Source organism: Acomys minous (genome assembly GCF_964271855.1).
Source record: "Acomys minous genome assembly, chromosome: 3".
Classification (NCBI taxonomy): domain Eukaryota; kingdom Metazoa; phylum Chordata; class Mammalia; order Rodentia; family Muridae; genus Acomys; species Acomys minous.
The window spans coordinates 136,899,050-136,961,084 of NC_140485.1; the positions used below are offsets into that span (position 1 = coordinate 136,899,050).

The following is a 62,035-nucleotide window of genomic DNA, read 5'->3' on the forward strand; positions in this document are numbered from 1 at the left end:
AGCCTTGGCTGTCCTGGACTCACTTTGTAGACCAGGCTGGCCTTGAACTCACAGCGATCCGCCTGCCTCTGCCTCCCGAGTGCTGGGATTAAAGGCGTGCGCCACCACCGCCCAGCCTCACTGTACTTCTTGTACACACACTTGACAGCCACCAACTAGGGGCCAGGTTGCATGCATCTCCTCCCAGAGGAGTCTGGCTCCCCTCTGAGGCCCACACACTTTGTTCCCACATCACTGGCAGGAAGAAGTTTGCCAGTTCCTGAGTCTTCTGTTTTACTGTTCAGGTGTTAGAGGCCTTCAGAAGCGCTTTGCTCCTCCAGGGCCCGTGGGTGTTGAGCACACCTGACCTAACTAATCTGAGAGGTAGCCATGTTCCTAAGGCAGCAACAGAAAGTCTAAGCCAAGCACTGCTCCTATCGCTGCCCAGCATAGCTGGTATTAGCCACTTCCTTCTCTGAGTGGCAGCAGCCTCCTCCTCCTCCTCCTCCTCCTCCTCCTCCTCCTCCTCCTCCTTTCCTTCCTCCTCTTCTTCCTCCTCCTTCTCCTCTTCTGTTTTTGTTTTATTCTTGGGAATTTCATATAATATGTTTTAATCATATTCAATATCCTCCTCCAGCTCTTCCTGTTGACACCTGCTCTTTGTAACAAAGCTGGAGCCATTTTGTATGCAGTCTTCATTTTTATTTATAAGGTGAAATTAAGTTCAAGAGACCCTTCCAAAAGGTCAAGTTAACCTCCTAGAAGTAGTTATTTACAACTGACATCAGGAGACCCTTCCAGAAGGTCAAGTTAACCTTTCATAGCTTACCATGACTCCGTGGTGTCATAATTCATACTCTATTAGACGTGGCTGCACTCTGGTTGCTCTCTAAAAGACCCTAGCCACTGCCTCACTTACCAATCAGCTTAAAGGTTAGCTGATAATACTAAGTCTAATTAGCCAAAATGTAATGCTGCCCTCCCTTTGCCTTCCGCACTTGCTTTTTCTACAAAAGAAAGCCTGCTGTGAGAGAGGACCAGTGTTAAAGTTTGACTCCCAAGTCCACTGTGTCTCTCTGATCATGACCGGTCTTGGTATGTGCATTCAATAAAGCATCCACACCTGACTGAGCTCAGTGTCTGAGGGGTTTATGTGACTATTCTTGGACTATTCCATTCCTGGATTCTCCTCACCCCCATAGTCATCCGACTTCATGTTCTCTCCGTGGCCCTCTCTTAAAAAACAAAAACAAAAACTTGGAGACCAGTTTGTGTTAGCTGGCTATCTTCCCTGGAGTGTAGCCAATACAGCAAATGCCAGTCCATTGAAGAAAAGTGACTTGCCCTCACCCAGGCACAATCAAATGCCAACAGGCCCTTGGTTAAGGGTGGAACCTTATGTTCACACACACATACCCCATGCTGGGATTTTGTCTGGTTGGAGCTCGTGTCTACTTTGGCTACTTTAAGATAACAGTGAGGTCCTTTGTTCCCACAGAAAGGGGCTATGAAGGTACACCATGGCCTCAGGTAGTCCCCTAACCTCTGAGGAGACAGCTGGATGATCTGAGTCTCGGTCTGTCTTCTCCATCCAGACTCAGAGAAGAACAGGAGCTAAAGGTGGGCTGACAGGCAAGTGGAGGCTGGGTGTCAGTGACAAGACTGGGTTCAGAAGGATCCGAGGTGGCCCCAGAAAGATCACTATGTGTCATTGTCGATGTCTGAGATGCCACAAATGCCATGGCCTTGACTCTGGTTCAGTGAGTCAACAGACATGCTTCCATTTACGGCTCTGCCCTGGGGTCCGAGGTAAAGAAAGGGAATGTTCGCACTCCATCTGGGTATGTCTGGAAAGGAACCTGAGGCTGTTAGCAAATGCTTTCTCTTTCTCATGCTCGTCTGTCACCCGCTGCCCCAGTAGGGAGTACTTTTCTGAATTAAGCGTCCTTCTAAGTCCCAGGGTGTTGACTGACATAAAGAGCATTAGTTTTATCTCTCTCTGCTTTTATTCTCTTTTATGAAGATTTTGTATCAATTACCTATTAGCAAAAAGAAAAAGGAAGGAAAGAAGGAAGGGAGAAAGAAAGAAAGAAAGAAAGAAAGAAAGAAAGAAAGGAAGGAAGGAAGAAGTCTAAAAGCTAGGAGTCCAGCTGAGTCTAGCCAAGTCCTGAGTTCTTGCCATGTGACTGCAAGCAAAGCTCAAATTACATCAGATTCATGAGCAGCTTGATAGCTCCCAAACCACGGGATGAAGCAATCTTGCATGATGTTTTTGTTTTCCAAGCTGAGTTTCCCAAACAGACAATGAGAGCTACCCTCGTGACGAGATCGGTGGGCCTGGGAACCAAGCTCTCGGGGAGACGCTGATGCTCCAGGGAGAAAGAGAAACTGCGTTTGTCCTGAAAAATAGATCCTCCAAGTCAACAGAGCACCCAGCCATCCTGTTAAAAAAAAAAAAAAAAAAGAAGTTGAGCACGATGCTGGGGCCCTCCCTACTCCAACCCTCCCGCACTGTCTCTGCAATACTCTGCATCATCCTGTAACTTGCTCTTTAATGAACTTCCTTCATAGTTTCTGTCCCAATCATAGGCACAAAGCTCCTGCCCTTTAATCCAAACCTCAGGGATCAGTGGGTGAGAAAGCAAGAGGCCAAAATGTGAAGCTAACGCTTGTGAGGGATGCCAAGTGTGAGGCAACTGCCCCAAGACAAAAGCTGCCAGATTATTGTAGCCTCTCTCATTTGTAAATACAAAGCACCTATATCAAGTGAGCATGATCGAGTATGCTATTCACATATATGGAAATGTCACAAGGAGGTCCAGTATACCGTACACTTTATATTTGCTGACACAAGTCTTTTTCAAGAGTCCTGTGTTCACCGTCCAGAGACAAGGATGATAGCTCAAAACTGTTCTTACTGGCCTGAGGCCACACAGCTGGATGTCAGGCCTGGGCTCCCACCCATGTTCCTTCTGTGCTCCTGAGAGTGTGATGGAGAAGCCACTAGTAAGAGAAGCAGCCATGGCCTTGTACTAAGAAATAAGGAAAGGCTTTTAGTGTGGCGTGTGCACTTTGAAACTATTCAGGCTAGCACGGATTGCTAGAGAGTTTTATTGCCCCACCCCACACCCGCCTCCTTAATGCATTCCATTCTAAATTCAATGCCCTGGAAGATACTGAATAGACAGGACAAAATCCATTAGGCTCGTTGATTTATGGCTTTTCAGCATTTCGAAGGAGCAGCTCTCGTTGTGAAATTGGTTGCACACAACAGCCCCTTTTAGCAACGTCTGGTATTGCCAGTAGGTGATTTATGCCTTGCTCCCCTGATTGCTTCTTTCTGAAAAAAAAAAAGACAGGGGAAACATTTGTTCGAAGCAAATGCAGTGCCCAGTGTCTTCGCGACCCCTTGCTCAGCAGTCTCATGGCTTACCCCCGTGGGCCCATAGGTTCTGCACTTGCCAGGCTTCCTCCTACCGACTGGCCTTCAACAGCTGTGGCATCTGGCTTGAGGTCACCCACAGCTCTATGTGTATCCTCTGGAGCCTAGGAAAGAGAAGCTGCTGGGCTTCCGTGGGAGCCAGCTAGGGTCACTTCTCACTTCTCATCTGATGATGACAGTTCAGTGGGAGTGGCCTGTCTCTGGTCAGCGTGTGCACCCCACTCTGCCTTTCCTCCTGAGAGAGGAAGCTAGAACTAACCCCCTCTCCTACCCCAAGCAACTCCTCAGAACTGCTGCAGTCTCGCTCCCTGGATCAGAAGCACGCAAAAGAAAGCAAGCTTATGACTTAGCCAGCTTTGTTTTGTGTGCATTGGTGGAGCCCGCAGCTGTGGAGCACGTGGACCAGCATGGAGGCAGTGGTTATTCTTGCTACAGGAGCTATTGGGAAAGCCCCCCGCCTTTTTTTAAATCACTCCAGATATGATGGTAGCCCCTCGAGCCATAGAGCTGTGGCCGGGAAATGAGTGATTCAGGTGGTGAAGAGACACACCGGGAGGGAGCAGCTCTTAAGCCCATTTGTTTTTGTCCCAGAAGCCAAAGGTTGTGAGATATATCCTCCCATGAGACCTAGGGGTAAAGTCGTAGTTGGCCAGGTGCAGAAACTTCCAGAATAAAAGCACCTAATTACACAAAAATATCTGCCACCTGGAATGAGATTTTTGTAATGATCGTAAGGTGTCTGTATAATGATAATGAGGTCTCTACTTCCACCATACTGCCTCCCCCAAACTCAGCAATAACAGACCCCGGTATCTGACTGTCCTGCCTTGTACAGCTTTGTGGCACTTCTGAATTTTATCCTCTTTCTCATTCCCTGAGGCATTTCTTTTTAAAGATCTATTTATTTATTACACACACAATGTTCTGCCTGCATGCATGCCTGCACACCAGAAGAGGGCACCACATCTCTTTACAAATGGCTGTGAGCCAGCATGTGGTTGCTGGGAATTGAACTCGGGACCTCTGGAAGAGCAGACAGTGCTCTTAACCGCTGAGCCATCTCTCCAGCCCCTCCCTGAGGCATTTCTACAGGTTTTGCAAGATGTGCCCCGCCTCCCGCGGGGTCCTCCTTAGTCCACTTCCTAGAGTGTGGAGTGTGTCTCAGTTCCTGCCATAGCTCAAGCATGAGTCTGGACCTGGATTATCACAGCATGGGTCAGGAACAGCCTGTGGCCTCTCTGCGCTAGGAGGCAGACAGACACACCAAGATTCCCGGGAAGACACTGTCTCCCCCTTGGGAAGTGTGTTGTGTCCTCAGCTCTAAGACTGAGGACACTGTGGTCATCATGAAGGAAGCCTTCTGAAGAAAGATGCTGAGCCTCCAAGAGGAAGAGGGGAAAGACGGGAGAATGTGGGATTTTAAAGATATCAGCGGACGTTTATCAGCCACACCAAAGCTGCCCTTGTCCGGGTCCCTGGGAAGGGGAGTCAGGAACCCCTAGGGCAGGAGGTCTGATTATGCTCTGTGACAACAATTAGACCACTCCTAACTAGAGTGACCCATGACACATGGTCCAATCCCAGCCACTCTGAAGAGTACAAAGGATACCGCCGACAGACGATTGCTGCTGGTTCCAGGCTGGGCAAAGTGACCTTCACCGGTGGGAGCCACAGCTCTCTTTCTCTGAATGAGTCACCTTTGACAGAAGGGGAAAGGAATAGGCTCTCCTGACTCAGGCTCTTCTGGGATGCTCTGTTCAAGCTGGGGTCAAACAGATAGGTTTCTAACCCTGGGTCTGACAGCTTCCTGCTCTGCCTGAAGCCTTACAGAAGCCCTCTTGCCTAGGACAAGTCTGAGCATCATGTGCTTGGCTCCAGAGCTTCCTTGGCCTCGTGCTCACTCTGTGGACTGATCTTTCCTACCTCTCCCCCTGATCCCGACCCCCACTCACCCATGTCTGTTCAATGCTCATCTGTGGGCAACCCATCTGGTGCCCCTCCAGCCTCCATCCTGATGTGGCCCTTCACCCTAGAACCTCTAGATACAGTTCCTCCCTGCCCTCCATCTCTTGGTTCCTTGGTGTGAGGACACTTGAGCAGGGATGTGTCCGCTGTCCGGTCAGCCATAGCACCTATGCACTGCGAGTGGGAGTTAGCACACGTTTTCCCAAAAGGGCACTTCAGAATCCACATTTTTCTTTCAAGTTCTAGAACATTGTACTGTGACGTAGCACAGTGAGCTGCCTACCATGCACGAAGCACTGGGTTCGATCCCCAGTGTTTCTTAAACCAGGTGAGGGGGTGCATGCCTGTAAATCTCAGCCCTTGGGATGTGGGCCCAGGAGGATCAGAAATGCAAGGTCCTTCTCAGCAACATAGTGGGTTTCGAAGACAGCTTTGGTTACTCAAAACTCTCATCTGTATAAGAAAACAAATGATAAGATATGGTAGCAGTCCCCAAAGGCCCCTCTTGCAAGTTCTAAGTGTTTCCTGCTCGGGTAAGTAGAGCCTTTCCACACTTTCCAGGACAGATCCGTTTTCCCCCGTGGATCCTTTGCAACATAAGAACAGCATTTTTTTTATAGGTCCCTGATAGGCCTTCAGTGTCAAACACAACTTGCCAGGGGAAGGTAGTCTTGTCCAGATCCCTTCCAGCCTTGAATCTGACATGATGCAACTATTCTTGCCTCAAGAGGAACAGATTTCGGATGGTATTTTTCATCCTAAACCCTAAGCTGCCGGAGTAACTCCTCCTCCTCTGTGCTAGCCAAAGGTCAGCTGGGCCTCTCCAGTAATTACCTTTTCCTCTTTTGGTTGGCATCCACTGAGGTGAAAATTGCTTCTTTTGTTAGCTCAGCCTGCTAACCAGCTCCCTACCCACAATTCCTGTCCTCGTAAGTGCTCCAGACAAAAGTTGAGTGCAACCCCTTGTTCTAGCTCGCCTGCGTCTGTGGTCACCAACGATGCTAAGTCTGTAATTATCTTTGTTGCAGATTCACTCTCCCTGTTCAGCTAACTGGGGGTTGACTCCTGTCAGCTCCCCCGCAGGGCTGTTTTGCCCTCTTAGGTAGCAGCTCCGCACTGGTTCTCTTTGCCTTTAGTCACCGTGTGAGACAGGGAGGGCATGAAGAACTAAAACCTCAGAGGAGGAATAAAACTCCGGTCATGCTGCAGGCAGTGGCTGCTCACCTGTTCTCACTTGGTTTGAAGTCATGACAAGGTGTGACAAGGTGACTACAATGGGTCCTTTGTACCAGAAGTCACACCCACACAATTCCCATAAAATTCAGTCCTTGGAAACGTTCACTTGGAGCCGGTTTTCTTCAGTAGGACAACAAGAGCTACACAGTGTGTTACCCGCACCTTCGTGCTCTGCCTTACTAATTCCCAGAAGACAGCTGAACTTCTGCAGCTCACCCCAGGCCCTGGCTTCTCAGTTCCCTCTCATCTGTTTTCACTGCCCTACTTTATATATACTTCGGTATTTTTAGCCACCTCAAAACTCTTTGTCAAGAAGACAGGGAACAGATGATTTTTTTAAAATCTGATATTCAAAGTTCCCTTAATCTTGTGAAACCACATTCTCTTAAGACAGTACTTCAAAATCCACATTTAAAAAAAAATAGTAATAATCCCCGAGCCTGATAGCGAGGACCCACACCGTGAGCTAATCGCCGTGAGCTAATCTGTTAAAGCCAGTTCTGCAGCAAATTCAGTTTTTCATTTAACTTCTCTCAGTTCCAGATCCTACCTTCCTGCATTAAATCTGTTATTCGGGTTCAGCCCTTGGAGCTTTCCCCCCAAGGACCAAGAAAGCCAGCCTCGCTGAGACACCTGGCAGGTCACCACTCAGCATGCGAGACCTTGTTCCTAACACAAGTGAAAAGCAAGGCCACCTCAGCCTTGGAATGTTTCTCATCACCCGGGGACAAGGGCCGGAGGGGAAATCCCCCACCATCAGAAATGGTGTGACTCACACTCTGACACCAAATGTGTAGGCTTATACATCACATCAACCAATTCCTAAACTCCTCAGACACTCCTTGATGAGGAGCAACTACATGAGAGATACAGAGGGCAAGATGGGGTGGAGAGGGCTGGAAGATGGGGACACACATCTTCTGTACACTTTCTGAGTGTTCCAACCAACCTGAAAACTTCCCGGCCCCATCTTCTAGAAGTTTCTATGGAGGATCCATGAGGGCGTGGCTAACTGAACCATGGCTATTGGTGTTTAGCTCATTGTCCAGTTCCTCCCGCCTTCCCAAGGGTCCAGAGAGGAGCTGAAAGTTGCAATCTCTTGTCAAATGGTCTCTCTGGAGATCTGTCCTGTCTTGAAGCTGTGGAGAAGCCCCTAAGCCCAAGAGTTCTCCCAGCAGACCCAGAGTTCTCCTACCACTCAGAGAATACCAAGGAGTTCTCTGTTAGGAGCCTGAGGCGAAGGCACAAATGTGTATTTTATCGTCACACTTGGGGACAAGTGCAGAACCTGCTCATCACACCTCAGTAGGTACAGCCTTTCCTTAGACTGAGAGGCCAACACTCATTACATCCTACCATTCGCCATCAGGGTTGCTCTGTTTTAGAGTGGCAATGGATAAACATATTGCTGGAGAAGAAAAAAAAACAGATAGGGCATGTTGATGCCACATTGTGGATGGGCACTTCATGGAGACAGTGTTCTGTATTTCATCATTTATAGTATGCCAGCATCTTATAATTAGTACCTGTGTGATGTGTATTTGCTAGAAAAGTGATCATGTTAGCCCACAGAAATAGTCATCAGCTCTCACTCAGCAAACAATGAGCATCTTTGATACCCTCCCGCAGTATTCAGGATCCCAACAACTGTCCTGTGAAATGGCCTGAGTTTAAATGTCTTGGCTGTACACCTGCCACCTCTGTATTCGTGTGTGTGTGTGTGTGTGTGTGTGTGTGTGTAGGTGTAGCTGGACTGTGCTACATTGTGGGTTCTTCTTTTTCCCACCTTTTACCCCTCAGGTTTCACGTCCTAACACTAGATAGGAGAGAAACAAGGATAGAGGGGAGAAAGGAATTAGGAAAATTCCTGAGTCTAAATGCTTAACTTTTGTTTCTTCTTGATCATGGCTACTAGCAAACTGTAAGCAACCTCCCTAAATGGCATACAATGACCGACCTCCTATCGGAGCTCTATCATTTACATAAATATAATATTATTATAATATTATATAAACTCTCTGAAAAGTTCCCCGAATTCCAAACATCCCAGAAACTATCTGCAGCTGGTAAAAACACGCTTCTGCTAGAGCACGAGGTAAATCACAGTCAGCTGCTACAGACAGTCCAGAGCAGCCCCATATCCCCACACCTGGGATTAAAACCATAACACATTCTTATAATATTCCTGTGTCTTTAAAGAAACCAAAGTTCCAGAATTCTCACTTGTGTGTGTGTGTGTGTGTGTGTGTGTTGTAGGTGTATATCATGAGGATGTATGGACATGTGTGTGTTTCTGTATGGAATAGGTTCACATTCATGTATGTGTATGCACATATATGTGCAGGTACATATGTGTGGTCATGCATATGGCGCCTAGGGGCTGATGTCATGTATCTTCCTTGATTGCTATTCTTTTTTAGTTTTGTTTTTTCAAGACAGGGCTTCTCTGTATAGCCTTGGCTGTCCTGGAACTCACTTTGTAGACCAAGCTGGCCTCGAACTCACAGCGATCTGCCTGCCTCTGCCTCCCCAGTGCTGGGATTAAAGGCATGCGCCACCACGCCCAGCTTCCTTACCTATTCTCTCATTGAACCTGGAGTTCATGAATTCACCCAGACTGGCTGCTCAGTGAGCTCCAGGGATCCACGAGACTCCAACCCCCAGCTGTAGGGCTACAGATCAGTGTCACAGTTTTAAACACGGATACTCGGGATCCGCATGCTTGCAAGGCAGGCTGTCTCCTCAACACAGTCATTATGGCACAGTCCGAGCTGCGTTATTTTCAGACCTATCTCCTTAAATGCATGATCCTGGGCAAGTCAACCTCCTTGCTACCCTGTTAGTTTCCTTATCTTTACAATGAGGAGCTCCAGTGTGGGTTACCCACAAATGCCCACAGTGGTTTTCCTCCCTGCATCTATTTCGTGGGCAGCGCCCTCCCACACGGCCTCTGATCTTAGCCATATACTTTATTTGAACAATACAAAGGAAAGAGAGATGTAGGAAATGGACCATCGGACTTTCTCTCTTGCTGCCTTAAAATGCCAAGCACCCTTTATAAGCAAAACACCACACCCTTTTTAAGATTTTGTAAAAATTTTTTAACAATGTGTACATGTATCTATAGGAGGCGTGTCCTCATGTGAGTGCAAGTACGGGCCGAATCCAGAAAAGAATCCCAGATATCCTGGAACCATTGCTACAAGTAGTGGTGAGCTGAACTTGAGCCAAGAGTGGTGCATGCTTAACTGTTATCTCTCCAGCCCAGAAAAACGTTCATCCAGCCAAAGGGGGAGCAGCTATGTGGAGAGAAGCCCCCATCATCCCAGCCACCTCACTGAGACCAGCATAAAGCAGCCACACAAAGGGCTGGAGAGATAGCTCAGAGGTTAAGGGCACTGACTGCTCCTCCAAAGGTCCTGAGTTCAATTCCCAGCAACCACATGGTGGCTCACAACCATCTATAATATGATCTCATGCCGTCTTCTGTCCTGCAGGTGTACATGCAGGCAGAACACTTTCTATACCCCAGGCCAGGGCTGTCAGAAGGCTTTACCTTGGGCGCTATCCAACCAACCAGGGGCAAAACAGGCCATCCCAACCACCCCAGAGCCTCCTTGGGGGCCTTGGAGATTCTCTGAAGTTGTTCTGACAGATGACCGCTCTCTCTACGCCTTGAGCATCCTCCTTCCTGAGGGGACTTGGAACATTTCCCAAACCTCGGATGATCATGGCTAACCTTGAGATGCATCATTTGTAGGCAATGGTAGTTTCCAGGCTCCTACAGTGATGTAGAAAAGTTGCAAGGGTTGCCCCTCTGCGATCGCAGGTGGAAATGCCTCCTAGTTGACTTAAGAAACCTTTGTACGGACGAGCTTGTTCGTGCAGGCGCTCTCCTTGGCTTACAGACCTGCACATGTGATCAGACACCATGGAGGGTGTCTGAATTTTTTCTTAGGCTAAAAAAGGGACAGGCCACACATCCCAAGTCTCCCCTGGCAAGCACTTAATGGTTCATATTTCTTTTTTTTTTATTTACTTATTTGTTTATTTATTGGTTTTCCTTTTTTCATTAACTTATTTATTTAATCAATTTACAGCCTGATCATAGCTCCCTCTCTCCTCTCCTTCCATTTCTCTCTCCTCTTTTCCTCAGAGGAGAGGTGACACCCCTCCTCAAGGGTACCAAACCACCCTGGCACATCAAGTCACTAAGTACATCCTTTCCCACTGAGACCAGACAAGGCAGGCTAGCTTTGGGAAAGGGATCCTAAGAAAGGCAACAGAGTCAGAGACAGCCCCTACTCCCATTGTTAAGGAACCCACATGATGGCCAAGCTGCACATCTGCTACATATGTGTAGGGGGCCTAGGTCCAGCCCATGCATGCTCTTTGGCTGGTGGTTCAGTCTCTGTGAGCCTCCATGGGTCCAGGTTAGCTTACTCTATAGGTCTTCTTGTGATTTTCTTGACCTCTTCAGCTCCCTCAATCCTTCCTCCCACTGTTCCACAAGACTCCCCAGGCTCCAATTGTTTGGCTGTGGGTTTCTGCGTCTGTTTCCATCAGCTTCTGGATGAAGCCTCTCAGAAGACAGTTACACTAGTCTGTAAGCACACCAGGGTATCATTAATAGTGTCAGGGGTTGGCTCTCTCCCATGGGGTGGTGCTCAAGTTGGGCCGGTCATTTTTTGTCATTCCCTCTATCTCTGCTCTACCTTTATTCCTACATTAGGGAGGACAACTTTTAGGTCGAAGGTTTTATGGGTGGGTTAGTGTCCCCCTCCCTTTACTGGAAGTCCTGCCTGGCTACAGGAAGTGGCAACTTCAGGCTCCATATCCCCTGCGGGTAGGAGTCTTAGCTATGGTCAATCCCACAGGTAATGGTTCCTACTCCTAAAGGGTAGTTGGAATAAATATCCCAGAAGGCTTAGCTCCAAGGCTGTCTCAGCTGGAACAGTGACATCGTAAGCCCAGCAGTGTGCACTATCTCTTTAGGAAATATTCCAAATCAGTGGACATCCATAGGGAACAGAGAGACTCTTATTCAGTTTATACGATGACAGCACAATGGTTATCTTCCATGCTAAGAACAGTAATTCAAATAACAATGCAAAACCATAGCAACGGTCATAGTAATGACCACGACATACATACACAGTGACAACTTAAAGGTCCCTACCAAACTATGGCTGGGCGTATGGCTCAGTTGGCAGAGTGCTTGCCTTGCATCCACAAGACCTGGGTTCAATCCCCAGCACTGAATGAACCAGGCATAGTGGTATACGTCTATAATCCCAGCACTCAGCAAGTGGAGGCAGGAGGATCAGAACATCAAGGCTATCCTTAGCTACATCGCAAACTTGGGGCTTGCCTGGGCTACACGAGAAACTGGCTCTAATAGTCATAACCAATGGATAATAAATGCATCAATGATATCTCTACTTGGTTACTTCCTGGGGTCAAGATAATGTTTGCTTGGGGGTTTACATGCATGTCTGCATGTCATTTATCTGCACTCTACCATGACATCATAGTTCTTTCACTGAGCATGTGCAACCTGCACTAGTGGAGAGAACCCCATTTAAAAAATATTTGCCGTAGCCAGGCGGTGGTGGCGCACGCCTTTAATCCCAGCACTCGGGAGGCAGAGGCAGGCGGATCGCTGTGAGTTCGAGGCCAGCCTGGTCTACAAAGTGAGTCCAGGACAGCTAAGGCTACACAGAGAAACCCTGTCTCGAAAAAAAAAAAAAAAAAAAAATTTGCCGTATTGTATTTTATCTGAAGGAGACATTTGGCACCCTTAAACAGGATGTCTGATGGAGGCTAAGATATTCCCTGCTGAGTGTCTGAGACCTGCCAGGAAGTAGGGGCTGGCCTGTGATAAAGCCAACAAGAGTCTGGTCAAGTGGGGCTAGAGAGGTCACAAGTTGGTTACTAGAATCCTTCAACCCTGGCATCGTGACAGTTGGGAGGTTGTCCATGAGCACCCAGAAAGGGGGCAGAAACCAGAGAACAGGAGCCTGGAATGTATTGAGAGATTGAAGGCCAGTCCAGAAGTGCCTCTGCCAGCCCTCTCATAAAGCCTGGCCTCCATGGGAGGCTAATCATGCCGTGCTTTAGGTAGAGCACCAGACCTCAGCTTCCAACCTCCTGTTGGACAGGAAACAACAAAGTTTAGCCAGAAAGCATACTGTGCCCATGAAGTTGTGCCATTAAACCTTTCATTCCCCTGGTGTCAACATGAGAGCATAGCATTGAAAATACACATTCTGGTGTGTGGAGGTCAAATGCCCTGGCCACACACACCTTATTTTACAACTCCAGGGGCGCCTTCTCCCTAACTTCTTGATTCTCCACAGAGCTTACCATGCCCATTAGAAGCTGACTCAGCACACTTCAGTGGCCCGGCATCCAGCGGGGAACCTCTGAGAAAACATGGGGCAATTTGGAAAAGGTCACGAGCCTTTGAAGGAGCTATAGGTCAGAGGTCCTGGCTCTTCCGCTAGCTGTGTGACCTTGCAAATGTTACTTTGTGTGTTTGTTTGTTTTGAAATCAGAGTCATAGCACAATGGACCCATTCATTTCATGATTCTTAAACTTGGAAATTTTAAGGAGTCACCTGCGAGTCCTGGTCCTCAGACCTATCGTTGGGTTGCCTAGACCTGAGCGTGAAGAGTCTGCACCATTAGCCATCACTCAGGCATTTCTGATGTAAAAGACTCACTGACTGCACACGAAGCATGGACACTATTACCCACAGCTGTCCCTGTTGTCACCGTGTTGTAGCCGGGGGAGACATGAGCAGGGTGTCCATCCCATGCAATGAGACGATTCGTCTTTTTTTTTTTTTTTAACTATAATTACCTGTATTTCATTAAACATATTGCAGTCTGCAGTCTGAGGTATACCAAGATCTGTTGGCAAATGACAGGTTGCAATGCACTCCCCTTGCATAGCTCCACCAGGTGGGAGACCTAGAATGGGGAAGGCCGGCCCGGAAGTTAAAAGCCATCTACTTCAGCCTTTGGGGCCGAATAAGACTATATCGTAGGTACCAAAGCATCCTGCTGACAGAAGACCCTCTCTCCAACCTGCAGGTGGGATTAGTGAGCAGTCAGCTCACCTGGCCCCATCATCCTGTCCTTCCAAATGACCCTATGTCCAAGGAAAAGTGGGTTTTCAGAAAAGCAACGTTGGGCCCCTGCCTTTCCCTCTTCCTACCCTCACCCAGTGGCTCAGGGCTTGGATGATAGTCCCTAGAGGGTGCCCCACTATTTATTTCCTATCTCCAGCCTCCGCGTCCCCAGCAGTAATGCCGGTGCTGAAATGTCTGCTGCTGTTATTTGTTGCAAAACTAGCGCAGAAAACACTTTGCAGAGGCTGTGGTGTGGAACGAGAGAGCAGCAAAGAGGAAAGGCACCGAAGGCAGCAGAAAGGCACCGAAGGCAGCAGAAAGGCACCGAAGGCAGCAGAAAGGCACCGAAGGCAGCGTGTGAGATTGAGAAGGGCCTTGGGGAGAACGCCTGACGTGAAAGGTGGGGTGGGGCTCACTGAGGAGTTATTGCCACTTGAGAGCATGGTGGGAAGTCAGGCTTGGTGACAAAGCCATCTGTGGTCAGCTGGATGGCCGGCACTGGGCTCCTCCTGCCAACCTGAGAAAGACACCCCTGCAGTCGGGATCATGCAGAGGTGCAGTCAGATGAGAGGGATTAGCTGTTCTTTTCCAAAAAGACAAAGTAAAATGTAATGAGATGAGAGGGGAGGGGAGGGGAGGGGAGGGGAGGGGAGGGGAGGGGAGGACCTTTGGCTAAAAGAGCAGTGGGTCCCACACCTGGCAGGTTTCCAGAACCACTAAAGTCAAATCTGCCTCCCTTCCCCAGCAGTATGCTATGGGACCTGGCTATTACTGGTTTCGTGTGTGTGTGTGTGTGTGTGTGTGTGTGTGTGTGTGTGTGTGTGTGTATGTGTGTGTGTGTGTGTATATGTATGTGTATGCATGTGTGTCTGTGTCCCTGTGTGCACATATGTGTATGTGTGTGTATACAAGCATGTGTGCCTGTGTCTTTGTCTCTGTGTGTGTGCATGTGCGTCTGTGTGTGACTATGTATCTGTGCATGTGTACGCGCATGTGTGTATGCATGCCTTGTGTCTGTATGTGTGTCTGTGTGCATGCATGGTGTGTGTTTCTATGTGTATGTGTAGGTGGTTTGTGTGTCTCTGTGTGGTGTGCATATGTGGTGTGTGTACATGTATCTGTGTCTCTCTGTGTATGTCTCTGTATGTATATGTGTGTATGTATGTGTTTGTGAATAAGTGTGCACATGTGTGTTCAGATGAGTGTGCAGATGTACATGTTCACATGGAGACCAAAGGTCAGTGTTGGGGATCTTCCTCCATTGTTTTTTTGTTTTTAAGATACATTTTCTCACTGAACCTGAAGCTCTGCAGTTGAGCTAGAATGACTGGCCAGAAGACACAGTAGGAGTCCACTGTGTCTGTGTCCCCAGTGCTGTGGTTACGGGCAGAGGCTGTGCCAGCTTTTTCTGTGGGCTCCGAGGCCTGAACCCAGATGGCCACACTTATGCAGGAAGCACCGTACTCATTGAGCCATCTCCCTAACACCCTGCAAAGTCAACTTAAACTGGATTTTTCTAGGGTTTTTAAGCCTGTCATTCCTCAAAGTGTTCCTCAAAGCTATCTGCTTCAATTATACATTTAAGGACTTAAATTTAAAACTCAAAAAGATTTTTTAAAGATTTAGTTATAAATCTTTTTAAAGCTTGAACTGAATGGGTGGTCAGGAGAACTAAATGGTGTGTTAAATATAAAGCCACTAATATAATTCCTGAAGCAAAGTAAGTGTTTAATTTCGATGACAGCACCCATTTTTCTGAGATGATCCTGCTTGCTCCTGGAGGCCCTCAGTAGTCGAGTGGCTGAGCAGGGACTGGACCACCCACCCTCTGGCTTCAAGCCTGTGTGCACAGCAGCCTGTTCCCCTGAACTCATTTGATTCTAGTGGCTCATGTCACTCCTTAATGTACCAGTGCACTTTCCAGCTCGGAGCACCAATATACCTTTAAGATGCGACTCAATAGGATACGTCATAGAATGCACAAGACACTTGAATCCAGAGTCTTGGGGAGGTTTTCAGTTACCGTGATGGGCACCAGAGCCAAAAGCAACTTAGGAAGGAAGGGGTTTGTTTCATACTGCAATTCTCGGGTCACACTCCATGACTGAGGAAAGTCAGGTCAGGAACTCAAGGTGAGAGCCTGGAGGCAAGAACCACAGCCAAAGCCACGAGGAAGTGTAGCTTATTGGCTTGTTCCTTCTGGCTTATTCAATTTGCTTTCTTGCACACCTCAGGACCGCCTGCCCAGGGAGGACACTACCCACACCGGGCTGGACCCTCCCAAGTCAATCATTAATGAAGGAAATAGGCTACAGACCTGCCTACAGGCCCGACTCATGGAGGCATCTACTCAGTTGAGGTTTCCCTCTTCTCAGATGACTCCAGATCTATCAAGTTGACAAAACAAAATTAACCGACACACCGACTACTGACATCCAGTTAGGTGAGGACAAGATCCTGAAAAAAGCTGGCCCATGTTCCATTTTCCAATGCGTACTGAGTACATCTGACGCCCTCCCCATAGAGCCCTTCCTCCTGACACCCTGACTCCTCACTCTACCACTGAGGCACCCTGGGAGATGCACCTCCTGGCTCCTGGAAGCAGTGGCCCAGAGCTGCCCACCGAAGCACCCCATTCCCCTCGGTCCTCATGAGGTTACCGACAGGAGTGATGGCGGCATTTCCTGGCTCATCAAACTCAGTCTTTCTGACCTCAGGGAGAATAATGAACTTGGCAATGAGCCAAACTGACTGGCGTAGGCAAAAAAAGTGAACGAGTTGCCCTGTCAGGCAGGACAATAGTCATCACTCCCTAGTTTCCCCCATTGTGCAAGCTATGTGCTTTAGACAAGCCATGAGTCTCCCTGTGGCCCTGCTCACATCGCCTGCAAACCGGAAAGGAAGTGCCTACAAGTTATTGCATGAGTGATAGACTAAGTGGGGCAGAGAGGAAATTGTGTTTGTCAAGAGCCTGGTATACAGCAGGTGCCCCATTAGTGCCAGCAGTCGGAAATCAATTAGAGCTGTTGTCTGGCCACACCAGATCTCTGGACTTTTCTTCATTCTCTTCTCTTCCGTCTAAACTTAATGATCTTCTTTATAGGCGTAGACCCCTTTCCTGGTAGTAAATAATACCCTGGCTCCCTCTAGCATATGCTGAGCCAAGAAAAGATGACTTAACCTTCACAGGCCCGCTTGATTTTAATCCAGGAAAAGTTGGCTAGGAAAGTCTGGCATTGCCACTCTGCCTGGGATAACGTCAGCTTTAAGCCTCACTTTCCTTGGACCAGGGAAAAACAAACCATTAGAAGATCACATAGTTTTCTTCTGTCGTGAAGTTAAAGTAAAGACGGCGCCATAAAAGACTTACTTTAAAGAGTAGAAATGTCTGTGTTATGGTTTAAATGTGAGATGCCCCCCTCAGCTCATGTTTTTGAACACTTAGTCCCCAAAACTGCACTGTTTGCGAAGTTGTGGGACCTGTGGGAGGTAGGTCCTCACTGGAGGGAGTTGGTCACTTGGGAGGGATCTTACGATTTTTACAGTCCAGCAGCTTCCTGGTCTTGACTATACATACAATTTAACTAGTGTCTCATGCCACCATGCCTTCCCTGCCTCTGTGTGTCCCCTCCAACTGCAAATCAAAACAAACCCTTCCTCCTGCCAGGCCTGTCAGGACTCTATATTCTACAGGATGCTGGGCATAAAGTAGTTAACAAGTCATGGCCCGGACTTCCTGTTTCCAGCAGGTAGATGTCTTATCTCTTGAAACTTCCAGTGTCAGGGGGCCATGTGTCTTCCCAGTAGAGCATTCTGTTGTCAGAAAGTTATTCTTGCTGCCAGTCAAGACCAACAGACGCCCTCCCAGCATTAGCCCAGGGAGGAGGACTCAGACCCAGGAGGGGCACCTAGATGGAAAGAGAGGAAGAGCCCTCTCCTGCTGGCACAAGGTGAGTGGCAGACCCCTGCTGTCTCATAGGTAGGACAGTGTCTTAATTACTCTTCTGTGGCTGTAAAGAGAGACCAAGACCAAGGCAACTCTTATCAAAGAAAACATTTAATTGGGGCCTTGCTTCAAGTTTTAGAGAGTTAGCCCATGGTCATTAGGGTAGCCAGGCAAAAATGGTGCTGGCGCAGTAGCTAGGAGCTTCAGATCCCAACCCTCAGGCAGCAGGCAGAAAGAGAGAGAGGGGGGGGGGAGAGAGAGAGGGGGGGGGGGAGAGAGAGAGATTCATTCATTGAGCCTGGCATGGGCTTTTGAAGCCTTAAAGCCCGCTCCCACTAACAATTCCTCCAACAAGTTCACATTTCCTAATCTCTCCCAAACAGCCACACTAACTGGTGACCAAGCACTCAAACACAGGAGCCTATGGGGGCTTTAAACCACCTCACGTGGTATGAGAATAGCATAAAGAAAGGTAGGCATGCAGAGCCGGGCGTGGTGGCGCACGCCTTTAATCCCAGCACTCGGGAGGCAGAGTCAAGTGGATGGCTATGAGTTCGAAGCCAGCCTGGTCTACAAAGTGAGTTTAGGACAGCCAAGGCTACACAGGGAAACCCTGTCTTGAAAAACAAAACAAAACAAAAGTTAGGCATGCAGGTGGACAGGATAGAAGAGAAAGCTGAGAGGTAAGCCTGTGCATGTATATATTTGGTCAGCTGACCTTTAACAAGAATATACAACAGGGAAGAGACATGCAGCAACAAATGGTATCAGGAAAGCTTTATGGTAACAAGCAAAATAATAAAATTGCACCCTTATCTTAAATCACTGTACCAAAAAAAAAAGGGGGGGGGGGTTCAAAATGGGCTGAAGACTTAAACGTAAGATACAAGTCTGCAAAACTCCGGTAAGAAAACGTGAAGAGACAGGGCTAGAGAGATGGCTCCGCAGGTACAGTCATTTACTGTTCTTGGAGAAGACTCAGGTTCCGTTCCCAGGGTCTACACGGCAGCTCGCAACCATCTGCAATCCCGTTCCAGGAGTCCGACACTCACTTCCGGCTTTGGCAGGCACTTCCGGCTTTGGCAGGCACTGCATGCATACACGTGGTACACATACACACATGCAGATGCAAAAACTCACGCGGATAAAATAAAAGCAAATAAATCTTTAAAACAAACAAAAAAACGTAGAGGAAAAAGCTTTATAGCGTTGTACTTAGCTATGATCTCATGCATGCGGAAACAAGAGCAAAAGCAGACAAGAAATGGGACCTCATCTTTCTACAAAGCTGCTGCACAGCCAAGGAAAAAACAATGGCGTGGGGAGGCGGCCTACTGAATAAGAGACTGTATTTTCAACCCATAGATCTGAGAAGGGATTAATAGCCAAACTATATAAAGGCCTCCTGCAATTCAACAGCAAAAATAAAAGGCTTAATAACAATTTTAAGACGGGCAAAGGGGGACGGGAGAATTGGCTCAGTGCTCAGGAAGAGTAACAGTTTAATTCTCAGCAACCACACAGCAGCTCCAGCTCACCTGTTAACTACAGTTCCAGGTGATCCAGTGCCCTCTTCTGGTCTCCACGGGTACTGCATACACGTAGTTCACAGACCCTCATACAGGCAGAACCTCCATACCTGTAAATTTTCTTTAAAATGGGCCAAAGACTTGCTATTGACCTTCCTCCAAGGAAAATATTTACTGACCAACAGGTATATAAAGACATTCAACATTACTCGCCATCAGGAAAATGTAAATTGAAACTACAATGACATATCATATTGCACATGTTCAAATGGATGGTTTTTTTTTAATTAGTCAGTGTTGAAAGGGCTGTAGGGAAATCAGAGCCTTTGTACACGGTTGGTAAAGGTGCAAAGTGACACAGCCAGTTTTTCTTCAAGAAAATAAAATTTGAATTACCATAGGATTTAGCAACCTGGTATTTACTTGAGGGACTTGAGAGCCGAGTCTCAGGTGCATTAGTACTCCCGTGCTCACGGCAGTGTTATTCACAATAGGCAAGCTGCGGAAAGCGTCTAAATGTCAGGTGGGAGGCTGGAGGCAGAACTTGTGTACACACGGATAATGGAGTACTCCAGCCCTGGGGAGAAAGCCTGCAATGTGAGACAACAGAGACGAACCTTGAGGCCATCGAGAGAGGTAAAATTAGCTCAATACACAGAAAGACAAATGCTGTATGATTCTGTTTACATGATGTATCTAAAATGGTCGGACTCTCGGAAAATGAGAACAGCATGGTTTGTCACCAGAGGTGAAGGGCACGGACAGAGTTGTTTTTCCAATAGGGATCTAGTTGCAGTGACACGTGCTGTCCAGTGTAGTTAAGACTGTGAACTTGATGACGCAAGAAGATGGCTTTTGTGTTGGGTGCCGAGAAAGGCAGCAGTCTATGAAGAAGGCTGTATGCGTTACTTTTTGTTGCTGCAGCAAAACACCATGACCACAAGTGACTTATGAAAGAAGTTTTTTGCCTTATGGTTCCAGAGGGAGAGAGTCTACAATGTAGGGAAGGTGTTTATGTCATCAGCAGGGGGCCGAACAGGAAACACATGTGGAGCGAGCAAACAGGAAGTGGGCCAATAAGCTCTAAGCCACCCCCTGTGACATGCTTCCACTAACAAGGGTCCACATCCTAAAGGTTCCAGAACTCTCCAAACCACTCCCAATAAGGAACCAAAAGTGCCACCAGCTAGGACCACATACTCAAATACCTAAGCCTATGAGGACATTATTTTTTTTTTCTCAAACCACCATGGTGGGTAGTTGTGAGCTGTAATATTCCAATCCTTTACTTTTTTTTTTTTTTTTGCTTTCCTGTGAGCTGTCTCCCCTCACCATCGCTAGGTAGTCGCCACATCCCAAGATGAGAAACAACCATAACCAAGTCCTTAGTAGAACTAGGCACTGTCTTTGCTAAGGGCCAGAAGCCATCTTTGCAGCTACCAAGGTCCCTCTAATGGCTCCATGGCCAGAGATGAGCCCATTTTATTCCTACACCTGCCACGCCCACACTAGCAGTGCTCAGACTCATTAACACTCTGTGTTGAGGGCAGGTGTGGAAATTTCAACAAAGAGAGTCAGTCTGAACCACAATGAGGAAATCAGGGTGGCCTTTAGGAACCCACGAAACAGCTCTGTGCTTATTTAACACCTCTGGTTTTGAGACAACACCGTGCTTTCGTGCTACCGGGGCTATACACACAGTACAGGGCATATGAAAGGAACACACGTTCGCGGGGAGAAGAGGATCTTACCACATCAAGCTCAGCCTTGTACCTTTGGGTCTTGAAGCAGAATCTCTAAGTTGGGGCTACCCCTCTGACACTTCACTGTCAAGGAAGGCATCAAATGCCGGCGCTGGAACAGGGGGAGGAGAAGGGAGCCGTGCGAGCAGACTGACACACTGCTGGAGGCATCCTCTGAAACAAAAAAGCCAAGTATGTGACTAAGGTGACCCCTGCCAACCTCCCAACCAAGCTCCTAGCCCCCCACACACACACACACCACCCCCACACCACCCCCGCCATGCCCTGATATCTAACAGGAAGCATACACACACTAGACCAACAGCTCTCCAGTCAGAGTTTCCAGGAAACTATTTCAGGAGGTGAAAGCATTTCCGGAAGGAGCAACAATCTCAAGCAAAGGAAGTGCTACCCAGCGCAGGAAGTCCTGGCGGGGAAGCTGTTGTCCAGGACAGATGACCCCGGCATCCTGAAGGAAGCTAGCTGCCAACCGTCTCGAGCTCCGTGCCTGCTGCTCCGAAAAGAAGGTCAAGGGAGTCACCTTGCCTTATTGTGAACTTCAGAATCCAAGTTAGAAGACTTCAAATTTGGCTAAAATAACTGTTTGGAAGGAAGATATCTGAGCAATGCCATTACTATCCTCAGGGCTTCCCAGAGGCCCTACGAGGGTCTGTCTGTCTAATGCCCTAAAGAGTCAGGAGGGAGTCGCACCATGGGAAGTGACCCACTGGGTTTCTTCTCTCTGATTACTGGCAAGGCCGGAAGAGAGGGTTTGCCCGCACATCCATCGATGCAGAAGGGCTCAGCTCTGCCTAAAGCCAAAGAGCAGCCGCTTCAGCGTCACTCAAAGTTTCTGCCTGTAATATTTAAAATGGTGTCTGTGTCCACGACAATATTCTTGCTACCCCAAGAGAATTCTCCAGAACATTCAAGGTACCCCATTTCTCTGGACAGGACATAATTTAGATATGAAGTTGACATGAACCCTAGCCTTGATGCCCAAGATGTAGGATAAAGTCTAATGGGGGGGGGGGTTTCCTGGGAAGGAGCAAGGTGAGAAAACTTTAATCCCAGCACTCGGGAGGCAGAGGCAGGTGGATCTCTGAATCTGAGGCCACTCCAGCCACCCTGGTCTACAAAGTGTGTTCCGGGACAGCCAACGCTAACCAGAGAAACCCTGTATGGAAAAAAAAAAAAAAAAGAAAGAAAAAGAAAAAAGAAAAACAAGCTCAGTCTATGAGTCACACCCACCAGATTTTTTTTCCTATGAAACTAGACTTTGTTTCAAGTGTGACGTTTGAGATGAGATATAACATCAGCTGACTGAGGAGACTGTCGCCAACAGCCACAAATGACCACGGTGAATGTCCAGCTGCCAAGGCAAGTTGTGTTGTCCCTGTTGGTGTGATTAAAAGAGTTACCTCAGAAAGCATGTGTCTCTGTCCTCCACAAATCACGGAGCACCACAGAATTGCAATTACCTTCACCCACTGCCATCTGGGCTGGCAGGCCAAGGCAGCAATTTTGTCATTTGAATGCACCTAACTCTTCCAGTCTTCAGTGCTGCCTTTTACTTTTCCAAGATCCTCAGGGTCTCTTGGTCCTTGAACGTGGACCTCGAGGACGGGAGTCACAGCTGTGCCCTGAAACCTCCTTGGAAATTCAGGCGAGGAACTAGATATTCCAGCTAGCAAACCAATATTATTCCTTGGAAGTTGGGCCAGAGAGACTCTGAGTCAGATCCCTAGAGGGCAACATAAGCAAATACATTGGAAGAATCCGCTTCTAGCCAGTAGAGGGCGAAAGTCATGGGGACAGGCTCTGCAATACAGGAAGTTGTGCCAGTAAGCCAACAGCAGCAAGGCAATCACCCAGCTAGGCCTGACAGTCGTTGACCTGCAGCATAATCTCATAATCTCATACGGGGCTACATTAACGTTTAGATCCGAAACAAATTTACAAACATCATGATATTATTTACAATTCACTATTTACATCATAAAAATTCAGGACAGTCAAAAAAAAAAAAAACCAATTATAGTAATGAACACCATTGCAGGGATTTTAGGAAAAATGAAAAACTTAAGGGCCTAAGAGTGTTGTTAGTCACAGTTGTCATTTACTCCCCGTGTGCTGGAGACATGGCCACCCTCACTCAGGTAGCAGTGCTTGGTGAATTAAGGGTCCAAGTCCCTCAGCCCCCATCCCTGCCTTCCTTCAGTCAACAAACTTAATTAGCTACTTTTAAAGACTCCATCCCATCCTTGCTGCCAGAGACAAGGAGACAAAAGACACAGGCTTCTCCTTTAAGAGCTCGTCTCCCAAAGACGCAGGGAGACTAGAAGAGGCGGCTGTGTTCTGGCTCAGCATGGCCAAGGCAGAGAAGGGCCACTCAGTGTGGACCGTGTTACTTTTCCCAAGTGTGTTGACTTCCCATTGCTGTGACAAAACGCCTGCTTACAGACATCCTAAAGGAGGGAACTTGGTTTTGATGCTATTGTTTTGTGGTGGGGGTGAGAGTACACCAAGATTTGTGCTCTGTGCATGCTGAAGAGGTGTTCAAGCACTGGTATATATCCCCGCCCCCAGCCTCAGTAGGACAGTTTCAGAGCTCTCTGAAAATGATCCACTAGTCCTGGTGCCGTGGGCTTGTGGTAGCACAGTACAAATGCATGGAAGTCTGCTCACTTCATGGCAGCCAGGAAGTGAAAAGAGAGTGAGGAAAGGGGGCTGGGTTTCCAATATCACTTTCAAGGACAGGTATCCAATGGCTCAATCCCTTCCGGTAGGCTCCCTCATCTCCCAGCAGAGCCCAGGCTAGAGAACATGGCTAAACAACACGAGCTCTCCAGGTCCAGGCCGTAGCAGAGAGCCAATGAGGCAGCCAGAGTAGCTGTCAAAAGCCTTAATGGCACCATTTATTTTCCTATCATGTGTCCTCCAGAACGCCATGGTCTACACAGAATACAAATGGAGAGAGGGCCCAGTTCTACTTCGCCTTCTATCACCCTGATGGCATAAAGACAACTTGGGAGGGGGGAAGGGACAACTGAGGAAGGACAGAGCTTATTCTAGCTTGCAGGTTAGAGTTCATCTCAAAGGGAAGTTACAGCATCAGGGCAGGAGCCTGGAGGCAAGAACTGGAACAGAACTCCAGTGGCTTGCTTACTCAGCTGGCTTTCCTATACAACCCAGGGCCAGCAGCCCAAGGGTGGTACTACCTACCACCCACAGGGGGCTGCCCCCTCCAGCCCCACCATCAATCATTAATCAGGAAAATGCCCCACAGACTTGTCTACAGGACAATCTAATGAAGGCATTTTCTCAATTGAGTTTCCTTCTTGCCTGATGCCCTTAGTTGTATCAAGTTCATACACACACACACATACACACACACACACACACACACACACACACACAGACACACACACACAGAGACTTAATTTCTCTGCTGTCTTGGTTCCACCCACACAGCCATTCTGGCAAAGTGGCTCCTGAACTAAGTTTTTAACAGGCCAGTTGAGGCCCATTGTGGTAGTGTACACCTTTAATCCCAGCACTCAGGAGGCAAAAGTCAGTGGATCTCTGTGAGTCTGAGGCCAGCCTGGTCTACAAAGTGAGTTCCAGGACAGCCAGTGCCGTTATACAGAGAAATCCAGTCTCAAAAAAACAAACAACAACAGAAAGCCAATTTAAGGAATGAGTCAATGGGGTCTCGGCAGTGTGAGGTGGAAGGATTCTGGGTCCGAGGAACGGCGTCGGTGATGGAGTACTGAAACAAAGGGTCCCTGTGGCCAAAGTGCAGGTCTGAAGAAGCTGGTGACAGACAAGGCCTTTAAGAAGCAGACAGGTGCTAAGTCATCTGCCCAGAAGCACAGATGTCGTCTGAAAAGCTAAGAGGGAAATGGCAACATCAGAAATGTGCCCTCCGCTGCCTTTTTCCAGCAGTCTGGAGAACAGGTTCCAGCTCTGCAGGTCTGAGGCTAGAGAGAGCACTGGGGGCTTCTGGTGGACCAGCCTGGCTTCCTGCTGGCCCAGGAGATAAATGACAGGAGAGAATCAGCTGGAGAAGGGAGGCACCCAAGATACTTGAGGCGCAGAACAGATCTATTGACTAAGTGGCCATCGATGAGTGGGAGAGGCAAGCCCCAGGGATGACTCAAGGATTCTGGCCTGTGTCACCCGGCGGATGGCGACATCAATTGCCCTCAGTGAGTCCGCAGCTTATTACAGTGCTGCGCCGTCATCACCTGGGTACCGATCACAGGCTACAGATAAAGAACGAGCTGGGAGGGGTTGGCCACGCAGCAGGAAGCTGCACGTGCACTGGGGTTGGTGATGAGGAGATGATAAAGAATGACCTAGCTAGGAGGGGTTGCCGCGACACAGGAAGCTGCACGTGCAAGAGGAGGTCAAAGGTGAGACTGGCGCTGGATGTGTGGTTTGGGTTTTTTTGTTGTTGTTTTTTGTTTTTTTTTAAGAGGAAGGAGAACAGGAAAACCAGAAGAAATCATGGCCTTGTCCTGAGAAACACCACAGGTAGAACGAAAGTCTTCAAGAGTTTTGAAAAACTGGCAAAGAAAACAAGACAGCAGATGTGCAGAGTATCAAAAGGGGCGGGGGGGGGGGGGCAGCCCTGTTCCCTGGGAAGCGAAAAGAAAGACAGACTGACACGTGGCCATCACATCTGTCAAAAGAAGGAGCAACGGCGTCGCAGCCTCCTGGCAGGAATCCCGAGATGGATCCATGAATGAAGTGCAGCTGAATTCTAGGAAAGATGGGGGTTAAGAAACAAGCCCAGCTGCTGTGCTGGAAACGACCCAGATGGGTTCCAGAGGGCCCAGCGTTGTTGATAGCTCAGGGCATCTGTAAGCTGGTTAGTAACAGCAGCCGCCATTACAAACTAAGTGATATAAATTTAAGAAGTGAATATTGTCCTAAAAGGAAGGGTGATAAACACGGAAGGCACATCACTTCCTTAGTAAGTATGTCTTATTAGCGGTGCTGTCCGCGTTAGTTGCGTGCGTCCTACCAGTGTATGGGGATTGCTCTGTTTAACCATGAGTCTTTTCAACTCACTGACACACAGACAGCTCAAAGTTGGCGTTGGTGAAAGTGTCCGTTCCGTGAGACTCAGCAAAGGTACACTCGGGAGCCCTTTCTTTCCAGACAGCTGCCTCTTAGTGCCAGGGTACCACTGAAACTGAGTCACAGGATGACAGCCGCCCCCTTCTTCCCTGTGGGAAGAACCCAGCAAGCCTGACTCCATGATCATGCGTGGGTTCGGCAGAGCCAGTTCTCCACCTCAGACGTGCTGTGTGGTGGCTCTAGAGAGCTGTCTAGGTATAGGAGCCAAGGCCAGCCATCGAGGACGCAGAAGGCTTAGTGTCACAGAGGAAACGGATGCCAGCCTCCTAGTTTGACACTGAATGCTGGACTCTAAGCTCAGAAGAAACCCAGAGTGGCAGTAGAAGGCTCGCTGGTGGCTGGTCACTTGTACTGTGCTGTTCTTGGATAAGGGCAAAAAGCAACAGTGGAACAACTGACTCAAAGGCCCATTCCCAGATGAGGTGCGGTCCTCAGTGCCCCTGTCCCATCGCCTCTCAGCCTAGCCACACAAACCTATTGGATGCTATGAGGTACCAGAGTCAGGACGGTGATGCCCGACAGTCAAGCAGTGGGAAATGGTGTCTGTTAAAGAGGAAGGAAGGGGAGGGAGAGGAGGAGGAAATGGAGAAGAGAAAGACAGGGAAGGAGGAAGAGGAAGGGGGAGTGAAAAAGGAAAGGAGGAGGAAGGGGAAGGGAAGAGGACAGGGGAGAGCTGGAGTGAGGAGAAACTAATAAGAATAAGAGGTTGGTTTGTTTTTTTTAACTCACTGGACAACATGAATCATTGATGTATGAGTCACTTGCTACCCTTGAAGGCCCACAGGGAAAAGAAAAACAGGAGGACACAGTGAGAACTGAGCATGTGATCTAGAGAGCATTTAGAGAGGAGAAAGCCACCCAAGTGGTCTGTTTTTTGTTTTTGTTTTGGTTTGGTTTTGGTTACTGCTCCACGCAGCGCTTCTGACCAACAGCGGTCTCCTCCGCACACCGCTGGTTACAGCCCAGATGTGCAGCTCCCGCCGGTTCTAGGTAACGGGCTGACTGTGCTGAGAGAGCTAACACTGCGTTCCTCTGTGGTTCCTTTTTGTGGTGTTGGTTTCGTAGAACTTTTTTTTTTTTAAGTGCTAGGAACATGTGTCACTTTTCCAGTCAGAGGACTATATGTATCAAGCTGTCCTAGAGGTGCCAGCTGCACATCACCCGGGGTGGGGGGGATGGGGCCGGGGGTGGGGGAGGGGGCAAGGTGCGTCTTTAAAGACACCATGGTTGGAAGAGCTATGGCAGTGAAGTAAGTCAGAAGCTAATTCTGAGATGCCACTTCCCTGTTGCTGGCACTGCCTTGCAAGGAGAACTATCGCCCAAGGAGTGGCTTGGAGCCTGTGCTTCTCTGAGGGAAATGGAGCTAACCCTACCTCACCAGTCCCCTGGGCTATCATCAGCACCCAGCAGAAGCAGGTCCAGGAAAGGATGATAGACACATGAGTGTTCACAGATGTGCCCCTTGGGATTCAGGGGTGAGTGAGCCCCGGCAGGGGGAGGGGCGAGGGCAGCCTCTTTGTGCACATGGAACAGCTTTTGAGCTGGAATTTTCATTCCCACGGCAGGTGACTGCGTCTTGGGAAAGACAGATGAGATCAGAGTGAGAGGCAGAAGCAGGGAGAGTGGCTGAGCAGTGCAGGGGGCAAAGGAGCGAAGAGAAAAAGCTGAGCGGGGTGGGTTTATGTAAAACCACAGCTCTCACCTCAAAGGGGATAAGAGATGGTTTATTCTGGAGCAAACGGGAGTGCCCATGGTTACCCCAAGTTCCATGTTCCAACGTGGATGCAGTTTTATGAAGCTCTGTAGTCACAGAACAAAGGGCCGTCACAGCACAGAGGAGACATGGTGGCCACGGGCCTCAGATGGACCCGGTGCTCTTTGGTTGGTGGAAAACTAGGTTTGTTAAACTGATTAAGCTTACGTTAATACACTCCAAAGATTTGTTTGTTTGTTTGTTTTGTTTTGTTTTGTCTGGTTTTATTTTGTTTTGTTTTTAATCTATGTTCAGGATGTCAGATGGGGAGAAGAGGAAAGGAAATGGCTATTTAGTCATCTAAAGATACTCCAAGATAAATTATAATTAGGCTCTGGACCTGCAGCATTCCAAACTCTCCAGTCATAGGAGTTTTAATCATATTTGCAGACAGGCCTCCTTCCCAGGAATTCTCCTTTTCAAGCTAGGACACAAGTAGCTGAGTGAGTCCTGACTCCTGTGTTGGGTTGGGAAGGAAGAAAAGGCAGGGCAGAAACAGCTGTAGGGGTGGTGTCCCCCCGCCCCCACTTATAACCTGACAGACACAATTGGTACCCAGAAGTCTCTTTACCATTCAATGACTTGGCTGCATCTCTGAAGACTGGATGCTTCTTCTATAAAGGAGGGTGGCAGAGTCCTCAGAGCCTCATCCGGTTCACAGGGAAACAGAAAACAGAACATACTGGCCTCTTTCCAATTCACTGTTATACGAGGAGGAAAAATTAACGTGCTTGTAAGTTTGTAGGGGGAGGGGTCCCATCATCAGAGATGATGTTTATTAGTGCGTCTGCCTCGTGTGCACGGGCAGTTACCCAGGGATGAGAAATTCTCAGTGGCAGCTTATATTGCGTCATCAGTGAATAACAACAGAGACACAGAAGAGTGACCTGCCAAGGCTGCGGCTTCTTTCATCTCTGGGGATGGCAAACTGCGGGGAAGGAAATTAATGGCAGGTAAAGAAAGATAGCTCATCTTGTCACTGTTGCTTCCTCTGGTGCCTCTCTAGATGCTCCAGGGCCCAAAGATATCTTCAGTGTCAACCTTTGCCCTCCCTGACAGGAGGGGGTCAGGGCAGCTCCCTCTGTGACTTTATGTGCTGATTCAGGCAAACAGCGGGTCAGAAAGCTTGCCTGCATCTTACCTCTCCTTGGTCACTTGAGCACTACCCACAAATGCCAAGGGGTGCGTTCCTCCCCTCCCATGCCACACATAGACTGTGCACTTTGGGGGTCAAAGGAGCTCTGGTACCTGAAAATGGTGGGAAGTGGCGAGGATGTGTATCGTTCACAACTGTGTCGAGGACACCAATGCCTTAGACCCATGGCAAGGCCTTCTTCCTGTCTGCGTATGGATGTTGACAGAAATGGGCCTTTAGCTAAAACCATCACATTCAGAAAGCACCTACCACAGCTTCCGCATCCCAGATGACTGTAGCCTGAAACTTCTCCCCTAACAGAGCTTGACCAACCCATCTCTTCATCCACGCCGTATATAAGTTTCTTTCACGCTGTCTGTAGCACATGCATTTGATTTCAGGGCTACTGCTTCGGTGTCTCCATCTAGGTGCATGGCCACCCTGGGCCCCAGCTTTGCACTGCTTTACTTTACACTGAAGGATGAAGAATCCATCAATTCTTCATCCTTTACAGCCGCAGTCAGATCACGTCCGAAGCAATGTGGGTTGTGGCAGGAAACCCTTTCTGAAGGGAGGGGATGGTGGTGGCGGAGTGACAATATTGGCAGATGATCACCTTTCCTAAGCGGGGTCCACTTCCTGCCTTCCAAACTTCAGTGACAGTGGTGGGGGTCTGGGGCTCCTCTGGCATGAGGTTAAGAAGGAAGGGATAAGAGATAGCTACCTTGTGCTGCCAGCCCAGCCCAGCCCATAATGAAGACATTTTCTTCAGAGATCTCCAGACATTCGCCACTGAGTTTAGATACCTACAGGCAGAGGCAGGTGACTGTGGAGAAAGGTCCCGCTCCCGAGTCCATCTCTTACCATATGCAAGGCGAGGCTGGATCCGATCCATGGGCAAGGGGCATGCCAGACAGGAAACCATGAGTCTAGTGACTCACTTTTCCTACCTAGAAATAGCAGGTGTACATCCCTACTGGGCGAACCCGTTCTTCTCCGTGACTCACCCTTGCCTGTAAGCCTGCAGGATTCTACCAGCACCTGTGCCACTTAACAAACTCTGATGCCTGTGCACCTGCCAGGCTACATCACAATTCCTCAACACACACAGGTGTGAGACTTTGTGGGTTAAGAACCATGACCAAGGTCTCTCTATGCTCGTCAGCAAATCCAGAACTCCCCTCACTGGATTTCCAGGATGGTCCACAAGCTCCCCCCCCCCCCGGCCTCACCACTGCTTATGCTACAAATACTATATTTACGAAGCCAACCAGAATCTTAGCAGGCAGGATTTCTATGGCAGACGGGGAAGGAAGGAAGGCAGAGGTCAAGGCTCATTAGAGACAGTGCCGTACTGAAAGGTCAAGATTGCTGTGTAACGCTCCACGTCCACACAATGCAAATGTACACTTGCTTTGCATACATACCAAATGAAGTCAGTTTTAACTCTGAAATTCTGGGTCTAAAATAGTCTGCTGAGGCGTTTCCTATACCTGTGCCCTTCTAGATGGTCCCGTTTACGGCCCAGGTCATAGTCAGCGGTTCGTACAGAGGAATGACTGACCGACACTGAAGAACACAACCCTCACGTTGAGTCCTAAGATCTTTTCCTTGATAAAACCACAGACAGTTCTGGAGTCAGTAGTTAAGCTTGCTGCTTTTCCAGAGGGCCTGAATGTGGGTCCCAGCACCCTATTGGGTGGCTCACAGCTGCCTGAAATGACAAGGGATCCAACAGGATTCAATGCCCTCTTCTGGCCTCTGAGGGCAGTGGCATACACATGGCACACACAGAGAGACTTGTCATATACATACATATATACCAAAATTTTTAAATTTTTTTTTAAGTTAAGGGATAGCTATAAGTTGCTGAAGCAGTGACTAGGAAACGGACTTCTTTCTGACCAACCATAATTTGGCTCTGCCCCCAGCCTTCGGTATAAATGTGTAGAGGAAGTAGGCTGTAACCACACTGGGGCTAAAAACACTACTGGTTGCTGTATGCGGTTTTTGTAAATCAGTTTCAGCACGTCACATTTCCACCTCAGTTATGTGATAACAAGACCACGGTTACCCAGTAGAAGGATGCAGTATCACACAACACCTGCCCGTATCATCTGCAGTTTCCTTGAGCTGGCAAAAATCACGTGTCTATGTCGACATAGCTGAGCCATCCCATGGAAGGCACAAAAAAAAAAATCTGCCTCTGAGGTAGCAATGAACCAGGAATGTTGTGACGGGGAGTGGCCCTGACACGTCCTCGTGGAGGCCAATTGGCACGAGGACATTCCTTTGTACTGTGTGGAATGCAGTAACCAGGTGTCAAAAATCTGCAGCCTTGCAACACTGGCGCTGTAAAATGTGCTGGCTGCGCCTAATAGCCTTTGCAAGATATAATTACAGATTCCAATGCTTTGAGAATCTCCATGGAAATAATTCAAACGAACCTAAAATAGTCACAGAAGCTGATGGAAACCTGGTGTCCGTGTGGCGAGGCAGGAGGAAAGCCAGGAGTTAGCAGGCCAGTGAGAGGCAGGGAGCAGGCACCCCTCAGAGACAGCCCTACTCTCCCCCACAAAGAACTGGATCTGAAATCTAGCTGGCAAATGTACCCACACAGACACCTCCACCCACGGCAGAACTGTCGAGACTGCGAATGCTTATTTTTGATTCTTTTCCCAATTATTTGAAAGTAGCTGAGTAACTTTCCAGAGAGAAGGGACCCGGACTACATTGGGTTAGCATAGCCAAAAATTTCACATCTGCCCATCCTCCATCCCAACCCCCTTGCAGGAAGACTATAATACATACTCTTAAGGGAGCTTGGGGAGGAAGTACGATGCTAGCTTGGACCTATTTGTGGCCTTACATGCTTCAAACCCCTTATTAAGAAGCCCTGGGCCCAGGAGATGTTTGGGAGCACATTTCCCCACTAAATCAGCCACACATAAACAAATCTTGTAGAAGCTGCATTTAGAGTAATCAAGACAGCATTTACAATACACTAGTATTTTATAATAGATTATAATGAAATAAATAATTGGCTATTATGTTTCTTGTCACTAATTCGGCCCTAACTGGAGAATGGTTTGTTTGGCCATTAGAGGGTATTGTAAAGCTTCATTCTAACTTGTTTTGGATCCTGACCTCTGGACACACAGAGACAGCTACTAAGTCATATGTCCTGCTTGCAGTAATTACAAGGGGTCAGACTGGCATATGTCACATGGCCCCTGTCTATGCGTTGTAGACTAGAGTGCTCATCCTGCTCCAGCTTGGCTACCCAGTGGCCTTTGCAGGAAATGAAATGGGACAAATAAATCATTCCCATCACCGCACTTGCAATGTGTCAATCTGGGTGCGTCCCACAACCATGCCCTACATTTTATCTCTTGCACCAGTGACCATGGAAGCTGTCTCCAGACCTAGAAAACAAAGTCCCTGCAGCTCCGAGCGATTGGTCCAGCCTGTCCAGAGGCACTGGCTCCCTTTGCCTTGTTTGTTTTGTCCTGGGTGGTTTCTGTCTCATGACTAAAACCATCCCATTTAGTCCAAGTTTGTGGTTTGGACGCACATCTTGCCCTGGGGCTGGGACTCCAGGCCCTTTAACACCCAAAGCCTTGCAGCTTGTGGCAGGCGCTGGCTCAGAGCTGTCTGTTCAGAGATTTCATGGGGTGTGGGTGTGAGATCTGGCCCTGTTCAAACCAAGGCTGTGAACCAAGCAAGTGTTCTAGCCTGTCTCCTCCATTGTAAAATGAGAGAAAATTTAAAAATGATGGCGTGATGAAGGAAAAAGAACTCCAGCTATGGGGTTAGCCCTGGGATAGAGCCCCACACAGTCACTCCTCCGAACTGCATCAGGCATGTGGCTAGCACCAGGAAAGACAATTTTATTGTCCCTTCCACTATTATCACTCTACTTTTGGACTCTCCTTTCCTAGTGAGCATGAACGTTCTTTGTATAAACTCAGAAACACCCCCTTAAATAAAAAGGGGCTTGGCTGGCTGGCCTTTCTCCTGCCGCCTGATGAAGGCATTTAGCTCTCTGACATAACAAGTCCCAGCTCTGATCTGTGGATCTTACACAGGAGCTACAGAGCAGTGGGAAAGGGATACAGCGAAGCAGGAGAGGGAACAATTTTAAACCTGCATGCCCAGCTGGGGCCACTTAACCAGAATGATAATGGTCCCTGGGTACACACACACACACACACACACACACACACATACACACACACACACCACACCACACATCACACCACACACCACATCACACATACACACACATACCACAGCACACAACACACACACACATCAACCACACATCACATCACACATGACACCACACCACACATCACACCATACCACATATGACATCACATACACACACACACCACCACACAGCACACACACACACATACCACACCACATATACCACATATCACACTATACCACACACAACATCACACATGCACACACATACACCACACCACACCACACAGCATACACACACACACATACTACACCACACACACATATATGCATACCACACCACACACACACACACACACACACATCACACTACACCACACAGCATACACACACACATATCACACCACACATACCATATCATACACCACATACACATATATGCACACATAACACACCACAGCACACACACAAGCACACATATATGCACACATACACTATACCACACACACATACACCACACCACACACCATATACACACACATGTATCACACCACACACACATACACACACACACACACACACACACACACACACACACACACACACATAACTTTAAACAGCTGTGTAAAGTGTTTCTGTTAGTATGAACCTCCATGTGTTTTACCTCAGCAGTTTTCCTGCTTACTTGGTCATCATTTTGGAGAAAGATATATCAAATCATCTTTGCTTGGTATTTAGTACCTTATTTGGATTTTTTAGGAACTGAAATTTGCACTCAATGCAAGTTAAGGGAACAATTTCTGCGAGTTCAAATGTATCTGAATCCCAACTTACACCAGGACCCTGCTTCCTCCTCAATCACAAGTCATCTTTAAATGAAAGTTAAAAGGGCTTCATTGTACATGTTGTTTTAAAGTGACTCACTTCAGATATGGTTCTGGCCTGTGCTCCCAGTTTCAGGACAGAGTTGATCTTCAAAAGCTCTTTGAAGGACAGTAAAGCTATGGGGTCCTCAGCGGTGCTTTGACGACACCATGACACATGTGAACTCTCAGGCAACCCAGGAGAGTCGGTCACTCTCTCAACAGCGGACGTGCCCCATGCTGTCACTAACCTCCAGCCTCACTGGATGACCAATCTCTGCCTAGTCTACCTCATAGGCTTCTCAAAAAGGTTTTTCTTACCCATATGGCTGGTGACAGATACAATGAGAGGGGCACAAAAAGATGTTTGGGGACAGCCACACGGAAACAGAAATCATGGCTCTGCACAGCCATGGCGGTCAAAGGCAAGGCTGACACACTTTTCTTATTCTGGACCCCCAAAGCAGTAGACTCCATCACCACCTCTGTTTGCGGTCAGCAATGGCCAAGTTTCTTTTTTTTTTTTTTAATTTTATATACATTTTAAGAAGATCCTCTGTCACCACCACACCTTGCCTCACTTCCTCTCCACACCCAGGCTTGTATGGTGGGTGGACCGGAGAAGAAAGCCATTTCCCCTTTCCAGCCAGAGGAAACACATTTGCAAAGAAAATGAACCCTCACACCAAATTCCTCCTGGTACTACGAAAAGTAAACTTAGCTGGAGAGGGTTTGTTTGACGTTGAGGACCAAAGTAATGTGTATGTGTCGATACCAGCTAGAAATACAAAGGAATTTTAAGACGTGCATAGTCCAAGAAGGTATCTTTAAAAACCGTAGTTAGGCCCAGTGAGATAGATGGCTCAGTAAGTAAAGACGCTTGCTGCCAAGTCTGAAGACCTGAGTTCAATTCCTGAGACCTGCAGGATGGAAAGAGTAGAGATCTTCAGTGAGCAACATGGGGTCAGATGAGTCACACTGTAATTCCATGGAGCCATAATCATTCAGAACTTTCTATAGGACCTGGGAGCACCAGCAAACACATTTCCCTTGCTGTTAAGTTACAGCAATGTTCTCCTCCGTGATATTAAACTACAACAAATCCTTGAATTCATCCATCCTTTCACCAGAAACACTTGCAGAGTTCCATTACAGCACACACACCCTGGGAGCAAGTTAAAGTCAGGTACTACTTTCAAGGATAGTAAATACATTAAATAAGAGTTACAGTTCACACACACACACACACACACACACACACACACACACACGTGCGCGCGCGCACACGCACACACACACACATGCACATACACAAATATAATACATACAATTTTTAAATTTTTATTTAAATAAAGCCACAAGCTGGGGACCAAGGACTCAAAACATGGACCCTATGGAGGATTTCAGAGTCTAACCATAAGGCCAGGTGAAGACAGAGAGGAGGGTGTAGGCAGAGGTTACAGAGCCTGCAGCTGTAAGGCTAGGGAGCATCCCTCTTTGAAGAATAGCCTGGCGGAAGGCCAGGTTAGACACAACAAAGCCAGAGGAAAGCACAGCATGAGTTGAGGACAAGGAAGGAGGTGGGGCCAAAAGGGGCAGGTGATAAAGTCTTTTGTCTTCTGCTCAAGATCAATGGCTCTTCAAAAATGGAGGGCAGGCAGGCCTTCAGCTTTGAGCTGGGCAGGATGGGGAGTGAACAAATGGATGCGGAAGAGAGTATCTGAAAGTGAGAAGCGGGGGTGGTGGGTGGGGTGGGTGAGGTGGGTGGGGTGGGTGGGGGATCAAAGCCTGAGAGAGAAGTCAAGGCCACAGTCAGTGGGGGATGACATTTGGGCAAGAACTGGGGAATCCATCATCCAGTTGCGGATGGAACATCCGTAGGATCTGAAAGCAGCAGGGACATTCTGTGCTCACTAATTTTATGTCAACTTAACACTAGAGCCATCCAAGAGGAGGAACCCTCAAACGAGAAAAATGTCTTCATAGTATTGGGCTGCAGCAAGCCTGTAGGACATTTTCTTAATTAGTGACTGATGTTGGAGGGCCCAGTCCACTGTAGGTGGGGCCACTCTAGACTGGCAGTCCTGGGTTCTATAAGAAAGCAGGCTGAGCAAGTCTTGGGGAGCAAGGCAGGAAGCAGCACCCCTCCATGGCCTTAGCGTAAACACCTGCCTCCAGGTTCCTGCCCTGCTTGAGCTCCTCCCCTGACTTCCTTCAATGACGAACAGAGATGTGGAAGCAAAAGCTAAATAAACCCTTTCCCCCCTCCCTCCCGCCCCCGGCTTCCGGTTGTGGAGTTTCATCACATTAACTACAACACAAGCCAGGGCAGGCTGGCTCCTTGACATATGACCTGAGCTGCTGTACAGTTGGGCCCCACATTTCATTTGAAGCTATGCCATCACCATATTGCAGTATTTAATATATATGGGGTATCAGCCCTCTTTGGCATGTGGAGTTGGTAAAATCCTTCCCTATTCTGTAGGCTGCCACTTTGTTTGAACAATGGTGTCCTTTGCCATGAAGATGCTTTTCTGTTTCATGAGATCCTTTTATTAATTGTTGGTCTCAGTGCCTGCGCTAATGATGTTCTGTTCAGAAAGTGTTGTTCTGTGCCAAGGAAATCAAGGCTGTTCCCAACTTTCCCTTCTATCTGGTTCAGTGTATCTGGTCTTATGTTGAGGCCTTTGATCCATTTGGAGTTGAGTTTTATTCTGGTGGTAAATATGCATCTATTTGGATTCTTCTTCAGGTTGCCATCCAGTTTGACCAGAACCATTTGTTGAGGATATATCTTTTTTTTTCCAATGTGTATTTCTGGCTTCTTCATCAAAAATCAGGAATCCATAGGTATGTGGATTTGTGTCTGGGTCTTCAATTCTATTTCTTTGATCAAAGTTTTGCTGGTCAATGTTTCTTGTGCCAACGCCACACTGTTCTAATTGCTATAGCTCTGTGGTACAATTTGAGGTTGGGGATGGTGAGACCTCCCTTGGTTCTTCTATTATTCAGGATACTGTGGCCTGGCCTGCTGCTGTCCCCTGCTCCTGGCGGGCTTCATTAGGTAGCCTGGGAATCATGACCTTCTGTTTTCCCCCACTGAGAAGGAAGGCAGAAGAATCACTGCAAACCTCAACAGGCTGTCTCACAGTTAGTGGATAGTTAGCTCGCACACCCCACAGGAAGCTCCTCAGAAGGGAGACTTTACAAGCATCAGCTGGTGACTCTTCAGATGACTCGTGAATGTGGCCTCTGACAGGGTGTGTGTGCCTCCATCCTCCCGGAGAAGGATTTATGAACATCCTCGTGGGAGGGTGTGGCCTTTCAGAGCCAGAACTGTGTCTGCTTTGTCAGCACAGAATGGAGACTCTGAAGTAGCCTGTTCAATTTATCCGGTGAAAAGTGAATTTCAGAGAAGTGACAGAAAAAACAATGAACATGCTGTAGGCCTTCCCTAAATTGGCTGCATGTGACATCATTTAGTAGAAAAGTTACTGGGGTTGCAGAGAAGTCAGCAGTTAAGAATGGTTACTACTCTTGCAGAGGACTCAAGTTTACTCCCAGCACCCACATGCAGCTTACAACTAACTACCTGTAACTCCAGTTTCAGATGATCTGTGGTGCACAAGCAGGCATGCAAGCAAAATACTCAGAAACATACAGTAAAAATACAAATTTAAAAATTTATCATCATCTACCTGAAAGTCAAATTTAATTGAGCTTCTTGTCTTTTTTTTTTTTTTTTTTTAAGACAAGATTTCTCTGTGTAACAGCCCTGACTATCCTGGAACTCAATTTGTAGACCAGGCTGACCTCAAACTCACAGAGGGCTGAGATCAAAGGGGGGTGCCGTCATGCCCGGCTTGAGCCTTTAGTTTTTGGCTCATCTTTTCACTTAACCTGGCAGCTGTAGGGTCCCACAGCCTAGACCATTTAGAAGTGTGACCAACCAAGTCCTACCCTTCTCTGCTATTGGTGACAATGTGCTCCCACAGCATGTCAACCCTCCTTTTAAAGCTGGCATCTGCTGGAGGTGCTGCTCACTTGGACTCTGGAATTGCAGCCCTAGGTGTCAGGTCATATCCATCCTGTGTATCTACACAGAGCAACATACTCAACATACTGCTTACTCAGGACCTGTGAAGACAAGTCTATCAAAAGGACTGCAACCCACACTGTATTAGAGATGGGCTAATCGGATATCCTTTATGGTGTTCAAGGGTAAGAACAGCGTGATGGAATTCTCCATGTTCAACCAGTCTGTATAGGTGCCGGTAGATAAGCCACAGAACACTGAGAAAAGGGTGTCCTATGCATACCCCTCCTCAGTGGGCTGGCTGGGACCCCTTATGGATGGCCATGTGGCCCTGTGACATTGTCCTCTTGCCACCTTCAGGTCCTCCAGAGGAAGCCTTGGTCCAGCTCATGTGATTCCCCCGAAGCAGAGAATGTTTACTGATTGCAACAGATGGCTTTCATTTCTCAGCAAATTTTCTGGGAAAGGTCGACTGTGGAAAACGGGCTCTTGTGATGACTAAGTGAGCAGGAAGAGGGAGCCTAGAGATAATAACGATGGTTTGTGTGGCCTGCAGCTTCCTGGTTTTCTTGAGAGAACTTGCCTGATTCCACACTATATAAGCAGAAAATATCAGCCTGGTTGGCTGGTAGTAGATGTAATATACATGACAGCAGTAACTCCTCGTGTGTGTGTGTGTGTGTGTGTGTGTGTGTGTGTGTGTGTGTGTGTGTATTTGTGTTTGTGTTTCTGTGTGTGTGTATGTGTGAGAGAGAGAGAGAGAGGGACAGAGTGTGTGCATGTGTGTGCCTGTGTCTGTCTGTGTGTGTAAGAGACTGTATGTATGTGTGTTGTCTGTGTGTGTATGAAGAAGAGAGAGTATGTGTGTCTGTCTATGCATGAGAGTGTATGTCTGTCTGTCTGTGTGAGAGAGTGTGTGTTTGTCTGTGTGTATATGAAAGATAGTATCTGTTTGTGTCTGTCTGTTCTGTGCATGAGAGAGAGAGAGAGAGAGAGACAGAGAGAGACAGAGACAGAGACAGAGACAGAAAATGTGTGTCTTATGTGTGTGAGAGAGAGTGTATGTGTGTGTCTGTCTGTCTGTCTGTCTGTATGTGACAGACTGTGTATGAGAGAGTGTGTGTCTATTATATATCCCCAAGCATGCTGCTTTGTCATAGGACTGTGATCATTTGAGCTGGAGGCTAATGAAAACAGATACACGTCCTCCCAGGGCGTCCCTAATCTGATGAAAAGCAGGAAGTCGGAGAGTCACAGGCCACTGTATGTCCCTTCTGGGGAAACCTTGAGACAGTGAGGAAGACTCCCAGCACCACAACGGGACTGAAAATAAGACTTTCTAAGATAACCTTTCCTGTCACAAGTAGGCCCTGGTTTTCAGCCTAGAAGAGCCAAGCTTCCTGCTTAATTCCCTTAAAGTCTCCTATTGTGTGTTACGGTCCCAAACAAGCTCCAGGTTCTAGCTGTCAGTCCAGCTGCCCACGGCTGGCCTTGTACTAAGCATGTGTTAGTAAGTTGTCTGGTTTTCTCTTGCTAATCTGTCTTTTGTCAGTTTGATTTCTAGAGTCACGGCTGAGAAATCTCAATGTCAGTGACAGCCACATATGGAAACACGCTTCTGTTAGGTGCTTACGAGGTGTATAGAAAGCTATACAATGTTACCTCCAGGGTGGATTTGGGTAAATTAAGGAAATATATTGTGACAATTTAGAATAGTGTCTAAAAAATGAAAACAGGCAAAAGGAATAAATATTATTTATGTATGACTTTTAAGTTTTGAGGTATTTCCTGAAAAACAACCCAGGAAAAGGAAAAATCAGGAGAGAAACCTTCGTTGTGGCAGTTAGGGAACAAATCTGAGGGCAGGAAACTGAAACACCAGGCAGATGACCACGGCCTACATGACTACGGCCTACATGACCACGGCCTGCATGACCACGGCCTGCATGACCACGGCCTGCATGACCACGGCCTACATGACCACGGCCTGCATGACCATGGCCTGCATGACCACGGCCTACATGACCACGGCCTACATGACCATGGCCTACATGATCACTGCCTACTTCCATGCTGCTGAGAGATACAACAAACACAGACACACAGGCCAAAGTAATTACAGAGAAAACAAAGGTATTGACATCAGTTTGGGACAAAATAAGCATCAAGGTAAGGAGCATTATTGACACATGAAACATTTTAGGACTAAAAAAAAGGGGCCAGGGCATCAGAAGGCATAGTGACAGTGTCCATTGCTTCAAGCAGCATGCAGTAAAAATGGCAGCCCTGACAGAACAGAGAGGTTCCATTTCAGTGTTGGGAGTCTTAATCCTGCCTCTAAAGAACTGAGAGAGCTGCAAAGCCCCAAAGAAAGCAGAAGGAAGCTGATAGACTCCACTTAAAATGGTTAAGATCAAGATGTTGCAGTCACTATGGTGCCATAATAGACAGTTATAAAACCCAACACATGGATCCTGCTTGATCCTGTACGCTCCAGAGTGTGGCCTCACCCCAGTGGGTATAGAAGAAGAACAAATGGGAGTCAGCCACTTAATTAGAGGGGACATAAGAGGACGCAAAGTTAAGGGGAATAGTGACGTAGTTATGGGAAGAAGTAGGGGATGAAGTGAATGTGATCAAAATACATTAGCATGAAATTAGAATAAATAAAATATTATAATAGCCGGGCAATGGTGGTACACACCTTTAATTCCAGTACTCGGGAGGCAGAGGCAGGCAGACCTCTGTGAGTCTGAGGCCAGCCTGGTCTATAGAGCTAGCTCCAGGACAGGCAAGGCTACACTGAGAAACTCTGTCTCAAAAAATAAAATAAAATATTATAATAAATAAAACCACACACTAAAGCTCTGCAGAGGAGCCATCCTCAGGAAATACACATAAAATAAGCACTGAGCTAGACTACACACTGAGTCAGGCATGTCTCCGTATATTTTGAAAGACAGAAAATTTAAAGACAAGCCATTAAATTAGGAATCAATAGAGATAAGGTAAGATGTCTGGGAAAAACTCAAATATTTGGAGGTAGAATACTGTTACAAACACCTCTTGAGAAAAAAAATAAAATCACAAGATTTAAAAAAAAAAATTCAAACGGAACACTAACAAAAATAAGGCATGTCAAATTGATGACCGGTACCTAAAACAAGCACTGACTTTTTTTGGGGGGGGGGTTGGTTTTTTTGTTTGTTTGTTTTTCGAGACAGGGTCTCTCTGTGTTAGCCTTGGCCATCCTGGACTCACTTTGTAGACCAGGCTGGCCTCGAACTCACAGCAATCCGCCTGCCTCTGCCTCCCTAGTGCTGGGATTAAAGGCATGCGCCACCACGCCCCGCTCAAGCTCTGATTTTTAATCAGTTTTTAATGTGTACATTTGGGTAAAGGAAAAGCTTAAAGTAAATTATCTAAGTGTCAAGTATCCACGTTAACAAACTAGAAATATGTGAGTCAGAAGATAAAGTAAACAAAGAAAAGTAGTAGTAGAGTCAGAGCAGATTTCAGTAGGTTGAGGCGCTGTCTGCAGCCTGAGTTCCATGCCCCGCGGTGATGAGAGCAACAGGAGGAAGCTGCACTCTGTGAGTCCAGTGAGGGAGGAGCCACTTCCATTCCCAAACACCGCGGACCCCCTGTTGCTTTTCCAAGTAGCGTTATTTACAGACCCCCCCCACCCCCCCACCCCACCCCCCCCACCCCCCCCACCCCCCCACCCCCCCCACCCCCCCACCCCCCCCCACCCCCCCCTGCCCCCCCCACCCCCCCTCCCCCCCCCCCGCCCACGAGAGGGTTGTAAATGTCTTATTATCCTGCTTTCCTTTCCTTTCCCTGCTTTTTGTTTTTCCTTTTGGTGTGCCTGTGTGTTTACATGCGTCCATGCCACAAGGGTGGAGAACCGCAGAGAGGGTGTCAGAGTTCTCGCCTCTCCCCTCATTTGAGGTAAGGTCACTGTTTTTCACAACTGTATCTGCCAAGCCACTTGCCCCTTGAGCTTCCCGGGATCTACTCTCTCTGCCGCCCACCTCACTGGGATTACACCTAACTCTTTACATAGCTGTGCGAATTCAAACTCAGGTCCTTACACTTGCAAGGCAAGCGCTTTACCCACACCATGTCCCTGGCCCAGGATGGTGGCTTTTATGTATCAATTTGACTGGGCCAGAAGATGTTCAGATATTTAATCAAATATTATATTATCCTAGGTGTTTCTGGTAGTAATTAATTGACTTCACATCCCCATCCGTAGCTCCTTCCTCTCCTCCTGGTCCCTCCCTCCCTTCCTCTTCCCCCATTCCCTTCCCCTACTCCTCAAGAAAGGAGAGCCTCCCCCACACCAGCCCACATCTGCACATCAAGTCCCATCAGGACTGAGAGCATCCCCTGTGGCCTGGCTGAGACAGCCCTGCCAGGCGGAAGTGATGAAAAAGCAGGCAACAGAGTCCACATCAGAGACAGCCCCGCTCTGCTTACTAGGGGACCCACATGTAGACTGAGCTGCCCGTCAGCTACATCTGTGTAGGGGGCCTAGGTCCAGTTTATGCCTGGTCCTTGGTTGGTGCTCCAGGCTCAGCGAGCCCCTCTGGACCCTGGTTAGTTGGCTCTGTTGGTCTTTTTGTGGAGCTCCTGTCCCTACCCCCCAAGCTCCTTCTAACCCACCCCAGTTTCCCACCAGACCCTATGCTTTGCCCAGTATTTGGCTGTGAGTTTCAACATGTGTTTCCATCGGCTGCTGCGTGGAACCTCTCAGAAGATAGCAGCCCTAGGCATGTGAACATAGCAGAGTATCAGACCCGACGGTGTTTCTAAAATGAGACTGACATTTTAATCAGAAGGCTGAGTCAAGCAAATTGTTCTCCCTGATTGGAAGGGATTTATCCAAACTTTTGAAGGCTTTAGACAATTCCCGAGACAAAATTCCTCCTACCTGCCTGACTGCCTTTGAAACGCAGTGTCAATTTTTCTCCTCCCTTTATACCCAACCCAAAGTGTAAGGTTTCCGTAAATTTCAAACCTGTCAGACTTCAGACTGGACTAGAGCTACGCTGCCAGTTCTTCTGGGGCTCAGCATCCTGATGCACATTGGAGATCCTGAGACATAGTTAAACCTTACTCAGTTCCTTTCTCTCTCCCTCTCTCTCTTTCCTCCCGCCCCATTGTTACAGTTTGGATATAATGCATTCCCTTCAAGTGACTCATGTCTTGAAAGACCTGAGGCACCTGAGGCACCTGAGAGACCTGGCTGGAGGAAGTAGGTTAGTTACGAAGCTCAGGTCCTTGAGGGAAGAGGACCCCGGGCCCATCCCATCGCAGTCTGGGTTTTAAGTTCATCATAATTTGTACAGCTTTCCTCTGACACACGTTCCTATCACCATAGTGTTCTTCTCAGGGGCTTGAGGCCAGATGATCACGGACCAACCCTCTGAAGCCATGAGGCAAAATAAATCTTACCTGCTCCTGGCTCAGGGGAGACTGCGGTGCAACTTTCTTTGGTCTTCTTAAGTCTGGGTTCATCAGACACCAGCCTCCGCCACCATGCCACCCAAGTACCCAAGTTCAACCCCAGTGAGACTAAAGTCGGGAACCTGAGGTACACGAGAAGGCAAAGTCAACACTACATCTGCCTTTCCCCCCAAGATCAGTCCCTTGGGTCTTTCTAAAAAATAAAAAATAAAATAAAAAATGTTGATGGCATTGCTAAGGCAACCAGTATTGGAAGGGTCTGAGGATGACGGTAAAACTGACCATTCCGAATAGACAAGCCCAGATGAGGTGGTGCCCTCTGCCTCTACCCTGGCCACCAAGGCCCTCACGGAGCCACCAAGAGACAGAAAGAAGCAGGGAAACACTAACCACAGTGGGAGCATCGCTTTTGACAAGATGATCAACACTTCCAGACAAGATGCAGCACTGGCCTTTAGCCAAAGAATTTTCTGGAACTATGGAGGAAGTCCTGGGTACTCCACAGTCTGTGGGCTGCAATGTGGATTGCTGCCTCCCTCATGACATCATAGACTACATCAGCAGTGATGCAGTGGAATGTTCGCTAAGAAGCAACAAGAGAGCATATTAAGATTTTAATTCCTGTCTGTCTGTCAGTCTCTATCTCTCTGTCTCTCTGTGTGTGTGTGTGTGTGTGTGTGTGTGTGTGTGTGTGTGTGTGTTGTGAGTGTATGTATGTGTGGTGTGTGAGTGTGTGATGTATATATATTGTGGGATGTGTGTGTGTGAGTGAGTGAGTGAGTGTGTGGTATATGTAAGAGTGTGTATGTGGGGTGTGTGTGTGTGTGTGTGTGATTCTTTGGCTCACTAATAACCAATCTCTAAGCAACAACATCAGAAAGAGATGCAAAGCCATCACTTCCTACCCCCAAATCCTTTCTCTGTCCCTCTTCCTATTGAAACTTATGATCACCAAAGCCTAGTGACTCTGTTTTGGGGGGGATCAGGCTAGGAGACATATTCCTGTTTTCCTATTGAGGATACTGCTCCATGTCCAAAGACACTTAGATGCTACGCACACATGGGAATTCGAAGCTTTCCTATGAGGACCCGGCAGGTGCTGTTGCCTTTGATGCCTTTGACACACCCCATGACTTTGATTGGATAACCTCCCTTCTCTTTCATCGGCTACAAGTATATGCAACCTGTTATTTATCCTTTACCTCCACTCTTTCATTTTCTGTACTTTCTCCACAAAGAAGTTTCTGGTCTTTTTCTTCTTGTAAATGCAAACACTTGTGACAAGCAGGTGTGAACATCCATTCCATTATGTGGGAGTCAGCTGGGCCTGAACTTTATGCGACATGTTGTCACAAATGACTTCCCTTTCATGACTTAATTTTATGATTAGGATGTTGTGTGAATTTTAAGTTATGTGGCTAATCCTGTAGCTGTAACACATAGAGAGACAGACAGACAGACAGACAGGAATTTTATTCATGGACAACAGGGAAGGAATGTTACAGTATAGTCCTGTGATAATGAGGTGGGTGTGGGTCAAGATGGAAGCCTCTGCCCTGGTAGGTATAATCTGAGAGTCCTGTCAGGGGAGTCTCTCACAGTGTGTGAAGATTGTGAAAACAGGAAGTTGGGTGTTGGAGGCACCAGGGAGCCTTGCTTGGGGCTAGAGAACTCCAGCAGCCCAGCACTCGGTCCTCAAGTGCCTTGAAGGCAGCCATGCAGGCCCTTTGGATAGATTCAAATGTTAAAGGGGACATAAGCTTTGCCGACAGAAAATTTTCCACAGGAGCGGATATCAGAGCACAGTAGACTGTTCTCCTCAGTTACAGGCAGACCAATGGGCTCCTCATCTTCTCCCTGCTCCCCACCCGAAAGCACTCAAACAGAAAGGGAAGCTTCTGGGATGTCACCCCAATATGCAGAATTTAGGGGGACCTTCTCCAGAACCAACCTGCAGAGCCATAAATTCGCGTATGCCACTTCCGAAGTGGGAACAGCGGGGCATTTCCACCTCTGTGTCCGCAGACGCCTCACATGTATAGTGGAGGAGATTTGAAAACTGCGCTCCCCAAGGGGTCTTGTTGGATACCAGAAGCACCCAGATGATGTCACCTGTTTTTATTAATCTCTATTAAACACTATAGAGGGAAATCAAAACAGGAAGCAGGGAGTCCTGAAAACTTTCCACTTCGCTGTTAAGACGCAATTTTACTCTTTTTACCCGTGGGCTCCATGAAGCTGTTCTAATGTGCTAGTTCCCCTTTTCTATTTAAGCTAATCTGTTACTTTCAGGTGCTCACATCTGAAGAAGGTTTACTAATGCAGATTTTAAAAGTCACAAAATTGCTACTGAAGATAAAGATTAAGACGAGCTAGGTGACATAGTGACAGCATTTTGGGGTCAGAACAGCTGGTGTTTTCCACAGCTGGCGTAGTCGATGCTCCCTGGTTTACTTGCAACACCCCTGGGCATTGGGGGGGGGGGGGGCGAGGAAGCCATATGCCAAAATGTGAGGAATTTTCCACTAACCTGTGTTATTTGTGGCTGGGCTACAGATCACTCTTGCGAACCTCACATCCTTGGCCTGGGAAGCCGAGTGGCAACAAAGTGGCTGCAGAGAAGGAAAATGCCCCAACACCTGTGTCAGAAGGCCTGTTACTATCCAGAGAGCACTTCTCTGATACCATGTCAAATAGACAAGGGTTTTTTATGTCGTGGACAAACTGATTCTTTCAGTCACCCAAAATGCTCTCAGAATCTCTTCATCTGTCAAAACTGTCAGGGAGAATTTCTTTTGGTCTATGCACTTCTCTGTGCATTCAAGGATCCAGCAGTAACACACACACACACACACACACACACACACACACACACACACATACACACACACACTCCCAAACTAGGCACTGGAGTTTGGGTGTAGAACAGTAATAAAGACTGTGCTTAACATCTACGAGGCCCCAGGGTTTGATCCTGAATAGTGAGCTCCCCACTCTGCCAACATATGTTGAGCCCCAGGCGTGCAAAGAGTGTGGGAAATGAGGTGGTGACTCTAGTGAGTGCTTCTGCACCCCACCCCCAATTGCTCAAAGGTAGGTACCCTCAAGCAGGAAGGAGTCAAGTGCAAGCCCTTTTAAAAAGGCAAATGCTTGCCCGTTACATTTATAAATAACAGCAAAAACCATTTTTTTTTCCTGGCAAAGGAATTTGTAGGCTCCGCAGGAAGTTTCTGTAAGATTTAGACTATTAGTCAAGTGAGTGAGGTGTTGTGACTTCATCCAAAGGCTTTTCTTGCCCAGTACTTTTCCATTTCCGGCCTTTTCCATGTTGGCTAACTGCATTGCAATGCTACCCAGCTACCCAAGCCAGGAAGTAGGCCTTCATCCCGTCTCCTCCCTCTGTCTCCTTCCCCATAGCCAAACCAATTCCTAACGTGCCATCACTGGCATCTCTCCATCCTAAGAGACATCATGGTACCCAGGGGTCCAGCATCCCTCACCTGGACTCATACTCAATCTCCTAGCTCCTCCTTTCTCCCCCATTTCCTTCCTTCCCTTGGGGCCTTCCTATGTGGACTCTGAGAAACAGACAACCTGTACTTTGGGTTGCCACCCACTTGCTTTCCTCGGGTCCCACCACAAGGGAGGAAGGACACAGAGCATCAAAGCAAAGTTGGAAACTACCGACCAAGGAGCTAAGAATAAATCCATTTTCCTATCTGAGGAGGTAAAAATAAAGCTAACACTCATCCTGCTTTCCTGGATCACGTGTCTCCTCACATGTCCGTGCCCTGCCCCATCAGACACCTCAGATCCTCAACAGATGCCAGTGTTCCCTCCCTTTCTCCTTATGTGTTCATAGCACATCTCTCTAGTCCTTCCTCATTGCTACATTGAGTGTCCTTCCTTTGCCAGGCTCTAGGCTGGGTCTGGACCACCCCCAGATGGGTAAGAAAAGGGATTCATATCACAGCTTCGCACACATCACATTGCTCCTGTCTGCAGGCCTAGTATTGAGATAGATTGATGAATTCCTGTCCCACTAACAGGCAGGCACCCATCCCATGGGTGGTCTGTGAGTCTCAGGTTGTATATGAATTTGTTTTTGTTTTTGCTTTTGTTTTTCAAGACTGGATTTCTCTGTGTAACAGCTCTAACTGTGCTGGACTCACTTCGTAGACCTGGCTGGCCTCAAACAGGGATCTGCCTGCCTCTGCCTCCCAAATGCTGGGATTAAAGGCGTGTGTCACCACTGCCCAGCATATATGAATATTTTATTGGAACTAAATATCCCAACAATCAATACAATCGTGTTTATTTCTTTCAACTGACTCTTAACAAGAGTTGAAAGACCATCTATCTGACTGTAACTGAGCTGCTCATTTTTAAAAGAAAATTGTTTTTTTTTAAAGAAAAGACATTAAAAACGTCTTTGGCTCTCTTTTCTGCTCCGTGTGGTAAAGCTATCACCTCTCCTTTCTGCACAGGCCATGGATTCTTGAGCCCTCCCCACCCCCACCCCCATCATCAACAGGTAACTTTAACTATGACTCAGACTTTCCAGAGTATTTGGTAATTGAAGAGAAAAATGCATGTGTGAAGCAAGTGTCTGCGAGCATAATGTTGGCTTTGCAATTTTCAATGGAAAAAAACACGAAGGAAACGTTTTAACATTTCTCTCTAAACACCCATAAAGTGAACAACTCTAAAATGAATCTAATTTTTCAATGTGTAAAACAAGTCAAGCATCCATTTGTATGCTACTCTGTGCCAATCCCAGAACCAAGTGAAAAGGCGCAGCTGATATGTCTAAGCCAGCAGCGCGCTGTTTTGATGTTGCCAAAAGTGGACGGTTGAAATCAACTGCCAGACATCTATTTTGTTTCTGAGATGGAAACTAGGATTATGATGGCGACAGGATATATGGATGATCTGAGAATTGGGAGAATTACATTTTTTTTAACCCCACTTCACATTTATTTTGTTTCTGAGGTTGAAACAGATTATCATGGCAACAAAATATTTGGATGATCTGGAAATTGGAGTCATTACATTTTTTTTTAATTTAATTTCCTGTATAAGTCAATCTAAACAAACTTTCTTTTTCACTCCAGTGCCGGCAAAGGGTGGACATAGGATGTTTGGGTTTTTGAGATAGTGTCTCACCATGTATCTTGGACTAGCCTGGAACTTGCATCATAGACCATGCTGGTCTCAAATTCCCAGGTTCACCCATCTCTGCCTCCTGGGTACTGTGATCAAAGGTGGACATAGGATTATAATGCTCAGAGGCAGGAGAGGTGATCATGGCTTCACAGGAAGCAAGGACTTGAAACTAAAACCTCTGAACAAACTGGGACCCCAAATAGGCTCTTCTATCAATAAAAGAGGAACCACCCCTCCGACTTCCCCAAGAAAACAAAAAGCACAAGTAACCCAGGGTCCCCTAAAGTGCTGAACCTCCAAATGTGCATATTCAGAGGGGCCAAAGCTATCCTTAAAAATAGGGCCATGTGGGCTGGAGAGATGGCTCAGAAGTTAAGACAGCTTGCTTCTTACTCTTCCAGAGGACCCGTGTTTGGCCACATTATTCAGCTCAGATCACCTGTAATTCCAGAGGAATTAAAATAACCTCTTCTGCCCTCCAGGGATCCTCACATGTGTGTGCACACACATGCACGTAAATATTTTTTTTAAATAGGGCCATGTGATTTTTTAGAAAAACATATAGCTTCATTAGAAATAGAAAGAAAAAAAAAAGAAAGTTTTGAAATTTGAAATTTGAAATTCCACTGGTAAGCTAACAAGAGTTTAGGTAAACCTGAGTAAATTCTTGGATCTTCAAGAAATTGTCCAGATTACAACATAGACTGATAAAGAGATGGAAAAGTGAAGCAAGGTTAAAACGTGGAAGGCAGGTCAGGTATGGTGGGGCATGCCTTTAATTCCAGAGGCAGAGGCAGGCAGATCTCTGGACTTTCAAGGCCAGCCTGGTCTATACAGCATGTTCCAGGACAGCCAGGGCTACAAAGAGAGACCCTGTCTCAAAACAAACAAACAAATCCAACAAGATGAGGGATTACTATTAAGCTTATGCTAATTTATTTGACAATCTAGATCAAATAATAAGCATTTTAAAAAGATACAGACTTCCAAACCCTACTCAAAGCCTATATCCACTGAAGAAATTGAAATTTGAACCCAACATTTTTCCTTAAAGAAATCCCCAGGCATAGGTCCTTGACTTTATCAGGTATCTTTACATTATCCAGAAATGCGCAACAAGATTGTGCCTATAGATCAGCAGATTAATGGAATAAACAAGAGTCCAGAAACAGATCTCATAATTCTGTGCTTGATTTTCAAAAAAGATGTGTAGGCATAAGGTTACTGTGTAATTCAAATGCCTGCCCCCCCCCCACCCCCACCATATCTGGTTATAATACTTGTTCTCAGAATTTCCTGTCTCAATGTTATGTAAACACTACTCCCCAATTGTCCCCTGATATGCCAATAAAGCAGCTTATACTCAATCACTGAGTAGGGGAAAACTAGGGAGGGACTTCCTGCCATCCAGGGGAGGAGGAGTTAGAAGAGGTGGTGGGGATTGAGTCAGCCATGGGCAGAAGACATCAGGAGCTGGAGCAGGAAAGCTACAAAGTACAGTATCTCTGCAATGTTCGCTGGGAGGAAGCCAAGTTAGCTTGGAGGATTAAGAATAGAGTAACAACTGTTCAGTTCTTGTGCTATAAATCTTGTTAAAATAATATAATAGAGTCTCAATGATTTGTGTGATAGCCGGGTTAAGAGAGAAATTGAGAAACAAGCACAGCTTTATAAAATTAACTTTAACAAAGTTGTCCAGCCGGGCGTGGTGGCGCACGCCTTTAATTCCAGCTCTCAGGAGGCAGAGGCAGGTGGATCACTGTGAGTTCGAGCCCAGCCTAGTCTACAAAGTGAGTCCAGAACAGCCAGGGCTGCATAGAGAAACCCTGTCTCGAAAAACCAAAAAATAAAAAAATAAAAAACCAAAGTTGTCCATGAAGTTCACTGGGATGAAAGACAATCCTCTTCAGTAAACTTTGTCCAGTTATCCATACAGTAGAAAGTTGAACCCCATCCTTTACCTCAAACATTACAAATGTTATTATCTCAGAATGAACTGTACACCTAAGTGTAAAAGCTAAAGCCTTCAGATAAATGAGATCTCTGTAATGTATGTATACGTAACTTCTACACTAATCTTTCTAAGATAAGATGGAAAATGTCAAAGGAAAGGTGTAGCTTTTGAAAAGTATCAGTAAAGATCAAGACATGCTAAGCATAGTGATACACACTTGTGATTAAGGATTACAGGGCTTGGGTGAATGGGGGGAGGAGGAGAAGGGAGGGAGGGAGATGGGGGAGGGGTAAGGAGATGTGAAGGGCGGGGAGAGCAGAGTCACAGGATTACGAAGATACATCTTGGCTAAAGTGCCGTCTCTCGACCCAGCTCTTTTAGACTTCTAAGACCATCTTTGAGTTTGCTCTATGATGTAGCCCAGGCTACAGAGACCTGCTTGCCTCTGTCTTCTGAGTGCTGGGATTGAAGTTTTTGCTTTGCTCATCTTGTGTTCCGCCCCAGCAGGCCTCATACCCTGTGCTAGGGACACATTTAAGGTAATGATCATTAGCGATAAGGAGTCTCTGAGGGCTATTTTAGAGGCTTCCTACCACAAAATCTAATAGACCCTTTAAAACCGCGTTAAAATGAATGAAAATGAACATAGGCTGGGGTGGAGGTGGCGTACGCCTTTTATCCCAGCACTCAGGAGGCAGAGGCAGGTGGATCGCTGTGAGTTCAAGGCCAGCCTGCTCTACAAAGTGAGTCCAGGACAGCCAAGGCTAACACAGAGAAACCCTGTCTCAAAAAACCAAAAAGAAAAAAAAGAAAGAAAAGAAAAAAGAAAAAGAGGCATAAGATTTGGGACACTATAAGTACGTCACCAGATGCTGATGACCTCTCAAGACCTTTAGAATCTTGAAGACACTGAAGGGGAAAGCCAGGATTCCTGAGTGAGTGTATAAAACAAAGCTTTCCCTGAAATTTAGGGCGCACGAGGGTGGGGGGCAGAGGAGTGGTGTTATTTGTATTTGTTAAACCACTGAAACGTGGGGTTTACTCATTACAATAGATAAAAAGAAATTTGGAAAAACAGAGTAACTACAACGATAAGACAGAGGCGCATATTTAAAAAAAAAATACACCAAGAGGAAGGATAAAGAAGCCAATGCCACACCCACACAGGTAGTTCAGTAACGTGCACATGGCAGACCCAAGGGGAAATGACAGCCTACACAGTTAGTGACGGACCGATGACTGACTAACCCTGTTTAAGAAACTGAAAATGAGTTCCCATCACCGAGCACAAAAACAACTGCATTGGGACTTAAATATCAACACAGCTGCTGGTAGGGACGGCGGCGATCTGCGTGCGAGGGAAAGACACAAAGAAGACAGGGTGAAAAATCACTTAACGAAATTCTAAAAAGCTCTCAGGTCCTAACCCCCTCCAGTGACTTTTGTTTCTAGTTTCTGTCTGACTGTCAGTCAACTGACGTTTCATGGGTTACACAATTGTAGCTGCTGCTAGTCGGCAGCCCCATCCCCGCCACCCACCCAAAAAACCCCGAAAAGGCCGTTAAGGTCTCTCGCCGTCACACAAACTAACCCTGGCTTTGAAAGCCAGAAAGATCTGGGGCTCAATGCAAAATAAGCAGAGTTTGATGGGAGAGGGCTCTCCAAGGAAGACAGGACACAGCAAGCAGGACAGCAGAGCCTGTCCTACGGTCCTCAGGAGGTCTCAGGAATCATCAGCGCCACGTCTTCCAAGTCCCTTCATGGTCACTGGATACCATCAAAAGAGAAAATTACAGCAGACGTAACCTGAACGTGTCCACTGGTGTTTATTTGCAATCCTAGGATCAGGCAACATCTCATTTTGTAAAAATAAAATGAATGTTCTGACAAGCTGAGGTGGGGGTGACTTTAAAGGCCCAAAGGGGCTGAGGAAAGGAGAAACCAGAAGGAAAAAAAAATAAAGCTGCAGATCAGTCACTTTAAGGTTAGATGGGTTGAGACTTCCTTATCTGGCTGGCTGAACCTGCCCGGTTGAGTTTGGCCTTGGTTTCTCTCTCAGCTCTCTTCTTGGAAGGTCAGAGGGAGCAGTTCCGGGTCAGAAGTGTAAGATTTCGGTATGAACTTCAGTTTGGTTTATTGGACCTCATACATCAGTTTAGGGCTAACCAATAGCTGTAGGCTCAATTTTCTTAATTATTATATTTATTATGAACTTATTACAGAGCGTACCTGACTTACAACCCGACTAACCCAAACAATAGGAAAAGGATATTAAAGAACACAATAATGAAAATATTTTTAAAAAAGATTTTAAGGAAATCAGTTCTGAGGAACGATTCTCCCAGAGTAGTCAGCAGGACCTCAGCAAACCCACAATTCAACCAAGGTTGCTGCTGGAACCAGGAACAGCAGCTGAGGCCCAGAGCCTCAGCTGGAGCCCAAAGCCTTGAAGCCTTCCGTGGAGCAGTTCTCTATAGGAGTGTCTCTCAAAACATTGATGAACAACAAAAACAATGCCAAGTCCTCTCCCCAAGCCTCCTGTTTTGGATATATATATTACAAATTGTATATATATATATATATATTTTTTCCCCCCTCTCCCTCTACTAAGATGTTTTCAGCTGGCAACATCCAAGCTCCCCCAGGAGGTGGTTCAACTTCTAAGTGAAAAAACATCCTGCTTTCTCACTAGTCTGTTCCCCATCCCACACTTGGGATCAACACAAAAACATGTTTATCTCTCCTGCATCTTCTTCTTTCTATTTAAATATAGTAAACTATATACAATAAAAATAATTATGAGAATTGTTCAGTAAAAGTCACATCTACAAGGACCAGTTCATTTGTACTTAACAATCTTGGAGAAATTATTTCACTATCTATCCTATCCGACTGAGTCTTATCCTAGTGTGCAAACTTTTTCAAAAATAGTAACACTGTGGCTGTCTAGTCCTCAAGCCCATCAGGAGTAAATTCAGCAGTTTCTATAAGCAGAACAACTCTTCCTGCATATTGAGAGTCAGTGATTGTGTTAAGAGATTCAGGAAAATCCAACAGTACCATAAGGATTGCATATAATTCTGATTTTGGGCTTTTGATCACCTTAGTCATTTTATCAGACTTATAACCAGCCATATCCATCTTATTTGCACCGGTATAGAAGGTGGGTGCCCCTGGTATCTGTGTTCTCTTTACAATACTTAGGAGGATCCAATTAGTTTTTTTTATAAATTGTATATGTTTGCTTTTCAGGTATTTGTTATTAATTTCTCCCAAATAGTTACTACAAGCCCTTTGCCAATCTTCGTTAATTACCGATAATGACATAATCTCAGAATTAGTAAAAGGCACTACAATTTCTGCCGGATCTGTTCTTGACAGTTGATGCAATCTTATTCTTCCCTTTGTAATCAATTCAAAAATATTTTCTATGTATGTGTTGGATTTTTTACTTTGTTTGCTAAGAAAATCCATTTCATGATTCTAGCTTCCCATTGCATAAGGAGCCAGTAGGAGAATGATTTGAAGGCAAAACAACCAGAATACAACCAAGTTTCAGATCAATTCTGTCCATATAGGCCTTTTGCAGTTTTTTGCTCTACCAAAATTAACTCCTTTTCTGCTTCAGCTGTTAAACACCTTGGACTGTTTAAATCTGAATCCCCTTGTAACGTTTGAAATAAGTTACTTAACTCATAGGTAGCTAGTCCAATTGTAGCCCTTAACCAATTAATGTCTCCCATTAATTTTTAAAAGTCATTTAGAGTTTTCAGCTGATCTCTACAGATCAGTACCTTTTGTCCTCGAATTTTTTTGTTCAGTTATCTTATAGCCTAAATAGGTAATTGAATCTTCTCTTTGTATTTTTTCTACAGCAATCTATAATCCCCAGCATGGCAGAATTCTTTGTATTTCTTTAAACATTTTTTCTAAAGTCTCCGAATCAGAATCAGCCAACAGAATATCATCCATGTAATGGTAAATGATAGATTGAGGAAACTGCCTACAAATTATTTCTAATGGTCTTTGCACAAAAATTTGCCATAAAGTGGGGCTATTCAACCTTCTCTGTGGAAGTACCTTCCAATGGTATCTCTTCATTGGACCACTACTGTTCAGTGTAGGTACTGAGAAAGCAAACCTTTTCCTATCCTTCTCATGCAAAGGTATCATTAAAAAAAAAAATCTTTTAAATCAATTACTATTGTAGGCCAAGACTTAGGTAACAGGGCAGGTAAAGGAATTCCAGCCTGTAAATGACCCATTGGTTGGATCACCTTGTTTACTGCTCTCAAATCTGTTATCATCCTCCAGCTGCCTGACTTCTTTTTTACCACAAACACAGGGGAATCCCAGGGGCTGGTAGACTCTTCTGTATGCTGAGCCTCCAGTTGCTCTTGTACTAAGATGATGAAGTGCCTGCAATTTTTCTTTTGTTAAGGGCCACTGCTCTTCCACACAGGGCTGTCTAAAATCCATTTTAGGAGCAAGGCTGTTGGGACGTAAGCAGTGGTGCCTATGGATCTTATTTGTCATTCCAGCTTCCTGGGAGAAGCTATTTCAGGATAGTGATGGCGTAACGCCACCAAGCACAAAGGAGACTTTTAACTGGGTCCTTACCAGGGCAGCCAGCTCATCCTCTATACCCTGCCAGATTTGCCTTCCCAAACACAGGATCTGCCTCCAACCTGTCTGTCTAGCCTGACTGACTGTAACACAGCAACCTCCGTCCCAGGAAGCCTGGGTTTCCTGACATCAAGGAACACAACTTAGTTGTTTATTTCAAAGCTGAGTCTCGTCCAAGCCATTCCGTCACCTTGCAAAAACAATGTGCCTCCTTTTTTTTTTCTTTCAAGATATAGCTTTAAATGTACCCTTTCTTAACATACACTGATTCTAGCGACCATAGATGACAATGAGTTCCTGTGCAGTGTGCATCAGAGCTGACACCACTGGTGTAAGACCTGGACCGTTCACATGGCCAGGCGTAACAGGCCCCAGGCTTCAGTTAATAGGCTCACACTGCTGTCTCAAAATCCCCAGTGTTTTTGAATAAGGGCCTCCGATTTTCATTTTACTCCGGCCCCCTAAAACTATACCCGTGTCCCCCAGGCACAGAACTTGCACCCTTCTGTTAGATTCCCCAAGCTCCACACATGGGATCGTGAGTGTCTGAGTTCCCAAGGAGCCAACCGTGCTCAAAAACATACACTTCCCCTTGAGGCCATTCAACTTAGTCCGTTAAAGATACACCAGGCTGGTTTCATACAAGGAACCAAGCAGATCCTTTATCTCCCCTTAAACAATTGCTTTGTCAAAACAAGATACTGTTTGGATTGGCCTTGGTGGTCAGTCTGTACTGGACTCAGGCTGCTAGTTAGCTCTGGGGACAGCTGTACTGGAGTTTGAGGTGGGAGCTGCGTGGTTTGACCAATTCCCCCAAACTGTTCTGCTTTCACAGCTTTTGTCATCTTTATGTTTCAAACCACAGGTTCTCTGAAATGCAGGTAGTTTGCCCCAACCCCCAACCCCCAGTGGCCCTCGTCTCCAGAGCAGGCCAATTCTGTTTGTAAGAAGAACAGAGGACATTGGTTTAGCAAGCAAGAAGAGCCCATCAGAGGTGTCTCCACGACAGCACGATGGGTGGCTTCTTTTCCTTATCACAGTTTGAGCGCTAAGACCACACAAAATGCATCCCTGATGAGTTTGACCTGGCTACCACAGCCCTTTACATGTTGTAGTCTCTCACAAACTGTACATAATTGTGCATAAAATGAAATAAGATGTAGCTTTTGGTCCAGACTCACCACCAGCAAAGGCAAGGTCTCTCCAGTAAATGAACATACAGCTACACCTGAGAACCATACCTTTACTCTCCAGGCGTTGGTATGGGCAGATAGCAGGTAGGTAGTGACTATCTCTAAAAAGAATATGTTTCTGGAGTTATTAATGCTTTTAAGGAATTACAGAGTTTCTACAAGGCATAACATTAAGCCCACTGCCTATGTGAAACTAATATGAGGCTAATGTTAACTCAAATTGTGAGTTTTATGTGTTTATTTGCTTAAAAGAGGTTTTAAAAAATATTTTGACATTACCTTGCATTATCAAATTTTCTGTTAAGCAACATGACATCTGGGGCCTGAGATGGCCCAGCAGGTCAAAGCACGTACTGACAAGTCCGAAGACCCGAGCACGGTCCCTGGGACCCCTCCCGTAAGTTTTCTACTTCTACACTCAGGCAACAGTCTATGCACACACAGATGTGAACATGAACAAACATTTTTAAAAAGTGATAAAATTTGCCTTAAAAAAAAAAAAAGACATGGAATCTGGGCATGGTGGTGCATACTTTTAATCCCAGCACTCATAAGACAGAGGCAGGTGGATTGCTTTGAGTTTGAGGCCAATCTGGTCTTATAAAGTGAGTCCAGGGCAGCCAATGCTACACAGAGAAACCCTGTTTCGAAAACCCCAAACCAACAAATAAATAAAAATTTTGCTGAAATATCTAAAAAAAAAAAAAACCTCTAAGGAATTTGAATAGAGGCAGTAGGCAGGTTAGGGAAGGGGCTGTTTATACAGAGACAAAACACAACTGACGAAAGGCAAGAATGATTGGAATGAAACAGAAAAGGATGCCAGACCTGAGCAGACGCAGGTAGTGAGTGTGAGCTACACGCGTGCTGGCCACGGTATGGCAGCACGGCAGGACGTATGTGATAGAACTGAGAACAGCAATGCGATATTGACAAGCGGGAGGCCCACCATTGTGACACTATTGATAGCTGCTAGCATCTATCAGAACACAACACTGTGGTTGGTGTGGCACACACCTTTGATCCCAGCCTTTGAGAGGCAGAGGCAGATGCAGATGGATCCTGTGAGTTCCAGGAGCTTGGTCTACAAAGCAAGTTCCAGGACAGCCAAGGCTACACAGAGAAACCTTGTCTCAAACTCTGCCTGCCCCCTCACAAAGAACACCATGCTGCTCCAGTCAAAGGTACTGCTGATCTTCAAAGCAGAGTCTGAGGGCTGTCACTAGGCTGTAGACTGGATGTTTGCATTCCCCTAGGATGGCAGGGATTTCTGCGCTGATGTGGTGGTGTTTAGAAATGGATCCTTTGCCATTTAGACTAAGTTATTCATGAATAAGATGAATGCCTTTTGAGAAAGAGGCCTGATGGATCTCTGTGAGTTCGAGGCCAGCCTGTTCTACAGAATGAGTTCCAGGACAGCCAGGGTTACACAGAGAAACCCTGTCTCAATAAAATAAAATAAAATAAAATAAAATAAAATAAAATAAAATAAAATGGAAAGAAAGAAAGTGGCCTGAGAGAGAAACCACTCACTTCTGCTAGCTGATGACAGATATGGTGAGAAGAGAGCTGTCTATGACGCAGGAAGCAGGCCCTTGAGAGATACTAAACCTGCCAGAGCTTCAGCCTTAGACTTCCTAGACTCCCGAACTATATAACAGATAAATGTTTGTTATTCATAAGTCAGATAGCCTACAATATTCTGTTATAGCACCCTGACCAAACTATGGCAAAAATGAGTATTATGGATCAAGACCCATGGGATATCTTTTATTCTGCTATTTGCCTAGTATCCACAGATTCTTCCCAGTCGTTTGAGTACAAATGGGTCAAGATGAAGGAACGCAAGCCCACCTAGGCGCTAAGAGGCAGAAATGAGTTCCAAGCCCAAGGACTGTCAAGTGCAGGGCCTGGCCATCTGCTGGGGGTTCACACTCAGCAGTGGTCCGCAGTTCTGATGAAGGGTCTGAGGAAGAGCAGAACTCCCAGGGACAGGGGATGTCATTCACGCTGTGGGTCATGTCCAGTAAGTGATGTCATCAGTGCTGACCTTCCACAAATGACAACAAGGTAATAGGTGAGCCTTTACACCTTAAATGTTGCTCTCCAAACCTCGTGCTTTGTGTCGTGACACATGAACTGGCACAATGTCCTTTGCCCCAAATCACTCATTCCTTGTGCCCAACCACCGAGAGCTCACTCTAGTCTATCCCTGAAGGTGCGATCGAAGCCGGACCCCAGAGCTTCAGGGTACAACAGGGACCCCGTAGGCTAAGGACTCACTTAGGAGGCCGGCCACTGAGCAAGCCTTAGCACTGCTTCCATCAGCTCATCCCAAGCCCACGGAAGCGCTTAGTACAGACTCAGGGTACCATCTGTGCAGCTCCAGAGTCTTCACTTCCCTCCAGCTGTTTCTGTGGTCCCTTCCAGGCCGCCCTCAGGCCCTGACAATCCTCTTTATGCACCAGACCCTCTGGTTCATTGCCGTTCATGATGCTGGGTTTCTCAGCCATCTGGAGGAGGAGATTGGGGAAGGGAGAGAGGAAAGAGACTCAACGGGCAACAAAAATGAAAAACAGCCAGCCACCCAATCAAAACAAAGCAAAAACGCTGTTACACGCTTCCACCATCATCAGCCAGCCTAACACCTGGGAAAACCTTAGAGAAGACTAAGCACCCCCATCCCCCATCCCCCATCCCCCATCCCCCATCCCCCACCCCATTCCCCACCCCATCCCCCATCCCCCATCCCCCACCCCATTCCCCACCCCCATGCATCTATCCTCATAACACTATCCACTCTCTTTTTCTCCAGTGCACTATGAAAGCACGAGGAACATTTGTAATTTATTGTCCTTCTCTCGCTCTACAGATTGAAGGTCAAAGGTAGCACAGACTTTTATCTCCAACACCTGTAACAGCACGGGAACCAGGTCAACCTTTTTTGTTTTGTTTTTCAAGACAAGGTTTCTCTTGTGTAGCCTTGGCTGTCCTGGCTTCTTTTGTAGACCAGGCTGGCCTTGAACTCACAGACAGGTCAACATTTAATGAGGAGCCCTCACTGTTTATTTTCAGGGTCACCGAGTCTCTTAGTTACTCTTCTATTGTGATAAAATGCCATGACCAAGGCAACTTACAGAAGGGAGTGTTCCTTGGACTTACGGTTCCAGAGTGTTTAGGATACATAGCGACGGGGACAGTATGGTGGCAGGTGGCACACATGGCAGCTAGAGCTGGAAGCCAAGGGTTTGAGACCTAAGGGTTCATATCCTAAACGTCGAGTATGAAACAGAGACAGCAAGCTTAGAATAACACGAAGCTTTAAAACCTCAAAACCCACCCACAGCTGGAGGACACCCTTCCTCCAACAAGGCCCAAGCAGCACCTCGAACTGACAACCAAGTATTCCAATACCCAAGACTCTAGAGGACATCTTACTCAGACCACACTGAGACTCACTTTAACCTCAGTAACCCAGATAGACACCGCTCACTCCATGTGCTGGATCCAGGCTGTCCATCACACTCAGCAGTACACCTACCCTTCCAAGCCTCAAGCATCATTAATCCTAGTCCATAGTGGCCCTCAGAGTGTCACAGTTTCATATTCCTTCTACATTAGTTAATCTGTATTTAGTTGGGCTCTGAGCTACTGCAACATAAACACAGACTAATTTTGAGTACAGAAGGAAATAAGAATTATTATAATTAATATTTGCCATTGATACATACCGGCATGCCAACTCTTATGTGCATTACTATCTTAGTTACTTTTCTATTGCTGTGATAAAATACCACAAATAAGACAACTTAACAAGGAAAGCGTTGTATTGGGGCTTACAGTTTCAGAGTGTTAGAGTCCATGAGGGTAGAATAAAAGCATGTTGGCAAGAATCTACTGAGTGCTTACATCTAAACCCACAAGTTGGAGGGAGAGAGGAAGGGAGGGAGGAGAGAAAGAATGGGGAGAATGGCATGAGTCTTTGAAACCTCAAAGTCTACCTCCTCCCACAAGGCCACACCTCCTCCATCAAGGCCACACCTCCTCCATTAAGGCCACACCTCCTCCATCAAGGCCACACCTCCTCCATCAAGGCCACACCTCCTAGTCCTTCCCAAACAATTCTACCAACCCAGAACCAAGTATTCAAACATACTAGCCTATGGGGCCATTTTCATTTAAACCACCACAATTACCTTTTATAATCCATGCAACAACAATCTAAGGTAGGTGTCATGTTACCGCATTTTGCAGTTCAGGAAATTGAGGTGAAGTAGGCGTCTTAGGTGTGCACAGGCCTCATCTAAGCACAGGACCCCTTATAGCTAGCTCTCTAGGTTGCACACTCAAGAAACCAGGCCTGGTCCTCTCTGTGGAGTAGAAAGACTGCTTGAGAGTCAAGGCAAGTGTGGTTGAAGCCTGGTTTGACAGCGACAGAATCCAGATCTCTTGGTGGAAGAGCCTGTGATCTGGAGGAAGAAGAGAAGGCCAATGAGAAAAAGAGACAGGCTTTCTGTTTTGTTGACCCATCAAAGCTGGATCAAAGAAAATGCAAGCTCTTTAAAATCTTAATTAAAAAAAAAAATCTCAATTCAGTAGAGTTTGGAGCCAAAGAGTTTCTGAGTGACAATAATGAAAATTTACATTTCTGCAGTTAAAACAAAAACGTTAACCTTCTAAGCATGGGACCTGACCATCCAGGACAGGAGTTCATGGCTGTTCTTTTCCTGTTACTGCCCCTGTCCTAGCACAGGGCGTCCCTGGATTCTTTCTTTCTCCCTCTCCTTCCACATGAGTGAAAGGGAACAAAGCAAACAGAGAGGCTCTGCAGCCCTAACTCTTCCTTTACAAAATGTCACCCGGTAATAAGCAAAGGCACACAGCAAGTGCAGCCCAAGGTTCTTTGCTAGTCTACTGCATCCCAGATGGATGAGAGCAGGAGCTCACACCGCAGAAGAAATGCTTGTATTTGGCGTGCCTCGATCTGTGACCAAGGTTCTGGGGCAGCCTTAGGGTGACACTCCAAGAAAGGTGGAAAGTGAGGAAAGAGGGAAGAGATGCAAATGAGTGACTGGGGAACCAGGAGACAAAGACTTTGCTTAGCTAAGAATGAGTACCCCTCCCTCAGTAGGCACAGGTTAGGCTCAGAGACTGAGAGCAATAAGGCACTGGAATTCTGGGAAGCTGGGCCTGATGAGAGAAAAGAAATGTCAATTTATCATGGTCTAAATCTGAGCTGTTGGCACAAGCTCATGTTTTCAATGCTGTTCCCCAGGTGCTGGCACTTCTCAGGAGGTCATGGAAACTTCACCTGTGGCCTGGATGGCAGAAGCAGATGCTTCGGGTGGTCTGTGTGAGACACTAGGCTAGTCATTCCCTGCCTCCTGGCCCACTGTAATCACAGGAGTCCCAATCACGTGCTCTTGGGTCCACGAATCCTGCTGTCTTCCGCACTATGATGGACTGAGGGCCTCTGCAACCCTGAGCCAAGATTATAACTGA

The 62,035-nt window shown here is 46.8% G+C and overlaps 1 long non-coding RNA gene across 2 annotated transcripts; it reads right to left on the reverse strand.

Annotated features, from left to right (window-relative positions):
• Window positions 1-19,455: 19,455 nt before the first annotated feature.
• Window positions 19,456-21,737, reverse strand: LOC311594270. 2 transcript variants are annotated; one of them, XR_014778015.1, is made up of 3 exons: window positions 21,286-21,737; window positions 21,007-21,149; window positions 19,456-19,823 (listed from the first exon to the last, which is right to left on the reverse strand). It is a non-coding gene; the product is annotated as an uncharacterized lncRNA (long non-coding RNA). The 2 variants fall into 2 exon arrangements; XR_014778016.1 differs by having other exon boundaries at window positions 20,985-21,149.
• Window positions 21,738-62,035: the final 40,298 nt, after the last annotated feature.